Here is a 72,089-nt window from a genome sequence, read left to right as displayed (position 1 = left end):
AAGCAGTAAAATCTCGCAACTCCACAAGTCCACAAGCGGCGGTCGTGGAGTGTTTGTCGCCACGCTTGAGGGGCGATCGTGGTCAGTTTAGTCGCCTAGTGTTTTGACACGTCAGTGAAGCAGAAAAGTTTGCGCATCTCCGAAATCTCAACTGCCCTATTTTCGAAACGTCACCTCACATCATTAAAGACAGAATCTGAACCAACCATGTGTTTACAACGCCTCCCAAGATTGCGCCGCTTGCTTTCTTCAAGGAAATCATTCCCTCTTGTCATCATGAGGCACGACTCCTCATCACCCACACGCATTGAAACAACCCCTCAAGTTCTACACGCGTCCCGTGCCATCAGTCGTCCCGTGCCTATAAAGACTCTCATTCTCCACCATTTCCCACTTTCAAAACCTCCACTTTTCTCATCCTTAATCTCTTCCAAAAGGTCTCTGGCCAGCCACCACTCCCGCTCCATTGCTTTCCACCCCTTCGGTTATCCCCTGTTCACCTCCTTTCCTGGTGAATCCACTACTTCGTCTACTGCGTCCTACTTCAATAACCCCCACCCCTTCTTACTTTCCTCCATGGCCTCCAAACACCAAACTAGGTACTCCTCTCGCCGAGCCACCCCGACTTCTCCTTCACGACGGGTACCGACGCCCAGGGTGCCAACTGGGCCCCCTTTCCCTGATAGGGTCCCCCTTGCGCTATCGAAGGTAAGGGTCTTCCGGCTTAAAACCTTCGCTACCCATCCACCTATCGCCAAAACAGCTCCTCCTCCATATGCCATCGACCACGCTTTTGACTATGAGAACTTCCACCCAGTTTCAAATCTCTCCTTAGAGATCGGGGGCTTTTGTCACGAAGTCCCACTGGACAACATCCTTATTTATAGTGGCTGCATGAATGATGATCGCCCCTGGAAACATCGACCAGAAGGAGACTTCCGCAACTTTCATTTTTTCTTTGTCTATGATTATCTGTTCACCGAATTGGGGATAAAACTCCCCTTTTCCCCTTTTTACTGCTCCGTTTTGAGCGATATCAACGTCGCTCCCTGTCAGCTACACCCCAATACATGGGCATTCATGAGGTGCTACAAAATCCTCTACGATGCCGTCCAATGTGAGCCATCGCCCACCCACGCAAAGTCTTTGCAGTCGTACGGCTGGATCTCTCTGAAAGCCAGGCCTGGCCGCAAACGACTCAACCCCTTCAAGTCCAATGCCAAGTCCAACTTTGCCCGGAGGTATTTCAATATTGGAGTGACTCATGAATACTACGAGGTCTTTATTCGGAGAGAAGAGACCGCCCGCTTTCCCCTTTATTGGACAGAAGAGCCCAATAGCATCGTCGACTCTCTAGAGGACTCCCTTACTGATACTGACAAGATCATCATCAGTTTCTTTGCCAAATCTCAATCCTTGATTGTGGTAGGGTCATTGACGTTGCCAAGAAGTCGTTGACTCCTAAGTACCTAGGTTTCTAAATCTTTCGCCATTTACCTTCCTTAATTTTGTCACTTTTTATTTGCATTACTTGTTTTAACCCCTTTGGCACACTTTCTTTCAGAGGACCTGAAGTTCACTAATGCTGAGCTATCAACCGCTCTCGCCCATAAGAGGACTGTTGCTTTCCCCCCTGTTCAACGCTGTGGGCGGGAAGAAGAAACCAAGCCCATCAGGGAAAAACAAGCGCCCTTCACAGGATCTCGACGGTGAGATTCCTCGCCCACCGCCGAAGAAGAAGTCCCCACTCACATCTGGCCTGTCCGCAGCCGATGCTGAGCCCGCTTCACCGTCTGCGCCAAAGTCTGGGGTTGCCACCTCTTCCCCACAACGGGTCAAGGTTCCTACTCAGACTTCTTGCCTCACACAGAAGGGAAAAACCATTCTTTCCCAGGACGAGGCAGAAGTTTTACCGGTCTCTCCTCTTCGCCAAGCCGTCTGGTCATCACAGGAGTTCCAACAGCCCCCGGTGTCTCCCCTGAACGCCGACGTTCCCCAACAATCCTCCCACTCTGAAGGTGAGCAAGAAGGTCCTTCTCGTCCCCCTGCCTTCCATAACATCTAGGACCCTATTGCCTTCATTCTCTCACAAGTTCGCCACAAAAAGTTAGAAGAAGAAGTGTTGAGCAAGGGTCTGGACCACATGGCTGACGAAGCCATGGCGAGTCTCCTTTACGTAGGGAGCATGTTTTGTCATGCGTTCAAAACGTACAACTCCGCCGCATTCCGAGAGGTGGACTTGTACGTTTTGAACGCATGACCAAAGATGTTGAAGAGCTACGACGAGAGGTGAACCAACTTCGCGCTACCCATTCCGAGCGCGAAGAAAGGTGCAAAGTGTTGGAAACCCAACTGGCGACACAGAAGGTCACCTTTGAAGAAAAACTGGCTAAGCTAGGACAAGAAGCCACACATGCAAAAAACGATGTGGAAACGCAAAAACAAAAGACACTGTTGGAGGTGGCGGCCATAGAGGAAATCATTGCTACCAAAGACTTGGAACTGGCGGCAAAGGACAAGGCGATCGCCGGCTTCAAGACCCAAACAGAGACCACCCTGGCGGCGAAGGATGAGATCATTTCTGCAACAAAGGCCTAGGCTAAGGTTGACGCTGAAAATCTTGAAAGCAGGTTGAGGAATGATGTCGCCCTCGCCATTTCTGAACAACGCGAGTGTGGGTTTTTCCTCGCCAAAGCTCTAGTCCACCATCTCTTCAGTGATCTTGACCTGCACCAAATGGGGATGTTCAAGGAGATCACTCCTACCGGCTTAGTCGGTCCTGATGATCCTCTAGGGGTTGGCGACATCGACTTTTTGAACGCTGGGATCAAGGAAATGTTAATCATAATGACAATGTTTAATCATAGTGTTACTCTTACCGTTTATTAACCGTTTAATGTTTGGCCGCCCCCTTTTGGGCCTTCTTTGTATAAAAACGTATAAAAACATTGAGAGAGGGTATAGTCCCTAGAGTAGAGAGATATAGAGAGATTGTACTTAGAGAGAGAGAGAGTTAGAGAGAGAGTGTAACTGAATTTCATGTGTTATTTAGCAAATGAGCCAAGAGCCCCTTACAATTGGTAACCGCTCCCTATTTATAGTAAGGGAACTGGGCCTAGCATGCATAACTGCCTTTGTTGGGCCGGTTGGGCCTCGCGGGGGAGGCCCAATCTCCAGGATTGGCGACCGCCACTTGGCGGGTAATCCCTGGGCGTAGGCCCCCTAGGGGCTCGCCCAATCAAAGCCTCAATCAAGGATCGGACTCTGTAAGTGTTTACTACACAAAATTGAAGACAAATTGGGATGAATTGCTCACATACAAGCCTGTTATGAACTGTATCTATGGCGCAATTTAACCTCTTCTTGCTCATGCTGAAACCGAGCATGTTATGTCCTTCTTGATGGGTGACCGAGCAATTTAACTGTTATGTACCTCTTCTCCCAAGTTCGTGGTACCTTGCTGCTCATGGATCCTATTCCGCATATCAATAAGGTTTTCTCTCTTGTTACCCAAGAGGAGAAGCAGCGCGAGGTCAGCAATGATGCTGGTAGCTCAACCACTACCTCACAAGCTTTTGCTGCGAATGCAAGCTCACAAGGAGGCTCTCATTCTTCCGTCTCAGCAGATAAAGCAAAGAACTCAAAGAAGGATCGCCCAATTTGCTCCCACTGTGGTATTCCTGGTCACACAGCTGCAAAGTGCTTCAAACTCCATGTTATCCTCTTGGAATGAAGCCAAAGTCCAAGCCTCATACACCTCCAGTAGCCGGTCAAGCCACTAGCACATTTCAACAAACACCTGAGGTTCGAAATGTTGTTACTACTTTGTCACCAGCACAAGGCAAGTTGATTCAATTGCTTCCAAATCAACTCACCACTACTTCTCCAGACTCAGTTGATGCCCTTGAATCATCTAGCACCAAGTCAGGTATTGTTATGACAAACACCAATCCTATGATGTATTCTAGGCTAGGATATTTGTGGATAGTTTATTCGGGTGCCACACATCATATATGCTATGATCAATCTTTGTTTTCCACATATGCTTGTGCACAATCAACCAATGTTACTTTACCCAACAAAAGTCACATCTCAGTTCAGGGTATTGGTTCTATGCATTTGACACCAAGTCTTGTCATCTTGCACAATGTTTTTCATGTCCCTTATTTTCAATACAACTTGCTTTCTGCTTGTTTGATATATACTCACACTATAAAATCATTTTGTTGAAACAATCTCTTGTCATACATGATAGCCTCAATTTGAGGATGGTTGGGAAGGCTAAACCCAAATGTGGATTGTATTAATTAGACACTAGGACTTGGGATAAGAAATGCAAGTTGAATTTTCTTTCTTTTACTTCTGTTGTAACTAGTACCAAACCTAGCTCTGTTGTTACAACTTTTATACCTTGTACAAAGGTTGCCAAATGTCTATGGCACTATCCTTTAGGTCATTTGTCTTTACCATTTCATGATATGCTGCCTACCAATTGTAATATACCTGTTTCAAATGCAAGTGAAATAAACTCTTGTCCTATTTGTCCATTGGCAAAGCAACATAGCCTAGCTTTTCTTTCCAGTCAGCATTTTTCTACAAACAATTTGATCTTTTGTTTATTGATGTGTGTGGGGGGGGGGGGGGGGGGCTTATAACACTTAAACATATTCTGGTCACAAATATTTCTTGACCTTAGTTGATGATCATAATAGTTATACATGGATTTCTCTTATGAAGCACAAATCTGAGGCACCACATATCATTAAACTCTTTTTCATGTTTGTCAAGACACAGTTTGATTTTTCTATTAAGGCAATTCGGTCTGGTAATACCAAGGAACTAAATTCGCCCTCCTTCTTGAATGAGATGGGGACTCAACATCAATTCTCCTGTGTTGAGACACCACAACAAAATTCAGTTGTGGAACGAAAACATCAAAATCTGCTTAATGTTACTAGAAGTTTACTTTTTCAGTCAAGGGTACCTATAAGATACTGGGGTGAATGCCTGCAAACCGCATGCTTTTTAATCAATCGAATTCCCACTGCCATCTTCCAAAGGAAGGCCCCATGATACAAGCTATATCACAAACACCCTTCTTATGACTCTTTAACAATATTTGGATGTTTCTACTTTACCTTCAACTAGCGATAAGCTCACTCCTCGAGCAAGAGCTGTTGTTTTCATGGGATATCAACATTGATATAATGGATATAAAGTCTATGATCTTGAAACCAAAACTATGGTGATCTCAAGAAATGTTGTATTTCATGAGAAAATCTTTCTCTTCCTCAAGGTCTGGGGTTTGATCTCAAAACGAGATATGCCTTGTGGGTTCGGGTCCTTCGTGACAAGTATAAGGGGGGTTCCCAGGTGATTCCGTCGGTGGAGAGAAGGATTCATGAGTAAGAAGTGTGGAAAAAGGTTCGAAGAACATGGGGGTTCGTGAAGAAAGGGATATGGTGGAGGATTGGAGATAGGAAGAGGGTCAAGTTTTGGAAAAACTCTTGGTTGAGATCGGGTTTGGTCCTTCTTGATGTAGTGTCTATGCCTATTTCAGCGGAGATCTTGGAGGCGTTGGTGGCGGAGTATTTTAATGAGGTGAGTGGGTGGAGGGTTCATAATTTCTAAGGGTTCCTCAACCCAACCATTGTCCATGAGACTTTGTTGTCGTCGGGTCCTCTGGTTTCGAGGGGGGCAGATCCTCCAGTTTGGGCAGCTGTGGCAAGTGTGAATTTTACCACCAAGTTAGCCTATGATATGTTCTGTGATACGGGTAGAAGGAATCTAGATGAAGCTGTGTTCAAGAGATGTTGGGAGTTGAAGGTGCCTTACCAGGTTCAACTGTTTATCTGGAAGGTGCTTAATAGAAGGATTATGACTAATGACGAGTGGTGCCACAGGGGTTTAACATCGTCAGACTTATGCTTGGTGTGTGTTGTAGTGCTAGAGACTCTATGCACGTCCTTCAGGACTATAGGCTTGCTACCTAGCTCTGGTGTTGGCTGCTTCAGGGGGCGATGCTTCCGGGTTTTATTCACTTGATCTTCGGTCCTGGTTTTCTTTGATGTTGTAGGTGGGAGGATCAAGTAGCTTGGGTGCGGTGTGCCCTGCCACATTTTCCACAGCAACATGGGTTCTCTGGAGGAACAGGAACAACGCGGTGTTCCAAGGCATGCTCTCGGTTGGTCAGCGGGCGCGAGCTTACTTGCAAGCGGAGGTAATCGATATGACTCATAAGGTGCTCTCATATAAGCTTTTCCTACACCTGGTGACAACGAGGCATCAACTACAGCACAATAAGATCCTTTCGAGCGAGGGGAGGTGTAAGACAGGTGGCGTAGAAGATTGTGTTGGGATCCTCCAAGAGAGGGTCAAGTGAAGCTTAATGTTGATGGTACTGTGAAGGAGGACATGCGCGCATGTTGTGGTGGAGTGCTGCGGAGTGACGATGGAGGATGGATTTTGGGGTTGGTGAATAACCTGGGTAGTTCGAATCCTCTTCTAGCTGAACTTCAAGGCATTTTGACAGGTATACACATTGTCCTCGACCGAAATTTCTCTCAGGTGATCATAGAGAGTGACTCGTTGAAGGCGATACGATTGGTGTAACACCCCAAATTTTATATCTAAGTAATTATAATTATTTATAATGTTTTAATATGTAAAAATAAGTTAAGAGGTGGTGAGTAATTTAATGAATGATTATTTAATGGGAGTAGGAGGGTTAAACCCTAATCTTAGAAAGTTTGAGAATGAAATGCAATATATGGAAGCATGAGATAGGGGTATTGTAGTAATTAACTTTAGAAGAGGAAATTAGAAACCCTAATCGTCCCACTAATATACACACACGGTTCAGAAAAGAAAAGAAAAGAGAGGAAAAGAACGAGAGAGGAGAAGAATAAGAGAGAAAGAAAGAAGAGAGAAGAAGGAAGAAGAAGTAGGAGGAAAATGAAGGTGGAGGAAGAGTTTCATCAAGCCTTTCATGGAGGATTTAAGCATTGAGGAACTTGAGTTCATGTTAACCTCTTTCTCAAGAGGATGAGGGTGACAGTAGAACCCCTAAAACCTCCTTGTGTGTGTGTGGTTTCTTGAGTTTATTAGGTATAAATGTTGGGTTTTTTAGAATGAAAACTCGGCAGAAACTTACGAACTCTTGAACCATTTTTCTAGCTGTGTTAAGGATAGAATTCGTAGAATTTGTCTTTTGGACTGGGCGAGACCCCAGGGTCCCTCGTCCAGGAGACCTGACCTTGGGCGTAGGACACGCCATGACCTTGGGCCTACCTTCCCGAAGCCCAACTAGCCCATTTAGATAGACTAAAGGCGCCAAAGCCCAACTCCACCTCTATAAATAGGAGGGGAATACCAATTGTAAGGGACTCTTGGCTCATTTGAGAAATAATAGCATTGAAATTCAGTTATATTTTCTCTCTCTAAGCGGTTAGAGTTTCTCTCTCTAAGCATTCACATCACTTTCCTCACACTTTGGGTTCTACCTTTCCTCTCTATGTTCTAGCACGGAACATTTGGCGCCGTCTGTGGGGAGCGGTAGATTCTATTCCTAGACTATGTGGATCGTGATTCAGTGGAGTAAAGCTTGATTTTCTATACGATTTTCCTCATCCGGACTTGGTTCTTGGGTTATTGCAATTTGATTTCGAAAAGTTCGATCCTCTAAGAGACTCTCCGTAATTCGAAGGTTTTTGGCGGAATTTTCATTTTCATTAACGAAGTTTGATGAAGACGCCTCGCCAATGACGTGGCAACGACGTCTCTTCCCCGCGCACCGCAAGGAGCGATAAAAATCGTTGTGTAGAAGCACGTCGAGCGCTAAGTGGCGACTTGAAGATGCAAAATGAGTGTTTACAGGAGCAGTTGAGGTACTATCACCTCTGGCAGTGGAATCAAGAGGAGGAGGAAGTTGCGGCTGCGGCCGGAACCAAGCCTTTCTCGGCGGCAGTACGAGAGGTGACTGTACCGGACGGCATGACGAACCTCGTGTTGGAGGCGTACGACTGACAAACCAGTCCAAAGGATCATCTGTCTCGTTTTGATGCGAAGATGGCGAAGTACGCGGTTTCTGACGCTGTGAAATGCAGGATGCTTCCATCAACGTTTCGAAGTGCGGCAAAGGAATGGTTCACGAATCTGCCTCCAGGATCCATAGCTAAGTTCCGCGATTTCTCATCAAAATTCCTTGACCATTTCTCTGCAAGGACGATCGAGGATCTGTTTGATATTCGGCAGGAGGAACGTGAGACCTTGAAACAATATGTGAAACGATACAGTGCCATATCTGCGAGGTTCGAGGAATTGCAGCCACGCGTGTGCGTGTGCGCTTTCAAAGGCGGTCTGTCCCGGGGAGAATTTTATTGCGAGTTGAGTAGGGAGCTGACATGCTCAATGGTGGAAGTCCGCGCCCGAGCGCAGGACTACATCTTAAAAGAGGAAATTGAAGCGCACAAGAGGAAGGGCGAGCGAGCGGCAAAGGTGTCGCTGGCAAGGAAAAGGATACAAGATAAGGAAGCAAGTCGCGAGCAGAGGTTTGGGGAAGCTGGCCGGTTCATAAGGAAGAATAAAGGACAGCTACTCCGCCCGAAAACGAGGGATAGAAAGCACTGGTTCCCTCGCCGAGAAGCGAAGGTAAGCCAGCGAATGAGGTCGCAGGGATGCTCAAACAAGGAGTTAGCAAAGTTACTTCTCGAGGCGGAAATTTAGAACATGAACAGAGTCGGCGAGCGCAGAAAGGACCCCAGGATTTAAAGCCATACACGGGAAGTTTGGTAGGTTTCTCCGGGAAGCAAGTTCAGGTACGTGGCTACGTAGAGTTGATACAGTTTTCGGAGTGGGCGAGGACGCCGAGCTGTTGAGGATAAAATATCTGGTCCTACAAGTCGCGGCAGCTTATAACGTCATCATAGGGCGATGTACCTTAAATCGCCTCCATGCAGTGATATATACGGCCCACCTTGCGGTAAAGTGTCCCCTACTTTGCGGAGGGATAGGGAAACTAGCAGTAGACCAAAAGGGGGCGATGAAGTGCCATAGCCATTGCCTCAACCTGTATGGCAGAAAAGGAGCTGGCGACGGGCACAGGTGCCACGAGATTGGGACGTCTGAAGGCGGTGAAGGTGAACAAGAGCGTTTGGGAGCACAGAGCCAGAGCGAAGGCGACGAAAGGAAGGGGAGGAATCAGGGCGAAGAATCCCGTAGCATAGGGGAAGGCAAGCTCTACGCTCAAAAAGATAATGAGTGGTAAGACGAGAACTGGGACATGAACGCTACCAGTAGAGGAATACTGGCAATCGAGCCTAGAATCACCAAGGAACAAGAACAACGCTTGAGTGAACTAGTAGAAGATAACGTTGACCTCTTCAATTGGGGGAAAAGAGGAACTGTTTGTGGGGAGCCGCCTGCATTTGCTTGGCCCCCTCGGAAGGCAGGAAAGGGAGAAACTCATCGTCAGACCGGGAATGAAGGAAAGAAAAGAGCAGAACGAAGGGGTAACAAGAGGGAGGGCGAACAACAAAGGGATGGGGACAGAAGACCAACGAAGTCAGCTCGACCCGCCAATCGCGAGGAAGGACAGGGACAGATCCCTCGCCAAATAGAGAAGGCAAAGAAGGCGAGGAAGACAGGATGCTGGGAGAAATACTCTGATTGAAAAGGAGACCAAAAAGCAAGGACCAAAATAAAGATGCACTCTTTTTCTCCGACACGGGAGTTTTTTAACGAGGCATCCCTCGATGTAAAAATTTAAACAAAGACGGCGATCCCAACACGACCTTGATGTCTGGGGATCGCTCCAGAAAGTCAGGCGCTGACCGTAGCCCCTGCAGGCGACGTGTGCGGATGAGCTTCCCGTCGCCACCCGTTGGCGGCGTGCGCGAATAAAGCTTCTTATCCAAAGAACCTCCCCGAAATTTGGGCGAGTCGAGTCTTCCTGAAACGCGGGAAGCATTTTTTAACTAGGCCAAAAGTTACGGGTAAACTCATATGGCCATTGGGCCCCGAGCAACTGTAAGTCCCCACCTAATAAGGCAGGAGGGGTCGCACCTGCTCTTACGGGAAATATTGGTGCGAACAAAAGCCTCGGTAAAATACCGAGCGAAAGTCCTAGTTATACGTAGCACACTCTCGAAAATTACTCACGCAAAACTGGGAGACTAGCACTAAAAACACGTGCTAAGCGGCGATCAACGAAAGGCGAAGATAAGTAGCGGGTCGCCCGCCTCGCCCACTTAACTATCCTTCGCTCATTTAATTATTCATTTATTCCTTCATTTATCTGTTTGTGTCGTGACGATTTACTAACTCGGTTATTTGTTTGCTCGTATGATTCATAATGATGCACGTCAAAACAATTCAGGAAACAAAACTTTTATTCAAATATTTGACTTTATACATTCAAAAGGGAGGATCTCTTCTCATTTTCCTACATTCTTTGCGTTACTCTGTCCTCACATGCTCCAAACGGTATTGCCTGTACTCTAGGTTGCATAGTCTTCGGCTCAGCTCCAGCTTCTTAGGACTTTCTTCCGCTGTCTCCAGAGCTGTTTTCACTACTCCTATCTCCTCCAGCAGATCCAGCTCCCGCCGGCAGAGCTCTTGAATCTCTTCCACGAAGCAGAGGAAATTTCTGAGGATAGCGTCCATCTTTTGACTCAAATCCATTCCCAGCAGCTTGTTGGTCAGGTCGTAAACGTTGGGATCCTCCGGATGCCTAACGTTGATGAAGAGATCTTCATCAAAAGCTTTCTTTTTGAGCTCTTCCAAACAGGCAATGTAGGATGTCATTTCCTTGAAGTTTTAGAAAGCAGATGAGATGTGAAGTTTGTTGCGTTTTGGTTCTTTTTTATAAGCCCGGTTCAGTCTCCGGAAGTTATTGCTGGACAAGTTTCTCGAGGAGTTTTTCTTAGAAAAGGAGCGACTTGCAATAAAGGCTTGAGCGTTCGTGGCCGGTGGTCAACTGTAAACCGTTGGAACGTGGAAAAGAAGCATTTGGGCAGACGTTTGAAATTCCTTAAGAGGAACGTCCCGCATAGTTTATCTCCCGGCGGGAGGCGTACAATTAAGACTCATAACAAAAGCAGTAAAAACTTGGGGTTCACATTAAAAAGAAGAAAAAAAAGGGAGACCCTTGGTACAAAGATAACAAAGATAATCTAAGGACTCCTAACATTTTGAGTTGGCTATACGTGTTCTTCCGTCAGGAAACGCTCGGCGACGAAGCCTGGAGGATCGTCGGGCCCGACCAATCCTGTGGGTGTAACCCTCTTAAATGCCCCCATTTGGCTGAGATCAATCAGAGGATGGAGATGTTTGACTTGGGCTTTGGTGAGGAAGAAGCCTCGGCCGCGTTCAGAAACGGCAACAACATCACTCTCTAACCTCAATCTTTCTTCTAAGGCCTTCGCGTCAAGATGGGCTTGAGTCTTCGCTGAGGATAGAAGATCATCTTTCTTCGCCAGGTCAGATCGAAGGTTTTCAAGGTCGGCCTCCGTCAAAGCTATTTGGTCTGCTTTCGCGCTCGATTCTAGCTGCGCCTCCTCCCGCAGCTCTGCAAGAGTTTTCTCCAATTCAGAAATCCTCCTATCTCGAAACTCTAAGCTAACTTCAGCACGAGCGGATTGCTCGGCTAGCTCTTTGGAAAAAGAGTTTTCCTTGGCGATCACTTCGAGATCCTGAGCAAGTTGAGAATTGAGAGCGCGGAGGCACGCCACTTCGGATCGTAATTCGCCAGTATCCTAGGCGGAGCTCCTATAGTAGTGGAACGCGTGGAGCACTCCCGCCACAGCCCCTTCAGAGACATTATCCAAACCACGCAGCTTAACAACTTCATCCATTTGCGCCATTTGGGCTACTGTCAAAGTTAAAGAATACGGGAATCCCCGACTCACAGACCCTGAAGAGGGGGTGGAAGTATGAGCAGGTGGAGGAGGGGCGTTGGCAGAAGACGTCAGGTTTGGACCAAGCGGCGACGAGATAACTGTTGGACGGGAAAGTGAGCCGTCGACAAGACCGTGTTGGGCTGGAATCGTCCCTGAAGGCTCGCTGGAATTCAACCTTTTCGGGGAAGGGCGAGGATCCTCCTCGCCAAGGGGCCGTTTTCCGCTCGCCTGGATTCTCAATAGAGACGCCTTGTCGCCTTTCAAATTTATTCGAGGGGGAAAGGAGACGTTATTTTTCTTCTCAAAGGCCGCCAGAAGCTCCTCATCGGCACGGTGAGTTTGTCCTAAAAATAAAAAAAAGGAAAAGGTAAGCTGGTAGAAAATAGAAAGAACGAGAGGGGTAGAAGAGGAAGATTTACCAATCACGCGAGAGCTGTCTGAAACGGCGAGAGCAGTCTGAACGAGAGGGAGTCCTCAGACGGGTCAATTATTTGGCGCGCGCCCTGAGTCCAGTCGAAAGGAAATCGAGCGGTGCCATCTCTGTGTGTGAAAACCTCAGGATATTCGTGGGACACCACAACCTTGAAGAATTTCCGGGCTAAATCGACGGTGATGCTAGGCCAGATAGGGTTGAAGTGCTGACGACCAGGCCTAGCTTCCAGGGAAACCCAGTTGCGCTGCGGGGAGGGCTAAACAGATACGCGATAGAAATAAAAGAAGGTCGAAGGTTCAGGTTCCTGGTGAATCGCGTCGCAGAGATTTTCGAAACACTAGAGGAAGGCCCAACTGTTGGGATGAAGTTGACTAGGAGCCACATTGATATTGTGAAGAACGGAGCAGATAAAAGGGGAAAAAGGAAATTTAATCTTCAAATTTGTGAACATATACCCATACACATAAAAGAAGTAAGGAGCACCCACGAAGTCGTCTTTGGGACGAAGCCAAGGGCGTTCAAGGGGTGAGCAGGCACTGACATACATAAGCTTGTCAAGAGGTTTCTCATGACAAAATCCGCCGGATTCTGTGGAAATCTCCCAAATGGACGATTCTTTTTCCAAACTTGACCGTTGGTTAGGCATCGTCCCGGCGGGCAAAGCCCTCGCGGCGGGAGCACTTAAAGATTTCCAAGTCCTCGTTTGGAAGGCAATGACGTCTTTTTCTTCAAGAGGAACGCCTCCTAGAGGGGGCGAGAGAACATGAGGAACGCACCGGAGAGGGGTGGCAGCGACGACATTATGTTTGGAACTTTTGGTCTGGCGCTTTGGAGTCATTGCAGAGGGATTGCAAGGAATAAAGGTAATCTTGACACTGGACAAGTTCGCGTAAGGGAGAAGAAGCAAAGGTTCGTAATCGTGAAGGAACGAAAGGGGTTAGTGAGATAATGCTGTTATAAGCGGGGAGTGACGTGTAGAAGGGAACGTGTAGGAAGAAGTTGTGGACGGTTACCGAGAGATGTGGAGAAAAAAGAGAGGTTGTGCCCCATGACGTCAGGAAATGACATGATTGCAGTTGCGAAATTTTGGGGAGTGAGAAAGACGCATTAAATGAAAAGCTGCAACGGTTGCTGCCGATTGGTTAAAATTCAAATTGTCAAAGTTGTGACATGACTGGAAGGGACATGTCAAAGGTAGCGGTTGATATTCTGTGGATTCACTGACCCTGGCGTCACTTCAAGGCTCGACGCGTGGGATGGACACAACACGCGACCGAGTGTCACGATTCAAGGCACGTGCATAACTATGCTGAGGCGGGTGGACTAAAAGCCGCCACAAGCCTGCTTGTGGACTGGGGTCGCCCGGAAGAAGAGGGCGCAGCTGAAGGTCCAAAGTGTGGATTGCAAAAGGCTTTATTTATCAGGCCATGTTGGCCATCGTTTTTCACTTCTAGATTTTAAGTTTTTAAGTTTTAGTCGGCATCCTTAGGGCTATCGCCTTGTTTCTTGCTTAAAGACACACTTAGCTCTCATGCTTCGAGCTCGGTGTCTTGTGGACTTGTGGACTTGGCGAGACCCCAGGGTCCCTCGCCCAAGAGACCTGACCGTGGGCATAGGACACGCCATGACCTTGGGCCTCCCTTCCCGAAGCCCAACTGGCCCATTTAAACATACTAAAGGCGCCAAAGCCCAACTCCACCTCTATAAATAGGAGGGGAATACCAATTGTAAGGGACTCTTGGCTCATTTGAGAAATAATAGCATTGAAATTCAGTTATATTTTCTCTCTCTAAGCGGTTAGAGTTTCTCTCTCTAAGCATTCACATCACTTTCCTCACACTTTGGGTACTACCTTTCCTCTCTATGTTCTAGCACGGAACATCTTTATATGAATTGTAGCCCTTTCCGGTAGGAAAAGTTTCCCGTTGGTTTCATATCATTTGAACATGTATAGCTCTAGTTATGCCTAATTTAGTGACCGAGGGTCGATCTATTAAATGAACTCCGTTTTTCCACAAAGATCAGTTCAGTTAGGACTTAAAAAGTTAGAACTGGAAATATGTATCAAACATGAAATGTTCTCATGGATGTTATAGAACTTTTGACACTAGTCTCATGTTATTTGGATATATTTTGGTTGAGTTATGACTAATTTACTTGGTAGAGGTCAACATAGGAAATTCAGCAAAATCTGTTTTGCATTATAGACCTAGTCTCGCCCATGAGTTCATTGACTTAAGTTCTATGTGAAAAACATAGATGAAACTTGTTTCTTAGCTTTCTAGGAAGATAGATATCATCCAATTCGGTTTAGTTTAACTCAACTAATGTCATGAGAAAAAAGAAAGGTAAGTGAAATATATGAGTTGAGTTTGTGAATTTGTTGAGTTATGTGTTAATATGCTTGTTGTCTCATAACCTAATTGGATGACTTGGGTAGTGAGAATATATTCATGATATGGATGTTCGGTAACATTGAGTGAGTCATATTGTATATTACTATGATACCTATGATCCTATAATTATCTTGTATAAGTGATATGTATGTTTGATTAAAACCGTACATGAGTGATTGTTGTATGCGTGTTAAGATTTACATATGAAGGAAATGACTGTACTTGTATGTCAAATGTTAATGCATGACTTATGAAGAGTAAAAGTATAGAAAGACATGCTACATAAGCAAAGAAAGACTATAACATTGCAGGGCAAACCTAACAACTTAAAGAGGGCTAGTATAAAGGCGAATCCTGAATGTTGAATAAAAGAGAAAATAAATACTATAACATTGTGGGGAAAACCTAGTGACCTTAAAGAGGGCTAGTATAAAGGCGATTCCTGAATGTAAAGTAAAAGAGAAAAGAAAGACTATAACATTGCAGACAAACCTAGTGACTTTAAGAGGGCTAGTATAAAGGCAAATCTTGATTGTAGAGTAATAAATGAAAAGAAAGATTACAACATTGCACGGAAAACATGGAGACCTTAGGAGAGCTAGTGGAAAGGCAAATCCTGGGTGTTATTAAAATGTGATATAATTAATTGTAAAAGTGTTTGAAGGAGGATTTTTCATACCTTCCACACGGGTATGTTGGAATGTCATTGTTGTAAATGGTTTTACTATTGTCACAGAGTTTTACTCACTATGCTTTGGGGTTATGACATTCTAGGTTTTACAGAGAAGTTTGCATCACAATTCAAGTTAAGTAGTCGGATCATGGTCACAATGTGGGTTGCACACTTTATGAAGTCGATGTACTTATACTTTTAAGGAGTTTATTGTATTTGGGCACAGTTTTTAAGTGATGTAAATATTTGAAATATAAGAGTTTTATAAACTCTGTTTTCCATAGAAAATTAAGCTTCTTATAAAAAAAGTATTATTCAGTATTTATAGTTAGGGTGTTATAATTGGTCTCTTCTCTACAAGTGTCGGATCATCCTTATGTCGATGTCCTTAGTCAAATAGCACTTGGTGGCTTGCTGCTCAGTTCCATAGCAATATAGTGTTCTCCTTTGTGAATAGAGAGTGCAACGCCGTTGCTGACCGGCTGGAAAATGCAGCTCTGTCCTTCCCTCTGGGTGAACACCTGTTGGATTCTCCTTTTGGGGGTTGTCCCTGTCTCCTTGGCTTGGATGCTAGAGATTCTTTGGTTCCTGGGCTTGTAGTTCCTGAAATTTAGTTTTTTGGTTTCCTAGGGCCTTGCCCCGTCATCTAACAAAAGAGAACGCTTTTCCTAAGTGTTGATTTTAATTTTATTCAATGCTTTAATTTTCAAATATAGGTGGAAACTTTGGATATATATAAGTATAATGTTATTGGGATCCTTATTGTAATCAAGAATATGAATATCAAAGTAACATAAGCTGGTGTCTTTCTTTCAGTTGAAGGTAATAATAGTGTCTCCAACTATGTTTAATAGTATTTTTTTTGGAAAACCAAAAGGATATATATTAATAAGCAAGATTGGAGAAAACACCCATTTGCAAAGAGTCACAGTACGATAAAAACAGCAGCTACAACAAAAACAACTACAAAGAAACAAGAGAACAAAGGAAAACGATTACAGGGAAATAAAACAAAGAGCAGAACAATAAAAGAGAAAATGTCCAGTAAGCTAGTGAACACAAAACTAGACAGAGCAGCAGCATACCAGAGGCGCAACTTTGAAGTGCAGCTCAACAGGTTCCAAGGTTGAGAAAGGAGCACTATGTTCCAACACAGCGGCTTAGAACAGGACCAAAACCGAAACACAAAAGCTCAGAGAAAGGCACCACTGTACTATGTTTAATAGTATACCACTTTTCTTTCTCAGTTAATTGCTTTAAACTAGTTTGTTTTGTAAAAATGGGAGAACTTTGGTTAGAGTGAGGAACTTACAAGATATCTTTTTATACTCTAAACATTTTTAGGATCCAACCAAATTATGTTATCGGATCCAACTAACTTATGTGATATGAATGAAAAAAAAAAAAACTCGAAATATCTCTCGGTAAAAGTGGATGCTAAAATCCAACTAATTCTCAGCTCCAAGGACACCCCAACAAAACAGAGTTGTTAAAGGAAATAATTAAACATTATAAGAAATGGCAATGACCATGATCTTGGAAACATCTCTTCCCAAATCGTTCTGGTAGAAGCCATACATAAAACATGTTACATTCAAAGTAGGATTTTTGTGAGACCAATTCTTAAGAAGACCCATTATGAATTGTGGAAAATAAGAAAACCCAATGTTTCATACTTTCATCCTTTTGGGTAAGTTTGATCTTCAGCTTGATAAAGCCAGCCTGGAAGAGGACTTTACCGGACTTGAAGTATATCATGGAACAATGCATTAAAGACCTTCATCGTCTAACAAAGTAGTCATCGTTTGAGAACCTTGTTCGTCTGCTAGCAAACCATTGTCTAACCATGAATGATCGTCTGAACAAGTCACAACCTCTAATAGAATAAGTCTTCCAAGAGAATCATGATACAAATCTGTTCATCCACCTAAGCAAGTGATTAGCAGTCCATCATAACATGTTAGAACAAGATCGTTTTTCACAGTAATTGTGCTTTTATTTTTGAGATTGAGTGGAAAGTCGTATCGCAAGCTTTGAAAAATGAAGGGTGGAAAGATTTAAATTAATTTGAAAGAGGTCAAGTTTGGCCACTTGTGCCCAAACCCCGTGGAAAGTCTATCATTGGTACTAAATGGATATTTAGAAACGAGACTGACGATGGAAATGTCACAAGAAACAAAGCAAGATTAGTGAATGTTATTAATTACACTTAAAATTTTGCTCTTATAGCTAGAATAGAAGTAATTAGAATTGTGCTTGCTTTTGTTTTTCAACATTCTATTAAGTTATATCCAATGGAAGTGAAAATTGTTTTTTTAAATGGTTTCATTGAAGAAGATGTTTATGTAAAATGGCCATGGAGTTTTGAAAAACCCAACTTACAAAATCATGTTTACAAATTGAGAATATCTTTATGTGTTTGAAATTAGTCCTTAGAAATTGGTATAACAGACAATCATTTTCTTATGAAAAATGATTTTGAAAGAGGGAAAGTTGACAACGCCCTTTTAACAAGGAAATATAAGATGATTTTTCTTTAGTGAAAAAATTTCAAAGATTTATCTAATCTTATGCTAAGTGAATTTGAAATTAGTATGATGGGAGAATTGAAGTCCTTTCTCGGTCTCCAAATTCGTCAAGAAAAGAATAGAACTTGAATTCATTAATTCAAGTACATCAAAGACCTATTCAAGAAATACAAGATGGATGGATTTAAGATAATGAGCACTCCAAAATGCATCTTGGCTCAATACAAGTTAAAAGTGACGAAAGCTCACCTGTAGACCAAACGAGATATATAGGTATGATTGGGTCCTTGTTATCTTTAATGTATTATGTTTAGTGTTTTCTTATATGAAAGGTTTCAAGTAAATTCACAAGAATATCATCTTAAAGTTGTTAAGAGAATTTTCAGATATCTTACCTGTACAACTAATCTAAGTCTTATCTATGAAAAAGGTGAAGATTTCAGATTGAAAGGATATTATGATGTAGACATATTGGAGATAGAGTTGAAAAAACGGTACAATTAATTTGTGAATGCCATTTTGTTGGTCAATGTTTAATCTCTTGGTCAAGTAAGAGACAAAACACAATTTCTTTACCCAGAGCTGAGGCTGAATATCTAGTAGTTGGTTCTTGTTGCGCTCAAATGCAATGGGTTAAGCCTCAACTTGAGAATTGTCGTATCTTTGAGCATAAAATTCTCTTGCTTAGTGAGTGCTATTATGTGACACCCGGGGCTGACGAGGGCGGGGAGTGATCGCCGGTGCAGTGAGGCACGGACAAGGAGCGGCTCCTGGCAGGCTTCTAGGCGGAGGGACACATGAATGAACCGATCTCGCACCCGAACAAGAGGTATTCCGAGGCTGTATAGGTATGGGACTAAACAGTCAAGGAGGGCATAAATGATTTGATTGGTACTACTCATAACAACAAGATGCATCTTCTTTTCGGGAGCCCAACTCATAAAAACTCCATAGTTAAGTGTGCTTGACTTGGAGCAATATTGGGATGGGTGACCTCCTGGGAAGTTTTTCCAAGAAGTGCGCGAGTGAAGACAAAGCGCACTGAAAAGACTCGTGTTGTTACCGTGAGGCCAGTCGTCAGATCGAGATGTTACATATTAATATTTCAAAAATCTTTTGAGCACCATAGAACCAAGATATAAAAATTAGACATAATTTCATTAGAGATGATGTTACTATAAGTGAACTTGACATGTCTTTCTTTAAAGAGTTTAATGGATATGCACTGACAGTGTAAAATAGTTTTACACAGACATCCAATTGAATTCCGTCAAATCAGAAAATATCTTATTCTTTTAATTAAAATTAAAGTCAAATGTAATTATCTCTCCTATGTGGCATGCTTTGATTGGATGACTGTGTAAAACTATTTTATACTGTCAGTGCATATCCATTAAACTCTTCTTTAAAATTGAAAATCAAGTTTTTGACATTCTCTTCGAACCCTTAATTAAAAATATATTTTTGTGATCTTTTGAGAAAGAATTGGCGTGGATCCTTCTCTATAAATTGCATATATTGTGTGAAACTAACACGGTAGGAATTGAGACACTTATATTGGAATTGCCTAGTCTTTAAAAATGAAAGATGGTGTCGTCTTCCCATTCACACCGTATTTACAATGCATGTTTCACCATCCTTCCATCATTTATGGTGGCATCATCCATATTTCTAAGTCCAAACGAAAAGTATGCAACGTCTATCATCATGATGTCTGAAACATCCTCACAGTCATTGGTGAATGTTGCACTAAAAATGCGCACGCGCAAGAGGAAGTGCACTCAATCGCCTAAGAGATATACGAGGGTGAAGTCTTCGTTATCAAACCCACAGGACTATGCAAATAAGTAATTCAAAACGGTAGATAAATATAATGTTTAGGCAATGAGAAGGTGAATATTTGTTCAAGATCACACGAGAAAGCAAAGCAAGCGTAGAAAATATCAGATTCAGAAGGCCACGAGACTACAATGATATTAGATCATCTCCCCCAACTATTATATATGTTAGCGTAATTATCTATTATGTCAATCATTCCCTCTTAAAACATTAGTTCATGATTAAGTTATTGCTAACTTCCCTAGCAGAATACACTCACTTATAAAGGTGATCAGTGAAAATTGGCATGAGATACATAGAGGTGTCCTATGGGTACTTTACTACGTACCTAGACATAGGTAGTTGGAAAAATATTGAATTAACTCTAAAGCATCTAGTTAGGATTGAGTTATTATTAATTCTCTATTTCTTTCTCTCTTATTGTTTCAAATATATTAATCCCTCTTGTTAGGAGCCAATTAATTATTAGTGATATGCTTAGCTACTCTGTATAGAACTAAGCACATAAAAGAGAAACACAATCACATAAACGAATTATAAATAAAAAATATATAATAAATAGGGTTCAAACATGGTAGTAAGTATCGTACGATACACCAATACAATATGCGATTGGATACGTTTTTTAGGCCTGGCGATACCAATCACAAGTGTGTGTATCGATTTTCCCCTGTATGAATCGTTTGTACCGTATCATGAATCGATTGTTTCGTATCATTATTCTCTTATATCGTATCATGAATCGTAATTTCTCCCCTGATTAGTTTGAACTTTGAAGTTTATTAAGTTGTAAGAAGTATGAAAGTATTTTGCATTTGTCATGTCATTGATGATTTCGAAGGAGATGAACACTTGCATTTTGTCATCTTTTAATTAATTATATGATATATAGCATATATTTTTCATTTATGACTTACTTTTGTGTGTGTTTGTATCGTACGATACATACGACGATACGATTCACGAGTCAATAAATAGGTCTTCCGATTCACAATACGATTCACGATTCAACTACCATGGATTCAAATCATATCCTACATCGCACACTTGAGAGAGGATTTAGCAAGAATCATTTTGATGAAGCGCAACGTAATCCTAATCATGGCTATAGAACAAATATAAGAAAGGTATATCCAAAATTGAGCACGGTCCAATCTACCATGAGTGCTCAAAGTGGATTCCATTGTAGAATTCATCACTTTCTCCCTCTTTTTAGGCTGCGCCTACCGTGAGTCAAACTGACCCACGGTGGTTCAGATTGACTATATGAGTGGTATGACAAAAATAGTCTTCCTTGCTTAAATTTTTCCATCTTTCTCCTTCCATCATCACCAACACACTGACTTTGAAATAACCAGGAATATATATTTTAAAATGAAAAGCAATATGGTACTTCTCAATCTAGCACAATGGTTTGGTTCATTACAGTCAGAATCACATGAATGAAATCTGAGTTACCGCAACAGCATGTATGGAAACAACTTTCATGTTTTCAATTCATCATATTTGAGGTACTCAAAACTACAGCCATAAATCTGAATTTTCACATTTAGAAGACGCTGCACACCCTTGCTAGAGATATAGTAAGATATTAACAGAGATCCAAAACTTGAAGATTAATTTATATTGCATGATAAAATTAAGCAGAACAAGACTTGATTACTGAAACAGGTTTGGTGGTGTCATACTAGAGCAAGAAGGTTCAGATCTGGGTAACGGTGGCACCAGATCTGGCTCAAGGAAGGAGAAATTCCTGGGTTTGTGAGGAGGAACTCATAGCAGAGAAGGAGAAGAGATGGAGACGTTTATAGATCGGTGAAGATTGATAACTCTTCCTCCCTCTTTCCAACCCTCAATTCAATCATCTTGTATGTTAATCCTTCATCAATCGCTGCACACACCCAATTTCCCATGCCATGTCCGCGTCGATTCGCCATCTGCGCGCTCCTCCTTGAGGTGGCGGCGGTGCGGGTTTGAGTGTTGGATTGGAGGTTCAGGTTTCCATTATTTCTTCTCCACCTTCTAGTACTGAATTTGGGGCTTCTGATGGTGGGTTTTCTGCTTTGGATGGTGGTTACAGTGGCTGGGCTTTGCAATAATGGGGATGGGTCAAGGTTGAGGAAGATGAAGGAGAGTTTTCATGGAGGTTGAGGTTGTTTCAGGCTTTGACAGAGGATGGCGCATCTCCGACCCGTTTCCTGCAAGCGAACCAGATCTGGTTGTGTTGAGTGGTGGTGGCTGGGTTGCGGTACGCAAAGGAAGTGGTGGCGGCGCTGTCATGGGAGAGAGAGGGGTGGTGGCGGCTCTGGGTTCTCAGAGGTAGGAGAGAAAGGACGGTAGTGGGGTTGAAGGAAGCATTGCAAGAGACAAGGGTATTTTAGTAAAGTTATATATATTTAATTAATGAATTATTATTATTATTAGCTGATCTGGACCGTTCAAATAAAAAATATTAAATCCAATGGTGAAAATGTGAACTGATCCACCGCTGACCCACGTTAGGCAAAACCCTTCTTTTTACCTACTTTTCTTCAGTATTTTTCTTTGTCCATATTTTGTCTTGTATATGAAATTTTTTTTTTAGAACAAAGAAATTTATATATATCATAAAAATAAATCATGAGTATATGAGTTCTAGATATAATGCAATAAAAAGGTACAAAATGATATTATAATCAAGTTATAAAACATGCATTATGGATACGCATCAATCTCCCCACGCTTGCATTCTGTTTGTCCTCAAGCTAGCTTTCAGACCATATAAACTATAGGCTTAATTAAGTTTTTGTCCCCAACCTTTTACCTAAATATAACTTTAGTCCCTAATCGTCGGAGTTAGTGTGGAGAGTGGTTCCTTTTTTTTTTGCAAAATAGTTGGTTTTGGTCCCTCCGGCTGTTTGGGTCAACGCCGCTGATGTGGCCTTGCCACGTCATTTAATGAGGTCTAGGTGGTTTTCTTTTTGTTTTTCATTTAAAAAAAACCTAATTAATTTTAAAAAATGAAATTATTCAAAATTCTAAAAATAAAAAAATCTTAATGGCAACAAATTTCCTATTGATCTAAGGTTTCTATCAAAAATATTCTCCTAACGTGTTCTTCACCTCAATTTACAGAATAGGAACTTTTCAAGTCAAAACAAATTTCCAAAACAAAAATTCCTAAAAACAAAAATTTCCAAAACTATATCCCCAAATCTCCCACCACCAAAATCCCTAACCCTACCTCTCTTGAAAGACGCTGGCAAGGTCAAGACGGCGATGATGTCAGAGCTCACAAAGGTGAAGACAAAGGGACACCATCGCATGCGATTCAATGGACAAGGTGCTTGTGATGAAGGCATTACGACGAGGTCGACACCAAGGCGTTTGTGGTGGTTCTAATTTCGGGTTTGGTGGTGATGGGCGAATTTGGTTGTGATGGTGGTGGGTGGTGGTGGTTTATGGACGGTGCGATGTATGACCAATATTTGGTTCTGTTGTACATCTCTAGGTTTTGATGATTACAAGTATATATTTGTTAATGAACAATTTTTGTACTCTAACGTTTGTCTTTTATATGTTTGACAACATATTCTGATTCTGATTGAAAGATGAATTCATCAGAAGTCAAAGACCAAAGATTGACCATTAATTCGCTTCTACACTCACTACGTTCTGATCAATGGTAGAATATTCCTTCAAGCTTTGATAATGGGTTCTGAAGATCAAGTGTTGAAGACTCTGAAGATCAGAAGTTCTGAGTGAACGGCCAAAGACTCTAAAGACTTGAAGAATCTGAAGACCCAAAGAGAGTTGGTTCTGAAGATCAAGTGCTTCTACTTTGAAGACCAGAAGTTCTGATTGAACGGTCCAAATGCTGAAGACTCGAAGTTCTGAAGATCCACGCAACCTCGTGACTCTTATTAGAAGCTTCACAAGCTCAAATATTGAAGCGCCTCTGAAGATTAGAACTCAATAGCAAAAGGCAAGCGTCACTATCCAAAGTACAAGCGCACTGTACTATTCTGACCGCCTACCTAATGAGGATCAGCCATTGCAGGTTCTGGAATTTCCAGAATTGCCCTCCAACTGATAGAATTTCACAACGGAAATATCACTCAAGGCTTGGAGTATATAAAGGCTGAAGAAAGGAGAAATGACTAAGAAACTTATTGCAATCAAAATACACTCAAGCGGATACCTTAGCAATCTATTTCTTCATTGTTCTAAATCTGTTTACACCTTGCTTGTTTAGAAGCACTCTTTTGTAAACTAAAACTTTGTTCAAAGTATTTGTAATTCCTTAAGGGACCAGGTTAGGTCAGAATCCTTGAGAAAGACTAAGACTTGTGTGTCTTAGTGGTTGTTAAATCTTAGGTGTGTTAGTCACGTAGCAAGTTGTGTTGGTGTAGTTGTAATAGCCCTTGATTAGTGGATTACCTTCATTCAACGAAGGAATAAATCACCTTATCGGTTGGACTGGAGGTAGCTTGAGGATTTTTTCAAGTGAACCAGGATAAAATCACTGTGTCCTTCTCTCTTTATCCTTTGCACATTTATTCTTTGATACTGAGAGATTTGCGTGAAATTTTCAAGGAAACGTTTTTATTTGCAAAACCCTATTCAAACCCCCACCCTTTCTAGTGTTTTTAATACCTTCACGCGGGTCTTGCAATGGCGGTCTACACTGCACAACGTGGTGGTTCTGGCCGCAACATGTGGAAGGAGCGAAGGTTGCGGCTGGTTCCGATTAGGGGTTTGCTTGGATTCGTGGTGCCTGGGTTTTCTTCTTCATCTTCTGATTGTGGTTGGTGGTTCTTTTGTGGTTCTGAGAATGGAAATGATGGCATTGGCCCAAACGGTCGGAGGGACCAAAACCAACTATTTTGCAAAAAACGAGGGGCCTACACTTACGCCGGCGAGGGACTAAAGCCATATTTAGGTCAAAGGTTGGGGAGCAAAAACTTAATTAAGCCTAAAATATATGCATCACCACATAACCAACTAGATCAAGCAATGAATCTTTTCATGTGAAAGGGGTAATGATAAAGCATGCATACAAGTTTTATTCCCCCTACAAAAGCATATAAATCATGAGTAGATTTTTGAAAGACTTAACCTAGACATTTAGCACTTTGGAGATCACACAGGTCACCATCACTCAATGGGGAATGGTGCATAGAAAGAATTCACTCAATCTATTAGTAAGGCACAATACATAGACCATGTTGAACAATCAACACTAGAATAAAGTCATATACAAACAAGTGTGTGTAGAAAAGGACAGACCTCTTTAGGATTGTAATGGGGTTTAAATGCAATGCAGGGCATGATTTAGAATAACAGGATAAGAAAAGAACTATCGACATTTCACGGTGAAGTCATTTTACTTTAAGCACAATAGAGCATTTATTATAGTTCACTAGGATTTTTCACTATTGGAAGGGATTTGCGGCGTAAAACCAATAAGACTCTTTCATTATTGTTTCTGCTCTTTCCATACAAATCCTAGCAAAAGCACGTTAATTAGTAAATAGTGCTGAATTCTAATGATAGCATTGGAACTTGGAAGGGATCCTCCTCTTGATTTAACATTATAGATAATCACATGAAAATTATTAGTTGATATCACTCGTTTTTTTACTATCTTCTTCTCTGATTTCCAAAAGCATATTAAATTTACCTCAATAAAAATATTCTCCAACTTGAAACTAATATTTTGTTAAAATACTTCCGGGGAAGTATTTTTTGTCTGGACCTCATGGTTGAGGGATAGGAAAAGATGAAAATGGAATTGAGTAATTTTAATTTGTGAAAGTTTTATCTTCATTTAAATACTAAATTATAGAGACTTTATTTCAATTTGAGAATATCCCTAAAACCTCTCATCATCTCTATCTTACTTTCTCATTATATATTAGTCTCAATACATTCAAAATAAACTATTACTTCAATTTTGTATAAAACCAGGCATGCCAAAACCACTAGCACAAGCACCGCCTTCAAAACCACTAGCACCCTCATGAGCACCACTAACACCACTACCACGAGGGTTATCAATATCTTCTTCCATAATATCGCCTTCAGTAACGACACTAAAACTATGATACTCAAGGTTCTGGACAAACATGGCCGTAATAGTGACCCCATTATTCCCAGCCATGACCTTCCCAGCAACGATCCCACTAAATTCTTCTCCCTGCAAGCTAGAGATGGAGATCGTAAAGGTGGGGTGAATCACAGAGGAAGATAGATTTGGGATGAACGATGGCTGAGAAGAAGGAAAGCCAACGCCACCAGAAGATTGTATCAAATAAGAGCCAGAGAGGCCCAACAAAACAAAGGGTCCATGGGCGATGAAAGAATAAGGGGCTTCGGCCTTAGGGTTCCTAAGAGTCACGTTGGAAATAGTGCCCGCCGCATGCACCACCATAATGCTGGAGTTTCGGAGGCGGGCAAGCTGGGCCACCACCTCCATGACGTCCTTGCCAGCTCCGACCTCGATGATTGCTGGCATCATGTCGTAGTTGTCCTGGGAGATGACCATCGAGGGCTTTGGCTTGTTCCTGGAGCCCGGTGGCCGGCCGACGGGCCTTTTGGCCGAAGAGGAGGGCTTTGCCTGCTGGTTGGGGCTGAGGCCGGAGGGTGGAGGCTGGAGGTGGAAACCGAAGTGTCCAAAACTTGGAGAGAGGTACATTGGCATGCCATGCTGCAGTGCCATTGTTTGGTTATGTTCTGAGAGAGTGAGGCAGTGAGTGAAGGATGAGGCTTGATGGTATCTCAACTAGAATTTATAGTGTGTTTAGGGAATATGAGAGTCTATGTGTGTTAAGATGATTTTGGTTGTGGAGCATCTTATGAATATTTTATTATTATTCAAATGTTAGGTTGGTCAAAATTCTTTATGATATTTCTGATCTTGACCAATAATTCAGGCATCATATAAATCTTTTTAATTACTGTTCAAATGTTAGGGTCAGTCAAATTATTTTATTATCAGTAAAATTCTTTTGAGACGCACGTGGCGTTGAAATTATAAATAACTGGTATTCAAAATGATGTAAAAGGTAATAGACTGAAGGCCAAACTAAATGCATACTTTTGCGGCAATTCAATTCATAAATAGGTCAATTCAAAATTGATTGATTGTGCTTTATCCATTCTTTCATTCATTTCTTATTTTAATTCCGATGGATTTGCACTTTTTTTCCAGAGATGCCATCCTCCTAATTAATCTATTTGTCAAACTACATTCTAGGAATTTAATCTATGCCACGAAGAATATTTCTCTACATTCCTACTCAACCCAAGTTATTGGACAAACGAAACTTATATATTAATAATAAAGGGCATAAGCCAATACAGAATCCAAATATTACATAATCCAAAGCAAAACGAGAAAGAAAACGAAAACTAGCAAAGCAACACAAATAAGGAGTAACACAAAACACAAGATTTCCAGAGTAACTAGCTTTGTGTCCACAACCAGAACCCGGCAACCAGCACCCAACTACCTCCTCTAGATAACGCTAAGGCATCAAACTGATAGAGAAACAACAAAAACTCCTCGTTAAACCTGCTGCAGAGTCTCCAAAGACACCCATAGAACATCAGCACGGTTGCAACCTGCTTTGGCCAGCTTGTCGGCATCCTCATTTACCTCTCTGTAAAGTGATTGATTCCAAGACAATATACCTTCTTCGCAAGGAAGTCAATCTGACAAAGATCATATAGAAGTGTTGTCGGTCTTCTACCAGTTGAAACTACCCACCTGACAATCGTTGAATCACTCTCGATGTAGACGTTACTTAGCATAAATTGCTGGCAGAATAACAGGGCAAGGAGGATAGCTTTAACCTCCGCTGCGAATGCCCATCCATGTCCTATCCCTTTGGAAAATTACCCCACTATCACATTATCATGGTTACGCACTACTCCTCCGATCCCACTAAGTCCAGGATTCCCTTGGGAAGCTCCATCAACATTGAATTTGAGAAAGCCAAGAGAGGGAGGTTGTCAAACAGCCACACGTGGTGCTTTCAAGGATTTACTTACCTTAATGTGGCAGAAATTGGAGGAGAAGTGGGATGCATTGTATGGACAATCTTTCCAATGAAATTTGGTCCACCATGCCACTTTCAGATGGTCAAAGTCCTAAACCTCATAGGCTATAAAAGCTTTGTTCTTAAATAACACGTCGTTTCTGTCCAACCAAGTTGTCCAGGTAAGAGAAGAAGGTGTTAAATTCCACAGTAACAGATCAGGAATCACAACCAAACCTTCCCACTCGACTGCCAAAGCTGCCATCAACCTCGGAATGGCCTACGAAATCCTTCTCTGTACATAATGGCACACCAAAGTTGCCATATCTCATAGAAATGCAAAAACAAATGTTGCGTTGATTCAGTGGACACATTGCACATAGAGCAAACCCTTTGATCATGGACTGTGATCCCTCTCCTCATCAAATTCGTTTTGGAAGCAACTTTGTTGTTGCAGATTTGCCAGAATAGCAGCCCAACCTTAGGAGGGATAACTTTCCAAGTTTTGACCGGGATTGTCAAACCACTGTTTTGAGATGCTCTCCTCTCAGCCCACGAATACAAGGAGTTAATTGAAAAGACCCCAGAATTATCGAGCCCCCATATAAGACTATCTGTTGCTCTGAGTTGTGGAAAGGCGGAAGCAATTGCCAGGTTGAAATCAGAGAAGATCTGCACCTCCCAAGCCAAAAAAACCCTTCGGAAATGCTGGTCCCATTTCCATTTTCCATGGTGAATACATCCCACATCCTACATCCTAGCATTCTTGTCAGTTGACATAGAAAAAATCCGGGGAAAATTCTCCCTTAAAGGGATCAAATCTTCCAAAGGATCGTTCTAGAAATTAATACACCTTCCATCACCAATTTTGCATAAGGCACCTTCTTTGAAACCCTTTTAGAGAAAGGAGTCTTCTCCTATGGTAACCAATATATCCTATAATAAAGGTGACCAGGCCACCTTCTCTGGCTGCCAGTTAGAAAGTAGCAGAACCCGAGGGTCCAAATCATATTTTGCGATGATAAAATTCCTCCATAAGCTTGAATGTTTTAACCCAAACCGCCACGCCCATTTAATTAATATGGCCTTGTTCCTCTAAAGGTTCAAGGAATCCACACAATTTTATTATTCCCACTGTCGCGGCACCATATGAAGGACCTGATAATTTTTTCAATCTCACCCACCACGCATAATGGAGCTTTGAAGATGGACATTAAGAAAATGGGGATTTAGCACAACGCTGCCTTGGCAAGGATAAGACGGCCACTAAGAGAGGTGCACTTTTAGTTCCACGAACGAGTTTTGCCTCCAAGCTTTTCAAGCATGGGATCCCAAAAAGATTTCCGTCGAGGGTTACCTCCTAAAGGGGCACCAAGATAATGCAGCGGTAAATGCCCGACACTCCACCCATAGAAAGTAGCCACTCTCTCCGTTGTCTCTTCCAGAACGTTACAACCCACTTGCAACGTTTAAGATAGATTCACTTTCAGACCAGAAGTAAACAAGAAAGATATCAAAGTATTGCACATAACATCCAATTGCTCTTCGCTATTTTCACAAAAGAGCAACGTATCATCCGCAAATTGGAGATGATTAATGCGGAGAGAGCTTCCAACTTTGACCTCGCAGAACAAACCATCCTGAAGTAGTTGGTTTAGCATACACGAAAACCCATTAGCACAAATGTTGAAGAGGAACGGTGATAACGGATCGCCATGGTCAATGAATTTGGATGTTAAATACCTGACGACGCTCTGTTGGGACGCCCAAGAGCCACGTTCTATTACTTACCCTACTCGTCTCGCCCTCATCATAGATCCTTAGTCTCTTCACATGCCTTCCTCGAGGTCTGGCTCTATAGGGCGTGCCACATTCTCATTTCAATTGAAAATTTCCTACAACACAAAAGTCAAAATCTACTCCTAACTGTTCAAGTGCATTTTTATACTGAGGCTTGCCTCGCCTGACGAGGCTTTTTTGATTTAATTAGATTAAGAATTTTGGCTCACTTTGTAAGGCTTTTGTTCTCTATGATACTTGTGCTTGAATCCAGTGATCACTAGGGTTGCCCGAGGCTTTGGCTCACTTTTGGAAGACTCTAATATTTTAATATATTTATTATTAATTATATTTATTTGTTTTCATTATAATGATGATAATATGCGTGGAATTCTAAGTATTTTTACTATAATATTAATATATTAGTATTACGAAGGCTCTTGTTGGTAAATCCGCAAGTGTACGAATTCACCCGGTTTTAATTATCGAACCACAGGGATTGTGAGTGACTAAATTCAGCTTAAGCCTTGAGTTTGAAGGTTTGTTTTATTAAAATAAAGATACATCGATGTAGCAAAGATAAAATATAAGAAAAATAGAGATGGAAATGCTTTGGGTTCTTGTTCAACTAGTCAATTCAAGCACATCATTCTAAGCACATGAACACATGAATCTCTCCTTGATGATATAGCCTAGTTACTCACTTATTGATTCCTCACATAAGCAATTCTCTCATACTAAAAGCTAAGCCCAATTCCTTGTGTACTTAGTCATTTATATGAGGTTTTAGATCATGCAAATTCAGGCCATCAAACCTCAACCCTTCCTCTATTCCTAGTAGCAAGCATAGAAGGGGTAATCCCAAATCGGTTCCCTAATCTATAACAAACTTCCGTTCTGATTATAGAAAAGCATAAAGCAAGCATGCATACAAGCTTAGATTGAAATTCAGAATATGGGATTCAAGAAAAGAAGAAGAACATGTGGGAAAGAACTCAAGATTATAACTCAAATATGAAAAGTCTTACAAAGAAAACCAAAGCAATAGCAGAGATATTAGCCAAGCATTGCTTGAGCCATGCTTGGCTAAGAACCTGAATTACAAGCTTGGAAGCCTTCTCTCACTGTCCTAGATGATCTTCTACCTCTGAATGTTACAAAGTATGAAAATATATTCAAAATTACAAAAGAAAATGACTAGAATCCTATTTATAGGCAAAATCACGAGTCTGGGTTGTTCCGGGCGCTCAGGCGCCAATTCAGAGCGCCTGAGCGCCAGTTCCATGCTGAAAAAGTGCCTCTGGAAGGCAATTGGCGCCTAGGCGCTCAACAGGAGCGCTCAGGCGCCAATTACTCTCTAGCATGATGTACACAACTATCTAATTGGCGCTCAACACGAGCGCCTGAGCGCTCTCGACATGCTAGAAAGCCTCTTGACCTTCTTCTTAACTCCCCTTTAAGCCTCCCTTCAATTTTCCAAGACTTTTGACCTTCTTTCTTCAGCAGTTTCAGACCTGATTACTTAGGAACAAAGCAAGGAAAAATATCTAGGAACTCCAAGAGATTATTAGCACAAAAGACCCCTCAAATAAAATAGGAAAATTATGCAAGTCCTAAACTTACTTAAAATGCAAGAAAAGTCCCTATAAGACTATGGAATTACCAAAACAAAGTAAAAACACAAAGAAAGGCAAAAATGCATGATAATGCATGAAACACTACATGAGACACAAGAGAAAGACTCAAAATCTACAAAGAAATGACCCTAAAAACACTACTAAATTCGGGTCATCACACCACTATACTCTACGATAGCTCGCCCTCGAGCGTCACTAAGATTAGCTTGCCCTCAAGCACAAAGAATTACTCCCAACACACATGCCAAAAGAGGGATACATTTTTAGAAAATCGGGGGATCAAGTAAATGCAGTTAGTTCCAAGAGAAAAATTCAACAATCAACTTCATGCTACTCTTAGATAAAGAAGAATTAGAGTCCACTATGAGAAGCATTTAGAACTAACATCCTAGCATGAGACAATAATTTAGTGCACTGAGCACACAAGCAAGTTCATAGGTTCTGCGAATCATTCACTCAAGAGCAACTAAAGTTGACAATGCATTATTCAATGAGACTTCAAAAGGGTTGTAATGTTGGCTAGGTAAAGCACAAGGTAGGTGGTCCCTAAGGAAGACTAAGGCTGCACAAAATTTGAGTGTGATCCTACATGAAAACCGGAGCTTAAAGCAATTGATACTTAGCACACGAGTCTCTCAACCACCTTTTGTTGCAGAATTTTTTCGTTTTTTGGAACTCCACTCATTCTATGGAGTTCATTTTATTCTTTTGACTTTTTTTTGGAACTCCATCCGGCCATGGAGTTCATTTTCGCTTTTCAATTTCCGGCCATGGAGTTCATTTTCTCTTTTCCCCGGCAACGGCGCAAAAAACTTGTTGGTAAATCCGCAAGTGTACGAATCCACCCGGTTTTAATTATCGAACCACAGAGATTGCGAGTGACTAAATTCAGTTCAAGTCTTGAGTATGAATGTTTGTTTTATTGAATCAAAGATATGTCGAAGTAGCAAAGATAAAATAAACAAAAACTCAGAAAAGAACATGCTTTGGGTTCTTGCTCAACTAGTCAATTCAAGCACATCATTCTAAGCACATGTTCTCATGGATCTCTCCTTGATGCTATAGCCTAATTACTCACTTATTGATTCCTCACATAAGCAATTCTCCCATACTAAAAGCTAAGCCCAATTCCTTGTGTACTTAGTCATTTATATGAGGTTTTATATCATGCAATTTCGGGCCAACAAACCTCAACCCTTCCTCTATTCCTAGTAGCCAAGATTGAAGGGGCAACCCCAAATCGGTTCCCTAATCTATAACAAACTTTCGTTCTGATTATAGAAAAGTATAAAGCAAGCATGCATACAAGCTTATATTGATATTTAGAAAATGGGATTCAAGGAAAGAAGAAGATCATGTGGGAAAGAACTTAAGATTATAACTCAAATATGAAAAGTCTTACATGAAAACCAAAGCATAAGAGAGATTAGCCAAGCATGGCAAGAGTCATGCTTGGCTAAGAACCTGAATTACAAGCTTGGAAGCCTTCTCTCACTCTCCTAGATGATCCTCTACCTCTGAATTTTACAAAGTATGAAAAGATACAAGAGAAAATGACTAGAATCCTATTTATAGGCCAAAGGGGCGTGTTTTCTGCCACCGGGGCGCTCAAGCGCCAGATCATGGAGCTCAAGCGCCAGCATCAGATGCTAGCAGAAAACACCTACTGTTTAGCTGGCGCTCAGGCGCCAGACAGGGGCGCTTGAGCGCCTGTGCTCGCCCAAAAACTCCTTGAACTTCATTTTAACTCCATTTTAATGCCTCCTTACTCCACTTTAATGCCTCCTTCAAGTCTCCAAACCTCTAGACACTCCCTCTTCAGCTGTTACAACCTGAAAACATGATAACAAAGCTAGGAAAATATCTAGAAATTCAAAGGTTAGTTTTGCACAAAGGCTCCAAAACAAGTGGAAATTGTCTAGGACTCCTAAACTCTAATAAAATGCAACTAAAGCCCTTATAAAACTACAAAATTACTAAACTAATGCAAATGCACAAATAAAAGTAAAAATGCATAAGAATGTATGAAACACTACATGAGACACACGAAAAAGACTCAAAACTAGCAAATAAATGAATCTAAAAACACTACTAAATCCGGGTCATCACAGCACTATACTCAACGACAGCTCGCCCTCGAGCGTCACTAAGATTAGCTTGCCCTCAAGCATAAAGAATTACTCCCAACACACATGCCAAAAGAGGGATACATTCTCACAAAACCGGGGGATCAAGTGAATGTAGTTAGTTCCATGAGAAAGATTCAACAATTAACTTCATGCTACTCTTAGATAAAGAAGAATTAGAGTTCACTATGAGAAGCATTTAGAGCTAACAAACTAGCATGAGACAATTGTTTAGTGCACTGAGTACACAAGTAAGCTCATAGGCTCTGAGAATCATTCCCTCAAGAGCAACTAAAGTTGACAATGCATTATTCAATGAGACTTCAAAAGGGATATAATGTTGGCTAGGTAAAACACAAGGTAGGTGGTCCCTAAGGAAGACTAAGGCTGCACAAAATTTGAGTGTGGTCCTTCATGAAAACCAGAGCTTAAAGCAATTGATACTTAGCACACAAGTCACTCAACCCCCTTTTGTTTCAGAAATTTTCTTTTTTTTTTGGAACTCCACCTTTGCCATGGAGTTCATTTTCTCTTTTTCTCTTTTTTTTGGAACTCCATCCAGCCCATGGAGTTCATTTTCTCTTTTCAATTTTTTCAATTTTTTCAATTTTTTTCTTTGGGGCAAGAGACAATTGCACTTTTCATAAACTAGCTCCATTAAGATTTAAGGACCACAAATCCCCATTTAATCCAACCAAACAACCAGCCCATATGACAAAGGTAACAAAGAATTCTCCACAAGGGCTCAAAGGGGTCAACTAGGGACAAATATGTTATAAAACAAATTCTGAAGTCCAAGAAAACCTACCAGTCTAAAAAATGCAAGTCTCATAAAGCTACTCTCAAGGGTGCACTAAATGAAACACAGAACCAAGAAGTGCAAGTGAGTCAGGATCCTCTAGTGAAATTATATAGTGAAGGGTCAAAGATGGACCCTTGTGGACTCACATCAACTCTATCCTCAAGACAACACTTAGAAGACCGAAGTCTCTCCCTCTCTTTCCCAAACATACAATCACTCCCCAAAAGAAAGCACAAAGTATCCACTAAAAAAATTTTCAAAACCAGCATCATGTGAGTGAGCTAGACTTGGGAACATGTCATTTGAGCAAAGGGCATAAAGACCAAGGTATAAAAGACTCTAAAAAAAATGCATGATCAAAAAGATAAACAAAATCTATAAAAGAAAAATATGCTAAAAATGCATGGACTAAACTTAGAGTAAGAAAAGAAACCTCCTTTCAAGTGATTGAGTGCCTCCAGGTGTTCTCCACTTTTATTTCCTGAAACCATAACAAAAGAAACAAAAACGTAAATCTGAAAAAAACATGGGTTGTCTCCCATTCAGCCCTAAGTTATAGTCTTAGGTAGACTATACTTCAAACTCGTAACTCAAACCAAAAATCACAAATAATCCCCGGCAACAGCGCCAAAAACTTGTTGGTAAATTCGCAGGTGTACGAATCCACCCGGTTTTAATTATCGAACCACAGGGATTGTGAGTGGCTAAATTCAGCTTAAGCCTTGAGTTTGAAGGTTTGTTTTATTAAGATAAAGATACGTCGATGTAGCAAAGATAAAATAAAAGAAAAACAGATATGGAAATGCTTTGGGTTCCTGTTCAACTAGTCAATTCAAGCACATCATTCTAAGCACATGATCTCATGAATCTCTCCTTGATGATATAGCCTAGTTACTCACTTATTGATTCCTCACATAAGCAATTCTCTCATACTAAAAGCTAAGTCCAATTCCTTGTGTACTTAGTCATTTATATGAGGTTTTAGATCATGCAAATTCAGGCCATCAAACCCCAACCCTTCCTCTATTCCTAGTAGCAAGCATAGAAGGGGTAATCCCAAATCGGCTCCCTAATCTATAACAAACTTCCGTTCTGATTATAGAAAAGCATAAAGTAAGCATGCATACAAGCTTAGATTGAAATTCAGAATATGGGATTCAAGAAAAGAAGAAGAACATGTGGGAAAGAACTTAAGATTATAACTCAAATATGAAAAGTCTTACAAAGAAAACCAAAGCAATAGAAGAGAGACTAGCCAAGCATGGCGAAGCCTTCTCTCACTCTCCTAGATGATCCTCTACCTCTGAATGTTATAAAGTATGAAAAGATATCCAAAATTACAAAAGAAAATGACTAGAATCCTATTTATAGGCAAAATCACGAGTCTGGGCTATTCCGGTCGTTCAGGCACCAATTCAGAGCGCCAAAGCTCCAATTCCATGCTGAAAAAGTGCCTCTGGAAGGCAATTGGCGCCTAGGCGCTCAACAGGAGCGCTCAGGCGCCAATTACTCTCTAGCATGATGTACACAACGATCCAATTGGCGCTCAGGCGCTCAACACGAGAGTCTGAGCGCTCTCGACATGCTAGAAAACCTCTTGACCTTCTTCTTAACTCCCCTTTAAGCCTCCCTTCAATTTTCCAAGCCTTTTGATCTTCTTTCTTCTGCAGTTTCAGACCTGATTACTTAGGAACAAAGCAAGGAAAAATATCTAGGAACTCCAAGAGATTATTAGCACAAAAGATCCCTCAAATAAATTAGGAAAATTATGCAAGTCCTAAACTTACTTAAAATGCAAGAAAAGTCCCTATAAGACTATGGAATTACCAAAGCAAAGTAAAAACACAAAGAAAGGCAAAAATGCATGAGAATGCATGAAACACTACTTGAGACACAAGAAAAAGACTCAAAACCTACAAAGAAATGACCCTAAAAACACTACTAAATCCGGGTCATTAGCTCTCTTGAGAAAAGATTCTCCTACAATATCAATGATGTGACAAGGTTTTAAAGACCACACTTGGTGAGGAGTTAGGGGGAGCTACACTGTGGTATCAGAGCTTAGGTTGAGAATACCAAAGCTGTTGATGAATTTGTCAAGTTGGTCGAGTCTTGTTGGGAAGTAGGTTTGTCATGCTAGGTTGTGTGACTTGTGTCTTGTGCTTGTTTGACTGTGTGAGAAGCAGTGATGCTTCAATTGTTTGCTTGTGTGAATTTCTCTATGATTTTGAAAGAAAGGAATTTCTTTGTGAATCTGATATGTTTACCACATGAGCATCTGGATGGATTGGTTAATCCGGTATCATGTTCTTTTGAATTATACCCTTAAGGTGGTGATTATTTTGAATCGAGAATCTATTATCTAACCGCAAATCTTATAAGGACGACTTAAAAAAGGGTCTTAGGAGTATCTGTTGGCAGCAAGTGTAGAAGAGAAGAAAAATGAATAAAAAATTGCAATTAGCAGGGATGATGATATACGTAACATACTAGAGGTGAAATATTTCACCGGTGTTTTTTCTGATTATGTTCTACATTGCAAAATATGAGTATGCGTGTCGAACGACATATAGATAGTGAAGATTTTCAGAGTACTGCAGTCTTTTTATGAATCGAAGATTGGGTTTGATACATACATGTCGTGAATAGTACTCCGTCACTAATTACTTTGCAACAATTCTCTTTCATCATTTTGTCGTTACTCTTATTCTATACACTAGGATTTTGTGACGGTTATAAATCCACAACAAATAGTATTGTCACTAAATACTTCAAGATGGAGAACTTCTTTCAGTATCTTTTATTCACTGGGACATTGTGACAGATTATGTTTCAGTCGCAAAGAAAGTCTAGAAAAATAAAAGTAAAATAAAAACTGAGTAACACCGATGGAAGTGTAGATTTTAGAGAAAAAAATGCTTAAATACTCCGGAGGTCCCTGGAATTGTATGCCGTACGAAAATAAGACCCTGGAAAAAAAATTCCAATTCCCGATCTTTGGAATTTTTTTTTTAAATCTAAATAAGTCCCTACGTGTGTTTTCAGCCTATGTGTCACAAATTTTACCATGTCATCATGTCCACGTCACTTCCACATGGCTTTTATATTTCCATGTCATATAATTAATAATTATAATTTAATTAAGTCATCATATAATTAAAACTAGTAATTTTTTTTCGTTTTTCTTTAAATTCCATATTTTCCACATCTAATGATTAAGAACAAACCGAGAAAATCTTAGAAATTAAAAAACCCAGAAATATCTTCATCTCCTTCTCCATCATTAAACCCACAAATCAAAACATCTTCATCTCCTTTTTCATTGTTCATCATCTTCATCAAAAGCCTCAATCGAAACATTTCAGTACCAAATTTAAAAAATCAGAATCTCAATGTTAATTAAAAACTCAAGCAATTAAAAAACGCAGGCCAAGTTCTGAATCTGAATCATCCACTATTCTTCTGCATCCTTTAGCTTCTTCCTTTCTCTCATCACAGCCAAGTTCTTATCTTCTAGAAAATGAATCAAGAACCTTCTACCATGCTCCTGCCCTCATCTGCTAATCGGCAACCTCCATCAACTTTCTACGCCCTATCTCAGAAATAGACCCATCTCTATTTCTTCCCCAAATTTCCATTCTGTAAATCGAAAAAGCTAAAGAGAGAGATCTGGAAGGGATGAAGTCAGAGGAGGAGAAAATCAACGGATGGTGTTAGGATTGGAGAGTATTACTGGTGGATCTTTCAGCTTCAAACCTGATGACCCGAGGTTTATTCTATGTTTTTTGAGTCCTTCTTGTTTCTTTCTTTTCCTTTTTGCATCATTTATTGAGTTTTAAGTCAAGTTGAGTCCCTTTTTAATTCATAATTGCATCTGCATTAGTTTAAGTGTTTTTAATCAATTTATTTGGTTTTTTTATTAGTTTAGTTAGAGAGTAATTCCTATGGTCAGTTTTGAGTTGAAGTCCTTTGAATTCATGAGTGTTGATTGCACATTGGGGGTTTTATTTGCTGAATTGAATGAAGGGATGATGAATTATCATGATTAATGACATGTTCCCATGAGTTACATTGTTGTTTTGATGGATTCTTAAGGTTCTTTTCAGGTTTGATAGGTTTTTGAAGGCTAATGATGATGGTTGAAGGCCAAGTAATGAGCCATGATGATGGGTGAAGAGGTAGTTACAAAATTGAAGAAGAATCTGATGAGTCACGCATGTGCGTCGGCTATGTCACGCACATGCGTGGCAGTTCTGTGCGAAGAAATGTGGAAAGGGTTGAAGGCCAAGCATGTGCGCCACCTAGGCCACGCACATGCGTGGTGGGATCACATGAAGGCTGAAATTTAACAGATGATCCACGCATGTGCGTGGAAGAGGCCACGCACATGCGTGGTGCGCCGCTGGAAACTCTATAAATAGGGTTTTTGTTATTTCTTTTAGGATCTTGTAACTTTTTGAACAAAACTTAGAGGTTTAGGTTCTTGGAGCTTGTGGGAGGCTTCTTGGTACTATTGCTTTAGGTTTTTGTTCTTTTAATTTGCATTATGAATTCCCTATCCATGCTTGACTAGTTTACCTTTGTACCTTGGGGATTGTGGATCCTAGTTTAAGTTATGTTATGAACTTCTGAGTTTCTTATATGAATAAAGTTTCCTTTTTATGTATCTTTTCTCTGTTTCAATACTCTCTTGAATGCATGCAAGTGTTTGACTTTCTTCTTTCACAACGGTAGTTGGTAAGGATTAAGGGGCTTGAGATTAGATTGATTTGTTTACTACCACTTAGGTATAAGGGTGTGAACTTTTTGTGTTGGCATGAACATAGAACAATAATTCTTCAATTGAATTGACTAGGTACTAAGGCATTAGGCTTAGCAACTGAAATTGAATGATTTACTTGATTAAGGTATTAACAAGTGAAGGTAAAGGCTACATCGCCATAGAAATGTTTCTAAGAGTTCATATATGAATTAGATTGTGAGTACCATAACTGAATTAGGTGAAACTTGACCCAGGGTACTGTTTTCTCATAAGTCTTACAAGATTCTTGTTTATGCTTTTGTTACAATTGCTTTCATCACAACAAACTTTAATCTATATTTCTTTTTCTTTTCCATTCCAAACATTAATCTCCAAGATCAAATCAACAAACAACTATCCCTGTGGTTTGACAATCTTTTGTATTACTTCGATCAATTCGTGCACTTGCGAAATTGCTATCAAAACCCATTAGATCGAGATGGGTTTTCCGGATCTGGGTTTCGCCATCGTCGCAGGATGATGTCAAGGCCAAGCTCAAATACGCTTCTTCATCCTCTGCTGCTTCGATCTCCAACGTCGTGAAGCTCTACCTCCATGTTGGTGGGAACACGCCCAAAGCCAAATAGGTAACCTCGACAAACTCACGTTGTACACTTTCGTTAAGACCCACCGAGTCGACAGAGACTCCGAGGAAGAGGAGGAGCGGAGCATGAAAAGGAAGAATCTTAGTGGGTTTTGAAGGTGGGTTCCAAAGTTTGAAGAAGCTGCGAATGGTGGTACACAGAGCCTTGCGCTTGGTGCTTTGGACAACAGTTTCTTGGTGGGTGAAAATGGTATTCAGGTTGTGAACATTCATGATGGGTGAAAATTTGTTTTTGTTTATGATTGAATTTCTTGATTCTTCTTAATTTGTTTCCAAATTTTATGTTGTTGATTTACTGGAGATGAATATGGAGCAGAATTAGATAGTAATGATATTTTTAAAATTAATTAAAGATAAATGTTTAATTAAGAAAATATGTTTTTTGATTTTTTTGATTTTTCTGGATTTTATATTAAAGATGTTGATGAAGATGTTTGAAGATGATGTAGATGTTTGAAGAATGTTCTGGGTTTTTTATTTTTTATTTTTGGATTTTTATTTTTGAGTATTTAATAAGTTGTGGAATTAAAAAATGACTAGGATATATAAAAAGTCACGTGGACATGATGAGAGGGTAATATTTATGCTGAAAACACACATAGGGACTTATTTAGATTAAAAAAAAATTTAGGGATCCGGATTCGGGAATTTTTTTTTCAGGGACTTATTTTCGTACGACATACAATTCCAGGGACCTCTAGAGTATTTAAGCCGAAAAAAATTAAAAAACGAAAGTGATATCGCCAATGAGCAAAAGTTGTAATAAACTTTCCAAATTGCACCATATAGGTAAGAAAATCTAACAGGGTGAGAGATAGAGACGTGTTCTTACTGATCTAACCCCTTTCGTGAATAATATCATCCTCGGAAGAAAGTAGAAACGCCACGGATTTTTTTACACATTATCGGTTCTAATCGTGGAGGTTGGTCGATCGCAACACTCGACGCCAATGTTCTTGCCCGAGAAGAACAAGAGAGCATACCATATCTAAAAGGTAAGATCCCAAAATGACCTATATGTTATGTAATAGATTGAACCTAAATCTAAGAGGTCATCTCGATCTCCTTTTATAAGGGTGTATATGGATTTGCATCTTGATTCTCTAAATGTCCCAAACATAAATAACTCACCCTAAAGAGGGTGGGGTTGTCTAAATTTAGAAAACATATAAGTTGTCAACATTGTGTAATAAACATACAACTCACCGAAAAGGGCGGCTAATATACATAAGTGATATCGGAGCAGCCACGCTCGAAAAGGTCGCCTGTCAAATGAAGATATCGTAGTTAACAGCTTGCCCAAGCTACGTGACTCTCCCTTGAGAGATTCATCACTCCCCATGTCCATAAGAAAGTCATATTGAGGGTAATCGCCTCTGTCGAACACATCCTAGGTTGTTGTGAAAACAAAGCTAGAGGGAAAAGTTATTAGACATCTGCACCAACAAGATAGATTTTTTAATAAAATAAAATAACAAAATCAGACTTGATACCAAAATAACAAAACAATGGCAGACTTTTTTTTCCTTTGGCCACCAGTCCCCACGTAACTCATCTGGTTCGGGATATGGTAGTGATGTCCCTGGCCACAAAGGTATTATTTTTTACCTCAGAGAGATCGAACCCAGGCCAGAAGTTTAGGTGAAATCCCTTAAGGAAATGTACATTCACCACTTGTGCCACACCTTGTAGTTAAACAAAGACAGACTTGATCCTAACTAGAAATAACATAGTATTTATTTTTTTACGAAAATAAAATAACAACCTAGAGTAAAAGAAGATTCGATAAGATAAGAAATAGAAGATGATTAGAAATAGAAGTAGGATAAACATAAAATATTTTTTTTTCTAAGAGCACGAGTGTTCCGACAAGGGTTTCATAAGGGGTCGGAAACATAAAACACTAAGAGAAATGTACAGAGTATTATTTCCGTGTGTAGAAGATGATTTACATAGGAGGGGGATGTCTTCCTTTTATAGCAGGTTGACCTCTGAACCCTAATGAATGTATTCATTACTGTGGCGACCCGACTCATTCCCTTCCCTAAAGCATGCATATTAATAAATAGAGCAAAGACAAAGATCAACAGAAAAACATGCACAGACATATTAGTTCACATAGAGTCATGTTACACACAACCATAACATAGTCTTAAACATCTTACACAGGAAAGAGAATAAACCCAGTCCCACAAGTCAGTATTGACGAGCTGATCAAGGAACCAAAGTCCTTCTTTAGTTACAGGCTATTAACGGCCAGCTACATACTAGACTTCACACATGTATGCACAACACACACACAAGCTGCTCCTGCTAATAGCTATTCAGCTCGTCCATCTTTGAGCATGCGATCCTCATCATTCTTTCTTCACGTCTTCCTAGTCAGCCACTAAAGGCAAAGAGAAGAAAAAGAAATACATACAACGAGAGGGGTGAGAAGCAATTCAACACAATCATATTAGGGAATAGCAAAATATAAATGAGCTTCACACCACAAAATCATCGTATGCAATGCACAACTACTATGCATGTGGGCCCATACGGGGAACAACTCATCCCGTCACCTCGGAAAGTCGTCGGGAATAGAGTTCGGAACGGCTCATCGAACCCCTGTTGACCGACCACGATGATCATCAGGGGGCCTGCAGAATGACTAGGATCGCGATGGGATAAACCTCAAACAGCTTTTGGAGAATCCCACCTAGCAAGACCCAAAAACCACATACCTATCGCCTGGTACCCTTAGATCTCTCAGCTTCACCCAATGGAACTGCCTGGCCAAGACAGTCCAGTTGGGGTCTACTGTCTTTCCGACCAACACCTCATCCACCGGATTGAGGCCAATGCAAATGATGCATTCTCACATCCATTCAAGAGGAACACCACACCCTTGGTAATATCTGGGACTCCATCCCAACAACAACATCTGAGACTCCACCTGAGTCTCCGAGACTCCACCTGAGTCTCCAACCATCAACAGGATACCCCATTTAAAGTGTTCGTCTTCCAAATCATTTCATAAAATGTTCTTTTTAAGAGTCGTGAAAACATTTTTGAAAACAAATTACATTTTGTAATCATTTTCCAAACTTAAGCTGAAAAAAAAATCATTTTTAAGAAAGCTTTTCATAAACTTTTTCAAAGTATATTTAAAACAACTTCTTTTCTTCAAATGGGGATCCTCTGTCATTACCATACCGGGTATACCTCATCAACACCTCATCAAGAAAAGAGCATCATCAGCAAACCACAATTATCAGCATGAGGTGAACAACACAATCATACAGCTCATTCCGCATAAGCATCATCATCAACATGCATCATAGATCTCATATATCAATCAACAATATAAGCCTCAAATATCACAGATATTATCACAACAAACATGCATCTTCACATAGCACATATCTCATCAATATCGTCTCAAGTCATCATGATCCACAAGCATCAAGAATTAACACAATAAGCACATAAAGTCAAGTAACAAACAAGGACCTAAGGAGGGTCCAACACCCATTTATTCGCACTATTCCCCCATCCTGAGTTGAGGACCACTCCCCCCCTTACCTTGAGTCCTTGCTATTTGTTTGCCTCGTTTAGTTCCCTCAGCTTCCTCTGCATAAGTTTTTACAACTCATTTAGTCTATAAAGTGATTTACTTGTCATTCCTCTTTATTACCTAACCTCATCACTTTTCTTAGACTCATAATCTTCTATTGCATGAGAAAGAGTAAGGATTTTAGCCGATAAATCATTTAACTAACTACTTCTCATATACTTAGGCCATTTCTTCACTTGGTCCTTTTTCATTGCACAAACAGTTTGATATTAAATTATCATTTCAGGATTAAGAATTGATAGAAATTATTCATTTAATCACATAAGCAAATTATTAATTAGACAATTAATCGAGATTAACAAAAGTTAACAAGTTCTTCAATTAATTAGCTCTAACACACTTGGATTAATTCTTCACTTTACCATTAACTTCATATTAACTTAGATTATGATTTTACCATTTAGAAATTATCAATTCAATTAGGTGAATTAACATCTAATTATTCAATTAATCAAGATTAACAAAAGTTAATAACATCTGAGTGAATTTTAAATTAATTTATAATCTGTCCAGATTTTAGAAATCAAATGAAAACATAATCTAGGTCACATGTACCCTTAAACTATCATTTTAAAGCCATATTAAGTTCAAAATCATTCATGCACCAAGTCTCGTGACTTTATATTGTTCTGGTCACATTACTTAACCCAAAAATCAACTAAATGATCACAGAAGGAATTAAATGCGTCCAGAGTTGTCCAGACGTGTCCAAGGCCATTTTAATGGAGATAAAGAAGGTGAAATTCAAATCATTGCTCTCTACTACTTCTAGTTCGTTTCCAGACCTGTAAAAATTAATTTTAGGATAACAGATGATTACATAATTAATTATAACAGTCCTAGGCTGTCCAGGGAGTCCAGTTTGATAAAAAATGAACATGCATGGTGCCATTTAAGTTTAATCTTGAAAATCATGTGCCCACTAGTTAAAACTGTGTTTTTCATGTATAAAATCAAAGAAATAAGCATAAAAAAGTGATTAGAAGACGATGCAGACGGCGGCGGGTACGGCGGCGATCGTCGCCGGAGGCAAGCTGGGAACAGTGGTCGATTCGTCTCGTTTCCAGAAGCACGGCGGTAGTCGAATTGTCAAGTTTGGAGGTCGGAGTAAGGAGAAAAACATGTTCAAAGTGATTGATTTTCCGGCGGGTTCGCCGGAAAATTCATAGGCTGACGGGATGATGCATTTTTGCCCAGATTTGATGATTTCGTGCCCAGGACCTTCCCAAAAGCTCCATATTTACCCATTAGGCACCCAGGGACGTGTTTGAATAGGTTTTGGGAAGAATTGAAGTGGTTTTCAGTGAAGAACTAAGAAGATGAAAGAATGGTTAAGTTAAGAACTTTGAGAGAGGATTTAGAGCTTTTCTTACGTGCTCTGAGGCTCAGGTCAGGTCTGAGGGCTTGTGTGATGATAGGGCTGTAAGAAGAGTCGAATTTATAGGCCAAAAGATGAAAGGATTGAAAGAAAAATGGCCTAGAAGAAGCATGCACAAAGACAAGTGTTCTTGAACTTGTCTCTTCACCATGAAGTCAAGTGTCATGCTTCATGCACTAAACAAGTCTTAAAACTTCTAATTAAAGCTTATTTAGTCAAATCTATGAAATAGTCAAGGTGTGTGTCTGAATGGGGTTTTGATTTTCTTCATTTAGTCAAACTATTATATTTTATTTGATTTTTCTTTGATTTAATTTCTAGTAAATCTTATGTTAATACGCTAATGTATTAATATATTTAAATCCTAATCGTTTACTTAATGAACATATTTTCTTTCTAATCCTTTAAATCAAGCACACACAATAATAATAATAATAATAATAATAATAATAATAATAATAATAATAATAATAATAATGATGATGATGATGATGATAATAATAATAATATTAGTGGAGAGAAAAATGAGATGTTACATTTCTCCCCCACTTAAAGAAAAATTTCGTCCTTGAAATTTCGTTCCTAGTTAAAGAGATAAGGATGAGATATCCGCATCTGATCCTCTAATTCCCACGTGGCTTCCTCATCTATGCCAGAGTTCCTAGCAACTTTTACTAAAGGAATCTCCTTTCCTCTTAGTTGCTTTATTCGTCGGTCCACAATCTTCACAGGAGGAACGCTAGAGGTCAAGTTGTCCTTCAATTTGTATTTCCTCAGGCTCAAGTACATGAGAAGGATCAGGGATGTACTTTCGGAGCTGAGATATGAAATACATTGTGAAGATTTGAGAGAATTGGGGGTAAAGCTACTTGATATGCTACAGTTCCCACTTTCTTCAATATCTGATATGGGCCAATGAACTTTGGAGTGACCTTCTTCGACTTCAGCACCCTTCCCACTCCTGTCATAGGGTTTACCTTTAGAAACACGTGGTCGCCTTCTTCAAATTCCAAAGGCTTCCTCCTCTTGTCATAATAGCTCTTCTGACGATCTCGGGATATCCTCACCTTCTCCCGGATGTCTTTGACCAGATCTGCCATTCTCTGCACCACTTCTGGCCCCAACACTAGTCTGTCTCCATCATCAAACCAACACAGGGGTGTTCTGCATCTTCTTCCATATAGAGCCTCATATGGTGCCATCCCGATGCTTGAGTGAAAACTATTGTTATAAGTAAATTCTATCAAGGGAAGAAATTGATCCCAGTTTCCCTTGTTCTCTAACACACAAGCTCGGAGCAAATCTTCAAGAGTTTGGATAGTTCTTTCTGATTGACCATCGGTTTGAGGATGATAAGCCGAGCTAAGTCGGAGTTGAGTCCCTAGAGCCTGATGTAAGCTTCCCCAAAATCTCGATAGAAACCTTGGATCTCTATCGGATACAATACCTTTCGGAATACCGTGCAACCTTACTATCTCCTTCACATATAATTGAGTTAACTTCTCCAGAGGACTTTTGAGACTAATAGGTAGGAAGTGAGCCGACTTTGTTAGTCGATCCACAATTACCCATATGGTATCATGTCCCGAAGGCGTTCTTGGTAATCCAGACACAAAGTCCATTGCTATGGAATCCCACTTCCATTCAGGAATCTCCAATGGTTGTAACATTCCCGAAGGTTTTTGATGCTCTATCTTTTCTTTTTGGAACATGAGACAAGAGGCTACATACTTAGCCACATCTTTCTTCATACAAGGCCACCAAAACATCTTCTTTAGGCCTGCATACATCTTGTTGGTTCCCGGATGGATACTCAGGCTACTCTTATGCGCTTCACTCATGATCACTTTTCTGAGTTCTTGGTCATTAGGTACACAAATTCTGTTGTTGAGACGTAGGATCCCAGGTGCATCATCTTTAATCTCCTTCTCTTTTCCGACCGTCCCTTTTCTCTTTTGAAGGTACTCGTCCTCCTGTTGAGCTTTCCTGATCTTCACCATAAAATCATTGGATATCTTCAGCATTCCCAGCTTCAAGCTTACTGGACTGGATTCCATTGCTAGACTTAAATCTCTAAATTTCTCAATTAGTTCCAATTCCTTCACCATCATAGCTGAAGCGTGAAGAGATTTACGACTCAAGGCATCAGCTACTACATTTGCCTTCCCCGGGTAATACTGTAACCCAAAGTCATAATCTTGCAGGAAATATATGCAACGTCTTTGTCTCATATTCAACTCTTTCTGGTTAAATAGGAATTTTAAGCTCTTGTGATCATTGTATACTATAAACTTCGCTCCATACAAGTAATTCCTCCACAGTTTAAGAGCAAACACAATTGCGACTAACTCTAGATCATGAGTTGGTTAATTCTCCTCATGTGGTCGAAGTTGACGGGAAGCATAAGCCACTACGTTCTTCTGCTGCATCAGAACACAACCAAGTCCCTGCTTCGAAGCGTCACAATACACTTCAAAGTCCCGGTTAGGTTCAGGGATAGTTAAGACTGGAGTAGACGTGAGCCTAGTCTTCAATTGTTGAAAGCCTTGTTCACACTTGGTAGTCCACACAAAAGGTTGACCTTTCCGAGTTAGTCTTGTTAAGGGCAAAGCCAATCTAGAGAATCCTTCGATGAATCTCTGGTAATAGCCAGCTAGACCGAGGAAACTCCGTATCTCTGTCACGGTCTTTGGCCTTTCCCATCTTAGCACAACTTCTACTTTGGAAGGATCGACAGAAATTCCTTCCGCAGTGATCACATGTCCGAGGAAATTCACTCTATCCAACCAGAACTCGCACTTGGACAGTTTTGCATACAACTGTTTTTTCTTCAACACTTGCAAGACAGCCTTGAGATGGTCCTCATGTTCCTCCTTCGTCTTAGAGTACACAAGGATGCCGTCTATGAAGACAATGACAAACTTGTCCAAGAATGGTTGGAAGATTCGGTTCATGTAATCCATGAACACAGCAGGGGTGTTAGTCACACCAAAGGGCATCACAAGATATTCATAGTGCCCATAACGCGTCCGGAAAGCAGTCTTTGGGATATCTTCAGACTTAACACGTATTTGATGATAGCCGGACCTTAAGTCAATCTTGGAGAATAATGCTGCTCCTATTAATTGATCCATGAGATCGTCGATTCTCGGTAGTGGATACTTATTTTTAACCGTCACCTTGTTCAACTGACGGTAGTCGACACACATTCTCATACTACCATCCTTCTTTTTCACCAGTAGGACAGGCGCTCCCCACGGTGATACACTTGGACGGATAATGTTTTTCTCCGACAACTCCTATATTTGCTTCTTTAGTTCAGCCAGCTCAAGAGGGGACATTCTATAAGGTGCTATCGATATTGGTCACGTTCCAGGAACGAGATCGATGGTAAATTCTACTTCTCTTTCTGGAGGTAGTCCAGGAATATCTTCGGGAAATACTTCGGGAAAATCTTCAACTACGGGTATGCTTTGTAGCTTATTCCCACCTTCTCCTTCCAAAGAACAAAGCAACATGTAGACTTGTTCTCCTCGTTTCATCGAAGCCTTCACCTGGTTAGCAGGAAAAAGTCTCGTGTCATTTTGAACTTGATCTGATCCGAAGACTACGAATTTATGATGGCAATCCAGAAGGACATGATTAGCAAAAAGCCAATCCATTCCCAGAATAATATCAATATGGGACAGCGGCAAACAAACTAAATTAACTACAAAAGTCTTGTCCTGGATCAAAAGCGGACAATCCACACAAACGACGGAAGTATTCACGGTAATCCCAGTAGGGGTAACTACCGTGAATTCACGAGATAAGGATTGCGTGGACAAACGCAATCGTCTCACAAGATCAATAGCAATAAAGGAATGAGTGGCGCCAGAATCATACAAAACAATCAAAGGGATGCCATTCATAAAACATGTACCTTGAATCAGATCTTCAGCTTCCTCCACATCAATGCCATTCAGAGTGAAGACTCGTCCTCTAGTAGGTTGTGTTCCAGCACGATCTCTTCCATTGTTGTTGTTGTTGTTGTTGTTGTTTCCCCGATTCCCAGTACCTCCTCGTCCATTGGAATGATCTCCCCTTCTACCTGAGCATTCAATGCTGATATGACCTGGTTGGTTGCATTTGAAGCACACCACTTGAGACGACGGACAATCCCTTCGAAGGTGACTACCCCCACAATTATAACATCTCAGACCTGGGGCATTCCCTTTATGATTCTCCTAAGCCTTGTTCCTCCCTCCTGATGACGACCCTTGAAATCTTGGAGGCTTATGATATGACTTCTTTTTGTCTATCCCTCCTTTGAAATTCTTCTGTGTGCCAAGACTCCTGAGATACTCCTTCTTCGCTTTGTCGTCGCTTTCATAAATTCTGCACTTATCCACAAGCGCGTAGAAGTTTCGTATCTGTTGGTATCCAATAGCAGCTTTTATATCAGGCCTTAATCCATTCTCAAATTTGATGCATTTAGAGTTCTCATTTGCAGCATCGCGGTAAGACGCATGGAATTGAACCAACTCCTCAAACTTGGTTGCATACTGGCCAACAGACATGGTTCCTTGTTTCAACTCAAGGAATTCGACCTCCTTCCTCCCCTTTACATCCTCTGGAAAATACTTTTCCATCAATGCTCCTTTGAATACTGCCCAGTGGATTGCTTGGTTTGTCTGAAGTAGTCTCTCCTTGGCATGAGTCCACCAATTTTCAGCTTCTTCAGTTAGCAAGTAACTGGCATACATTACCTTCTGGTTTTCAGTGCAAGTGATCGAGTTAAGGATCTTCTCAATCTTCATGATCCAGAGATACGCTCCCTCAGGATCATACTCTCCTTGAAACGTGGGAGGATCCCTTTTCAAGAACTTGTCTAATCCGTGATACTCTCCTGGAGGAATATCGTTCCCTTGCAAAGCCCTTAATTGCTCCTGAGATACCTCGGCCAGAACCCTCATGATCTCAGCTAGATCGGCTAGGGCAGCAGCAACAATAAGATTACTTCTGAAGGTATGAAAAACGGTAGAAAGGGGGGGTTTGAATAACGTTTTCAGTACAAAACTTCCACCTTAAAGATTTTGACAAATCTTTCGAGAACTTAAGTGCTAAAGATAAGAGATAGAGAAGCACACAAGGATTTTATCCTGGTTCACTTGATAAATCACTCAAGCTACTCCAGTCCACCCGTTAAGGTGATTTCTTCCTTCTTAGAATGAAGGCAATCCACTAATCAGGTAAGAGTTACAACTGCACTTGAAACCTACAAGTGACTAACAATTACACTGACTTAGCTCACACTAAGATTCACTCTCTTAGTCTTCTCTAGGATCCGATCAACCTTGATCTCCTAAAGGAACTAAACAAACTGTTTATCAAAGAAATGTTTACAAGAGATTTGCTTCTAAAAAGCTAATAGTAAACTCAATGAATTTCAGATGAAAGAAAGCTTAGAATATTTTGAATATGTCTTGCGCGTATGTGTTACTTCTACACCGCTTCTTTCAATCTTCAGCCTCTATATATACTCCAAGGATTAGGGTTGAGCGTTGCATGGGAAATGCTACCGTTGGAGGGCAGTTCTGGAAAATCCAGCTTATGCTGTGGCTGAGAACGTTAGGTAGGTCGTCAGGAAGGTACACTTGCTTTTGTACTTGGATAGCGACTTGACCTTTTAACCTAGGAGACTTCTGATCAGGGGAATACTTCATATTGGAACTTGTGAAGCCGGTTGATCAGAGTCAGAGGGAAAGCACAGATCCTCTGACCATTGTATCTTCTGATTCTGAACTCAGAGGGAAGAACATGGCCTTCAGAGTTTCTTGCTTCTGGACTTCAGAGTTTCCACTATTCAGCTTCTGGATCTTCAGAGTCTTCTACACCATCAGAACATCTGAACCTTCAGTGTTTCTTGGTTATCAGAACTTCTGGATCTTCAGAGCTTCTAGCGACTGAGTCCACATCAGAGTTTGTATAGCTTCAGAACTTCTGAAGCTTTTCCACTGTTCATACTGAACATGGTGAATGCGAAAGCGTTGCTTGGGTTACTCTTTATACACAGTGCTTCTGATTTGTGTGAGATTGAGTTGAGGTCAGAGCCTGTAAATAGCACACTCAGAAAAACACGTTAGAGTACCACAATTGTTCATATCAAAAGGTTAACTTGTAATCATCAAAACATAGAGTTGTACTACTCGATCAAAACTTGATCTTACAACTTCTACCAGCCATCTTTTACCTGCGCCCGACTAAGAGTTAGAGTTCTCGATTTTACCTACAATCAAACAAGGATTAGTAAAAATCCTCCTACGAACACATCCCCTTGCTTACACTAGGAAGCAAGTTAGGCCATAACTCATGCCTAGAAAGATCAACTCTGATACCAACCAATTGTGGCGACCCGACTCATTCTCTTCCCTCAACAATGCATATTAATAAATAGAGCAAAGACAAAGATCAACAGATAAACATGCACACACATATTAGTTCACATAGAGTCATGTTACACACAACCATAACATAGTCTTAAACATCTTACACGGGAAAGATAATAAACCCGGTCCCACAAGTCAGTTTTGACGAGCTGATCAAGGAACCAAAGTGCCTTATTTAGTTACAAGCTATTAACAGCCAGCTACATACTAGACTTCACACATGTATGCACAACACACACACAAGCTGATCCTGCTAATAGCTATTCAGCTCGTCCATCTTCGTGCATGCGATCCTCATCATTCTTTCTTAACGTCTTCCTGGTCAGCCACTAAAGGCAAAGAGAAGAAAAATAAATACATACAACGAGAGGGGTGAGAAGCAATTCAACACAATCATATTAGGGAATAGCAAAATATAAATGAGCTTCACACCACAAAATCATCGTATGCAATGCACAACTACTATGCATGTGGGCCCATACGGGGAACAACTCATCCCGTCACCTCGGAAAGTCGTCGGGAATAGAGTTCGGAACGGCTCATCGAACCCCTGTTGACCGACCACGATGATCATCAGGGGGCCTGCAGAATGACTAGGATCGCGATGGGATAAACCTCAAACAGCTTTTGGAGAATCCCACCTAGCCAGACCCAAAAACCACATACCTATCGCCTAGGACCCCTAGATCTCTCAGCTTCACCCAATGGAACTGCCTGGCCAAGACAGTCCAGTTGGGGTCTACTGTCTTTCCGACCAACACATTATCCACCTGATTGAGGCCAATGCAAATGATGCATTCTCACATCCATTCAAGAGGAACACCACACCCTTGGTAATATCTAGGACTCCATCCCAACAACAACATCCGAGACTCCACCTGAGTCTCCGAGACTCCACCTGAGTCTCCGAGACTCCACCTGAGTCTCCAACCATCAACAGGATACCCCATTTAAAGTGTTCGTCTTCCAAATCGTTTCATAAATCGTTCTTTTTAAGAGTCGTGAAAACATTTTTGAAAACAAATTACATTTTGTAATCATTTTCCAAACTTAAGCTGAAAAAAAATCATTTTTAAGAAAGCTTTTCATAAACTTTTTCATAGTATATTTAAAACAACTTCTTTTCTTCAAATGGGGATCCTCTGCCATTACCATACCGAGTATTCCTCATCAACACCTCATAAAGAAAAGAGCATCATCAGCAAACCACAATTATCAGCATGAGGTTAACAACACAATCATACAGCTCATTCCGCATAAGCATCATCATCAACATGCATCATAGATCTCATATATCAATCAACAATATAAGCCTCAAATATCACAGATATTATCACAACAAACATGCATCTTCACATAGCACATATCTCATCAATATCGTCTCAAGTCATCATGATCCACAAGCATCAAGAATTAACACAATAAGCACATAAAGTCAAGTAACAAACAAGGACCTAAGGAGGGTCCAACACCCATTTATTCGCACTATTCCCCCATCCTGAGTTGAGGACCACTCCCGCCCTTACCTTGAGTCCTTGCTATTTGTTTGCCTCGTTTAGTTCCCTCAGCTTCCTCTGCATAAGTTTTTACAACTCATTCAGTCTATAAAGTGATTTACTTGTCATTCCTCTTTATTACCTAACCTCATCACTTTTCTTAGACTCATAATCTTCTATTGCATGAGAAAGAGTAAGGATTTTAGCCGATAAATCATTTAACTAACTACTTCTCATATACTTAGGCCATTTCTTCACTTGGTCCTTTTTCATTGCACAAACAGTTTGATATTAAATTATCATTTCAGGATTAAGAATTGATAGAAATTATTCATTTAATCACATAAGCAAATTATTAATTAGACAATTAATCGAGATTAACAAAAGTTAACAAGTTCTTCAATTAATTAGCTCTAACACACTTGGATTAATTCTTCACTTTACCATTAACTTCATATTAACTTAGATTATGATTTTACCATTTAGAAATTATCAATTCAATTAGGTGAATTAACATCTAATTATTCAATTAATCAAGATTAACAAAAGTTAATAACATCTGAGTGAATTTTAAATTAATTTATAATCTGTCCAGATTTTAGAAATCAAATGAAAACATAATCTAGGTCACATGTACCCTTAAACTATCATTTTAAAGCCATATTAAGTTCAAAATCATTCATGCACCAAGTCTCGTGACTTTATATTGTTCTGGTCACATTACTTAACCCAAAAATCAACTAAATGATCACAGAAGGAATTAAATGCGTCCAGAGTTGTCCAGACGTGTCCAAGGCCATTTTAATGGAGATAAAGAAGGTGAAATTCAAATCATTGCTCTCTACTACTTCTAGTTCGTTTCCAGACCTGTAAAAATTAATTTTAGGATAACAGATGATTACATAATTAATTATAACAGTCCTAGGCTGTCCAGGGAGTCCAGTTTGATAAAAAATGAACATGCATGGTGCCATTTAAGTTTAATCTTGAAAATCATGTGCCCACTAGTTAACACTGTGTTTTTTATGTATAAAATCAAAGAAATAAGCATAAAAAAGTGATTAGAAGACGATGCAGACGGCGGCGGGTACGGCGGCGATCGTCGCCGGAGGCAAGCTGGGAACAGTGGTCGATTCGTCTCGTTTCCAGAAGCACGGCGGAAAATAAACAGAAGAAGAAGTAGAAAGAAAAGGAGAAGAGTACATAATATATATAGAAGAAGGGTGCCACCTAATATGCACCACTTTTTAGTGGTGCAACCTTGCACCACTATACCAATTGTCAATTTTACCCCTGTTAAAAAAATTATTTTATAAAAAGAAAAAAGTATTGGTATTACCGGGTGGATTTTGATGGGATTAATTTTTTGAACAGGGGTAAAATGGACAATTAACATAGTGGTGCAAAGTTACACCACTAAAAAGTGGTGCATATTAGGTAGACCCTAGAAGAAGAAGTAGGAAATGGGTCTGCAGAAGAAGGAAGAAAAATGAAAAAGTGTAATGAGAGAGAGAGGGATGTCGACAGAGTGAGTGAGGGAGGATAAGGATGTTTAGATATTTATGAAAGATATTTGTAAACTGGTATAAATTGATTTAGACACTGAAGAATTTAGCTCACAAAGTTAAGAGAAAAATATATAATGGATATATAACTATACAAAAAATTATGAGGAACTTTATGAAATAGTAAAATATAAATTATGATCACTTTGAACAAATTAAAATGATTCATGAACTAAGAAATGAGTAGAAATTAAACTAAAGAATAATTGTTAGATAATTAGAACAAATATGACGTTGTCATATTATACAATTAAGCTAAATATCATTCCATAAAAGGTCGATACTTGCTCTGGGTTCCTTTTAAATGAGAAAATGGCTTGAACGCAGTCTGCTTTAAAATATGCCGCAAAACTACTTTTTGCAATTAACGTCGGATGGAGAAACTTCCTTCGGAAGAAAGATTGGAAACATCGAAAGAAATCGGTACACGCGTGTGGAATCTTCATTTGAAGCTCCGAATAGAACAAGTCTTCATCGACAGTTTATTTTAAGGTTCTTGAACTATCAGGGATTCAGTTTCGGCAAACTTACGAGATTTAGAATCGGACGTTCGTACATTCCAGGGTTTCGTGTCGAAACACTTGTCATGAAAAGGAATAAGAGAAATTCTTATATTCCTCTGAATGATTTTTGAATTTCGTTTCTACAATGCTTTAAGAGCGGATTAGCCCTTCAATAACGCTTTCGCCCTAAGGCGGAAGTGAATATGGCTCGTGCTATAACCTACCGTGACTATAGTACTATTCTTAGTCATTTCTTGAACTTTTTTCTTCATTAATTCATTAAAATTAGTGAACACTCGTTTATGTTTCCTCTCACGCTTACACTGTAACCAAGGCGTGAGTCGGAAATTAATTAATTATCCTAATCTAAAAATGTGGGTCTTACAGGGATGATGAATTTTAGCCCAAATTTGATGCTTTCATGCCCAGAACCTTCCCAAAAGCTCCAGATTTACCCAATAGGCACCCAGGGACGTGTTTGAATAGGTTTTGGGTAGAATTGAAGTGGTTTTCAGTGAAGAACAAAGAAGATGAAAGAATGGTTAAGTTAAGAACTTTGAGAGAGGATTTAGAGCTTTTCTTACGTGCTCTGAGGCTCAGGTCAGGTCTGAGGGCTTGTGTGATGATAGGGCTGCAAGAAGAGTCGAATTTATAGGCCAAAAGATGAAAGGATTGAAAGACAAAAGGCCTAGAAGAAGCATGCACAAAGACAAGTGCTCTTGAACTTGTCTCTTCACCATGAAGCCAAGTGTCATGCTTCATGCACTAAACCAGTCTTAAAACTTCTAATTAAAGCTTATTTAGTCAAATCTATGAATTAGTCAAGGTGTGTGTGTGAATGGAGTTTGGATTTTCTTCATTTAGTCAAACTATTATATTTTATTTGATTTTTCTTTGATTTAATTTCTAGTAAATCTTATGTTAATGCACTAATGTACTAATATATTTAAATCCTAATCGTTTACTTAATGAACATATTTTCTTTCTAATCCTTTAAATCAAGCACACACAACAACAACAACAACAACAACAACAACAACAACAACAACAACAACAACAACAACAACAACAATAATAATAATAATAATAATAATAATAATAGTGGAGAGAAAAATGAGATGTTACAATTACAATTGATCAATCATTTCCGTAAATGGGGTGTAATAACTACTGTGCTGGTTGACTTGCGAATCAATCTCGTCTGTCAAGGAAGCCCTTCATCACCTGGTCGGCTGACTTGGTGCCAGACTGTGTTGGTCAGCGACAGTCATGACCTTTGACCAAGCGCGTGATCAGCGGTCGGGTTGCTTCTTTATCAACGGTTGGATGTCTTCGTAATGGAGTGGGCTTTTACATTAGTCTTCTATCATGTAAGCCCAAACTTCACCTGTCTAGCTCAAACTTCGGAGGGAAGCCTGACCATCTAGTTCAAAGTCCATGATGGTACACAACCCCCCAAGGCTTGTGGTTAAATGCTTTAGACCGCAAAGCCTTAAGAGAGCTTGTGTGTGCCATTGTTAAATGTTTTGCAACTTCTTCCACTGCGTCCTCTTGTGGTTTAACTTTTCGTGGTCATCCTTAATGTCGGCTTAGACAGCTAGTTAGCTTCTTCACGGTCAGTCTTCTCCCTCTTGGAACATGCATGGTCTTGTTGGCCTTGGATGGTTTTCTCCCTTCATGGTCAGTATTCTCTCGCTTGGTTCGTGTACTTCACCGGTCAACCCCCTTCCCTATCGCACTGGTCGACCTCCTCCTTCCCCGGCTGGCGTTCTCTCTCTAAGTTCGTGCGTTGCACCGGTTGACCTCCTCCCCTACCACACCGGTCGACCTTCACCTCTTCCGCTTCGGTCGATCTCCTCATCTCTTCCTTCCTTCTCCTTTTCTTTTTCCACCATATTTTCAAATTTCCCTCTCTTGCAACCTTCTTTCTCCTAGTTCATGTGCTTCAACGATCGACTTCCTCCTTCCACTGTCAGCTCTGGTCGACATCCTCCTTCTATAGTCAGCCTCCCCTCTCCTAGCTCATGTACTTCAACGGTCGACTTCCTTCTTCCACGGTCGGCTCCGGTCGACCTCCTTCTTCTATGGTCAGCCTTCTTTCTCCTGTTTTCGTCCTTTTCTGATTACAGCTACATTCTCTCTCCAGCTTTCCGCGAGATTTGTCTTCTCCATCAAACTAAACACTTTTCTCTTTCTTTTCTCCTTCTTTCATTTTGAGCTTTCAGTTAAGCAAGTGTTTGAAATCTCCGCTTAAGGAGAACCGACGACGCGGTAGGCTTGGTTACTCAAAGCAGCATCCGTGACATGCTTAATTGAGTAACCAGGTGATTTTTGACCTCGACGCCGAACATGGAGTTGGCGGAGAAGCAACTCGCTTGGTTGAGTTACCAAGGGGTGCGATGTCAACGGCGAACATGGAGTTGGCGGAGAAGCGACGCACTTGGTTGAGCAACCAAGTGGTGCGGTGTCGACGCTGAACATGGAGTTGGCGGAGAAGTGACGCGCTTGGTTGAGAAACCAAGTGGTGCGGTGTCGACGCTGAACATGAAGTTAGAGAAGAAGCGACGTGCTTGGTTTAGTAACCAAGTGGTGCGGTGTTGACGTCGAACATGGAGTTGGCAGAGAAGCGACGCACTTGGTTGAGAAACCAAGTGGTGCGGTGTCGACGCTGAACATCGAGTTAGCGGAGAAGCGACGCGCTTGGTTTAGTAACCAAGTGGTGCGGTGTCGACGCTGAACATGGAGTTAGCGGAGAAGTGACGCGCTTGGCTTAGTAACCAAGTGGTGCGGTGTCGATGCCGAACATGGAGTTCGTGGAGAAGCGACGCGCTTGGTTTAGTGACCAAGTGGTGCGGTGTCGACGCCGAACATGGAGTTGGCGGAGAAGCGATGCACTTAGTTGAGAAACCAAGTGGTACTTTTGGAAAAGTAGAACACACACATATTTACGTCTTTTGGGCCTCATCAAGAACTCTTCTCTTACGGAAGAGAAAAGAGTACTCTCTACTTTTATTCAGCAAGAAACAAACGTCAAATACAGAAAAACTGAAACAACAAAAGCTTAGGGCGTTTGAAAGCCTAGAGCACTAGTTGTAGTAGAACTTCAGGTTGTTGGCGTTCCAAGAGAGGGATATAGCACGACCTGACTACGCAGGTGAGCATGGCTGACAGAGTCATGATTGGATCCCCTTCTTCCGGGTTTGGCTGCGAGGAACCTTCAAGGGATTGAACTATGAGTCCTTATGTCTTGTCCAGACATTGCTCATCATGTTGTTGGTGTTATGTCGGCTCAGACTAGTTTGGTCTCGACCCTGATTGCCTTGTCGAAGGTGCCCTCGATCGGTGAAGGGATCTGTCAGTATGGGTTGGTTGGTCTCATGACGCGCTCTTTCCTCCTTATCCCAATCCGCTTTCAAGTGCTTGTTCTCTTCTTGTATGATGAACGACGCTGCCCTCTTGTGAATTTCATCCAACGATTGCGCATGATGGATGGACAGATCCTCGGTGAAGGGACCCGCTGACAAACCATTTTCAAATGCCTCGATACAAATTGTTGGATCTTTGTTTCTAGCCTGCATGAACACATTAGTGAACCTGAAGAAGTAATTTTTCAATGTTTCACCTGACTTTTGACGGATGTTGAAAAGGCTGGCTGAGGTGATCTAGTCGCCTTGCTTGGCAGAGAATTTTGATAGAGAACGTTGGGAAAAGTCACTGAACGTGACTACAGGTCTGGGTGGAAGGCTGGAGAACCATGCATGTCCTGATTTTGTTGTCGGAGCTCTACCATTCCAGCCATCTAGGCTTGTATCGCCTGGTTTTGCTGCTGCATCTGTGCAATCAAAACGTTCATGGTCTCCTCTGTTTGAGAAGTTGAACCATTTGAGCCGTTGACGTGAGATCTGGTCTCCACCATGCTAGTCAAGGTTGAGAAAAAGGTCAATGTACCTTGAGGACTCGGGAAAAGTTTTACCGAGGCCTCACGGTGGGCGCCAATGTTCCGACAAGGGTTTCCAAAGGGGTCGGAAACATAAAAGACTAAGAGAAATGTACGGAGTATTATTTCAGTGTGTAGAAGATGATTTACATAGGAGAGGGAGGTCTTCCTTTTATAGCAGGTCGACCTCTGAACCCTAATGAATGTATTCATTACAATTGACAAATCATGTCCGTTAATGGGGCGTAATAACTACTGTGCTGGTTGACTTGCGAATCAATCTCGTCCGTCAAGGAAGCCCTTCATCACCTGGTCGACTAACTTGGTGCCAGACTGTGTTGGTCAGCGACAGTCATGACCTTCGACCAAGCGCGTGATCAACGGTCGAGTTGCTTCCTTATCAACGGTTGGATGTCTTCGTAATGGAGTGGGCTTTTACATTAGTCTTCTAGCATGTAAGCCCAAACTTCACCTGTCCAGTCCAAACTTCGGAGGGCAGCCTGGCCTTCCAGTAGGGACCTGACCATCTAGTTCAAAGTCCATGATGGTACAATGAGCATGACTTTGAAGGCATGGTAGTGTTATTAATTTTTTCTAAGCTTAATAGCACTTTTGGTTCCCCAACTTTGCCCTTATGCGAAAATCGTCCCCCAACTACGAAATTGGCAAAAACCATCCTCAACGTTTACACGTCATTGCAAAACTGGTCTGTCGTTACATTTCCGTCTGAAAACTAACGTGAGAGGCTGATGTGGTTCCCTCACGCATGTCTCATGTGACTTTCTTGAGAGAGATTGATGCCTGGACACTCACATGCATCTCACGTTACCCTAAAAGGGTATTCAGGTCTAATTACGATTTTTTATTTAATAACTTAAGGGACCAACATTGCATCTAACACAAACCCTAAGATATGAAAACGAAGGAGATTGAAAGGCGAACACGATGACAGCGAAGAAGAACACGCCAACAAAGAAGGCAGCAGTGAAGAAGACGACGTCGACGATGAAGGTAGCGGCGAAGCAAACGACTCCAACGAAGAAGGTAGCGGTGAAGAAAACCACCCCAACAAAGAAAGCAGCTGTGAAGAAGATGACCCCGACGAAGATAACAGCGACGAACAAGAACAATGGTGCGAAGAAGAGGACCCCGACGAAGATTGTAGTAGCGAACAAGAACAATGGTGCCAAGAAGGGGACCCCGACAAAGAAACCAGCGGCGAACAAGAATAATGGTGCCAAGAAGGGTACCCCGATGAAGAAACCAGCGGCGAACAAGAACAATGGTGCGAAGAAGACAACTTCGAGGAAAGTGATTGATAAGAACGTGGACTGTGACAAGGAAGAAGCAAGTGGTGTGGTCCAAGAGATTCCTGAACTTTTTCGAGATGTTGTTCCTTTGCCCTCTACCCATGTGCGAAGGTCAGATTTTTTATTCTTCCCTTTATCTTTATGTCATGTTGAATGTGTAGTTTAATTATATCAATGTTGTATCTGAATCTTGTATCTGAATCTTATATTTTTTGAAATGTTGTATCTGAATCTTGTCCTTTGTTTTGTCCATCTCCTTAGTGTATAATAGTATAAAAATATTGTTGCATCATGGTGAGAACTTGACCTTTGAACCCAGAATTGAATATGTTGGTGGTTCTGTAGAAGCGTTGGTTGAGTGGGTAAGGAGGTATTTAGATTAGGGTATAAGGCTTTTAAAGCTTTATAGTATAGGAACCCTGGGGGACGAGGTCCAAGTTTAGGTGTATAATCAGTGATAAGGATGTGCACCAGTTCTGCTCTGATGTTAAGGGGTATAAGATAGTTCTTGTATTTGTTGAGCATACACATGAGATATCATTAGATGATGTTGACTCAGATGATGATGTTGCAATAGTTGATAGGCTGGATGTGATTTGTGGGAAGTTGCTTCAGGGTAAGGACCTCCCTTCCTCCTTTGTGAACAAGAATACGAGCCAGAACTTTGAGACCCACCTCCCATTTCCTTCCACCATTCGCTTCGAGGAGCTCGCATAGACTTCTTCTTCGTTCTTCAGATCGAGATTCAGAGGGAGAGGCAAAGAATCAAAAACCCCTCATTTAAGAGCTCCATGGTGAAGAAGACGAGGGATGAGATGACTGTTGGAGCCTTTTAGGGTTACGTGAGATGCATGTGAGTGTCCAGTCATCAATATATCTCAAGAAAGTCACGTGAGACACGCGTGATGGAGCCACATCAGCTTCTCACGTTAGTTTTCAGATAGAAGTGTAACGGAAGACAAGTTTTGCAACGACGTGTAAACGTTGAGGGTGGTTTTTGCTAATTTCGTAGTTGGGGGATGATTTTCACAGGAAGGGCAAAATTGGAGGACCAAGTGAAATTAAACCTTTTTTCTATTAGCACAGACATGGTTTTGAAGGATCAAGTTGGTTAAAAGAAAACAAATAATACGGTCGTGTAGTGAGATGCACGGTCGTGGACACCTGCGAACAGAAAACGTTACAGAACAAGCAAACAGAGGGAAAAAAAAAGGATTAATGGCAAAAATGAGAAACCTTTAAAACTAAATATCTAGACTTAGTCCCCAGCAATGACATAAAAAACATGTTTCCCTAAAAATACACACACGCAACAGCAAATGGATTGTATCACTCAAGTAATATAGGATGGTGATGTCCCAATTATCGAACCCAAGGGGCTAAGCAAATACATGGTTCTACATAGTGGATCAATGTATAGGCAATCAGAAGTTAGATCATTGCTCAAGATCACACCAGGAAACAAAGAAAGCGTAAAAAATATCATATTGGAAAGGCCTCTAGACTATAATGATATTGGATAATCCACCCCTGTTATAATATGTGTTGTCCTAATTATCTATTGTGTCAACCATACCCTCTTAAAACATTAGATCATCGTTAAGTTATTGCTAACTGTCCACTGCACTAACTTACAAGTAAACGTCATTGTAAGGTGATCAATGAAAATAGGCATAAAACACAGAATTATCCTACGGGTATTTCACTACCTAGAAATAGAAGTTAGAAATATATTGAATTGACTCTAAAGCCTCTAGTTAGGAGTGAGTTATTATTCATTCTCTTCTTATGCCATAAATTTGTTAGGAGCCAATTAATTACTAGTGTTATGGTCAGCTACTCCATATAAAATTGAACGCGTACAAGAGAATCACAATCGTATAAAATGAATTAGAAATATTAGATATATTAAATTACTGAGACTTTACTAAAATATGAGAATATCCCTATTCCCTAACACCTTTCTCAATCTCTTTCTTAATATCTCATTATATTATTAGTCTCGATACATTCAAACTAAACTTTCTCTTCAATCTTGTATAAAACCAGGCATGCCAAAACCACTAGCACAACCACCGTCTCCAGAACCACTAGCACCCTCGTGATCACTATTAACACCACTGTCATGAGGGTTATCAATATCTTCTTCCACAATAACTCCTTCAGTGATGACACTAAAACTGTGATACTCAGAGCTATGGGAATACAGAGCCGTAACAGTGACCCCATTATCCGCAGCCATGACCTTCCCGACAACAAACCCACTAAAGACTTTTTCCTGCAAGCTAGAGATGGAGATTGTGAAGGTGGGGTGAATTACACAAGGAGGGAGATTCGAGATGAATGAAGTAAAATAAAAAGAATGAAAGCCAGCGCCGATAGAAGGTTGTGTCACGTAGGAGGCAGAGAAACCCAACTAAACAAAGGGTCCAGGGGCGATTAAAGAAGCAGGTGTTTCGCCCATAGGTTGCCTGCGAGTCACGTTGGAAATAGTGCTCGCATCATGGACCACCATGATGCTGGAGTTGCAACGGCGAGCCAGTTGGGCCACTGCCTCCCTGACGTCGTTTTCAACACCGACCTAGATGAGTGCAGCTCTCATGTTGTAGTTGACATGGGTGATGACCATTGCGGGCTTCGGCTTGCTCTTGGAGCCTGGTGGCCTGCCAAGGGGCCTCTTGGAGGAGGAGGAGGAGGACTTTGCTTGTTGGTTGGGACCAAGGGCCAAGGGTGGCGGCAAGAGGTGGAAATCGAAGGGTCCAGAACTTGGAGAGAGGTACATTGGAATGCCATGGGGCCATTGTTTGGTGATGTTCTGAGAGCATGAGGCAGTGAGTGTAGGATGAAGCTTGATGCTTTCTCAATTGGAATTTATAGTATGTTCAGGAAATATGAGAGTCTATGTATACTTAAGATAATTTGGGTTGTGGAACATCCTATGAATATTTTATTATTATTATTCCAATGTTAGGGTTGGTCAAAATTCTTTATGAATTTCGTGATCAATATTCAATAACCAATATGTCAATCATTTTATTACTACTCAAATGATAGTTGTCAGTCAAATTATTTAATTATTAGTCAAATTCTTTTGCGATGCAAGTGGCGTTGAAATTATAAATAAATTGGAATTCAAAAGGATGTAAAAGGTATTAAACTGAGGGCGTTACTTTTACTCCAATTCAATTCATATATAGGTCAATTCAAAATTGATTAATTGTGCTTTATCTATTATTTCACTCATTTATTCCTTTCTTTATTATTTTGGTTTTGATTGTTTTGTTCTTTTTTTTTTTTGAAAAGATTGTTTTGTTCTTTTTTTATGCAAAAATATCATGCTCCTAATTAATCTATTTGTCAAACTACCTTTAAGAATTTAATCTATGTCACGAAGAATATTTCTCTACATTTCAAATAAACCCATATTTTAACTTTATCAAAGCCCTAATTAGTGTGGGTTAAAGCCGAAGGTAAACACGATTTACCATCGCCTTGGCATCTGTAAGACTTGGATAATTATTAATATTTTTAAAATTAACATTGATTGTTTTCATTATCATAATTTTTTTTGATGCTTAACAAGAAACAAACGAAAACAAAACAGAAAAAAACAAAGCGAAACACCCCCTACAACCTAACAAAGGTTGAGCCTAGAGAGTCAGCTAAAAGCAAAGGTTCCAAGTCAGGAGGGGGGTCCTGAACAAGGAGGAAATCTAACCAGTCCCGTGGTTCAGAGCAGCTGAAGGAAGCATGCCTCGGGCTAAGACCCAAGCGAAGCCAGATGCGGCGAGCGAAAAAACAGTCCCGCAGACAATGAAGGACAGTTTCTGGGTATAAATTACACCTTGGGCACAGCGGTGACGGGAACATATTCCGGCGAAAGCGAAGATCATTTACAGGAAGAGAATTATGGCAACAGAGCCAAAGTAAAAAGAGCACCTTGAAGGGCCCGTGCAGGCGCCAAACCCAGCTCCAATCCTCAGCAGTAGAAGGATTATTCCCGCCAGGATCCGACGCACGGCGCGCAGCCAGCAGCCAATGATACCCCTCCTTAGCTGAATACATACCAGAGATTGAGGAAGACCAAACAAAACAATCACGAACCTGACTACTGGTTGTACAGTCACGCTGCATAATCAACTGCTGGACATCAGCTGGCAGCTGCGTATAAAGAGAAGAGAAATCCCAGCGGTAGTCCATGATTACATCCCGCACAGTAGCTTCGAGGTCATGAATATCCACAGCAGCAACCCGGTCACAAAGCTTGAAATTGCCAAGCCATTCTGTAAACCAGAGGGATGATGCTCCATTCCCAATCTTGAACGAGAAACCACTTTTAATAACATCTCTCGCTTTCTGAATTGATCGCCAAACCACAGACCCTCTCGTGCTTTGCATAGACAACAAATTCCCACGCGCACCATACTTCCCTCTAATCAAAAAAACCCAAGGTTTCGGCTCTTCCTGAATTAACTGCCAAACATTTTTCCCAAGAAGTGCAACGTTATGTTCATTATCATAATGATAATGTGTGTGAAATTCTGTGAATTTTGAATATAATATTGATATGTTTAATTTACAGTGTCTTTTTGTAGAAAAGTTTCTTATACAATATCGATCACGTAGCAAGATTTTGGTGGACCACATCTCGGAAGGGATGTTAAGCGCGCGAGATATGCCTTGGGGGAGAAGAAATAATTGTTTGAATTATTTAGTGATTTATTTAATGATAAATAGGATTTTCTCTTATTTTAAATTAAGAGTCAAGATGTTGATTTAATTTTTTTTATTTTATTTAACGCTAAAAAGCACTTTTGACCCCTGATGCTTCAAGTTTGTGCAAATTCTACCCTCATTCTATTTTTGTCGAAGTTTCTACCCTTCATGTTTTCAAAAAGTGTAGCGTCTACTGTTTCATCCATTTCTGTTAAAATTTGGGCGGTTTTTGCTGACATGGCCACGTACCATGACACGTCAGTAAAGAAAATTGGATCATGGGAAAAAATAGGGATAAGATTCGAACCCATGATCTTGGGATGATAAAACAATCCTCTAACCAGTTGAGCTATCAATTCAATTGTTTACATAGTGAACATACTAATATTTAGCCAAAATCCAAAACCCAGAAATTTAATATCCAAAATTCTTCATCTTCTTTAAAATCCAAAAATCTTTGATCTTGGTCTTCTTCTTCCTTCTGAATTTTTGAATTGGGGGTTAAATTAGTGCAAAATAAGAGCCTTAAATGTCATGATGAACAAACATAACAATGATACCCAGAATTCATCAATTTTTGGGTTTTTCTTTGATATTGGATGATTTCAAAACATAATTCTGCATTTTCTTTTCAAACGTGTCTTCTTTTCCAAATTCTTGCTTTAATAACTTTGAATATCCAGGTTTTTAAAGTAGTTTCCCTTTCAATCTCTTTAACAGGTCTGTAAGTTCACTAGGGGGTTAAAGTTTTGGTCTTTGATATGCTGAACATTTAATGCTTATTACTTCATGCTTTGCAACCTATAATCAAGCTTTCATACCTTTGAATATCCAGGTTTTTAAAGTAGTTTCCCTTTCAATATCTTTAACAGGTCTGTAAGTTCTCCAGGGGGTTCAAGTTTTGGTCTTTGATATGCTGAACATTTAATGCTTATTACTGCATGCTTTGCAACCTATAATCAAGCTTTTCAATATTACTAGATGATTCCAAAACATAATTCTGCGTCTTCTTCTCAAACATGTCTTCTTTTCCAAATTTTTGCTTTTATAACTTTGAATATCCAGGTTTTTAAAGTAGTTTCCCTTTCAATCTCTTTAAAAGGTAAAGATAAAAAATACATTATGTCACTTTTATTGATTTATGATAGTGCGCTTGCCCATTAACATAGGAAGGAAAGTCAATTCTATATTTGTTGAGAGATTAACAATTCAGTTTTGTTATGAATGTGGATATACCAGGTCTCATTTACCTGGAAAATGCAAGGAAACTATCATTCCGGAAGCATGAGCTGGCTGGCAGGGTTGATGATAAAAATCCGTTAGAATTAAAGAGTAGGAGGGAAAGGAGAAGGGCAAGGAAAATTTGAGTAAGGGGAAGCTGTCCCCTCAGCTAGCTAGATTATGAGTTCCATTTTTCTATTTCCTGTAATATGAGCATTGTATGTTTGCATAAGGTTGAATGAGCAGATTATTGGCTCATAAATGAAATCCTAATAGCAGTGTCCTCTACTTCTATAGTATTTTTTCCAGCATTTTAATATATCTATAATTGATTCATATTGACATATTCTTTACATATGAACCTGGGGTACAAATGGTCTTTGAAAGATTTGCCAAAAAAAGCTTCTCTGATTGCTGCTATAGATTACAGTCTCCAATTCCATTTATTTGTAGTTTTTTAATAGTCAATTATGGTTTTGTTTATATATGTGAATTCTTTAGGGTACTTTGCTGATTGCATACAACCAGTAATTATATGTTGCTATAGTTGACATGTTGCTCAACTCTACAATTATCAAATGAAAACATGTTATTGCAAATTATTTAAGTGGAAGAGTACAAAACTTTGAGTGACAACACGACTTCGCGTTTCAAGTTGTTATTATTGTGAAGTGACGTGGTCTGCAACCCCTATTTGATGGACAAACAATATAAAAATGTATTTTAATAATTTGATTGCTTTTTTATAGGTTTTTGAAGTATTAAGTTTCATATTTAACAATAGGAAAATATACTTTGATAATTTCTTAATTTTTTTTAAATTTTCGAAGTATAAATTTAAAAGTATGATAATCTAATGGTGATAGTATGTAATATGGGGTTAAAAATTAGTACTCTCACGGGGAGAAATATTTTTACATGGAAATACTTTCGAGTAAAAACTAATATATAATATTTTTTCATGTAATTTAAGTGCAATTTTCATAATTTTGATACATGTTTAAAAATATGAAGAGCAATATCTCGATGCAATGCAAAGGTATATGTTTGATTATTTAGATTTTTTTTTTGAAATTGAATGTTTAGATCACCACAACCGTAATTGAGTATTTAAATAAATGTTTTTGAAACTTCTATCCCTCTTAATATGATTGTAGTGTAATTTTAAGTATGCCAATTTTTCTGTAATCAAACTGTTGATTGATGTAAGGATCAATAACTAATTCGCCGTGCAACGCACGGGTAAAAACGCTAGTAACAATGATACCCATAATTCATCAATTTTTGGGTTTTTCTTTTTCTCTTTTTTGTATACTCTTCCTTCTCTTCACCCTCGTTCCCCAAACAACCACCATAGCCAACACAACAGCCACCTTCAACCACCATTCAAGCAGAGCGACCTTGTCAACACCGCCGACAACATGCAGAGCGATCCTCATCAACACCGCCGACAAAGCGACCCCACGATTGTCGGAGCACATCCTCCTCCTCGTCAACACCACCGGCAACAAGCAGAGCGACCCTTGGCGAATGTGTTTCCCTTTCTCCCTCTCTGAGCTTCGCGATCCAGATGAGGCAAATGGGTTTTTATATTTTTTGGGTTTGGTTGTGTTGCAGGTGAATGAAGAAAGAGAATAATATATCATATAAATATTAATATGTTCACAGCATTGACAATTGAATTGGTTGCTCAACTAGTTAAATTTAAATGCTTGTTTTGTCACCCTAAGGTCATGGGTTTGAATCCTTTCCCCATTTTTGCCAAGATCCAATTTTTTTTACTGACGTGGCCATGTCAACAAAAACCGTCCAAATTTTAACAGAAATGGACGGAACGGTAGACGCTGCACTTTTTGAAAACATGAGGGATAGAAACTTCGACAAAAATAGAGTGAGTGAGGGTAGAATTTGCACAAACTTCAAACACCAGGGTCAAAAGTGTTTTTTAACCTTTATTTAATTAGATATTCTAGAGCGATTTGAATTTAATTTATTTTACAGATGTCAGTCTTTTGCTTAGACTTTAGACTAGATAAATTATCTTCTAAATTAAGGATTATGAAAATAACATTTAGAGATCAAGCAGAAGATTTTCTACTCGATAATGGGCTTGGTCGAATAGCGCTCTAGGGATAGAAAAATCATTTTTTTTTCTTTTTCAACCTATCTCTATGCAAAACACTCGATGTATCACTCTCTCTTTGAGGAAGAAAATTATTTTTATTTTTCTTGCTTCTAAGCACAAGGTAGGCTAGGGTTTTTCTTTTCCCTTGTTAAGTTTCTTCTATATCATCCCCATGTATTTCTCCTTTTTTTTCTTTCTTTGTGGAAAATTTGCTAAAATAGGGTTGCTTCTGTTGCAAAGTTTCTTTGCACATTTTTGGAGTTTTATGAGTTCGTATGTTTTCTTTGAAAATGTTTTCAATTAAAAAGGGGTTTGTATCAAGTTTTGGAAAGTTAGGGGTTTATGACGATGTTTTGAAAAAATAAGGATTTAACCGTTTTTCTATATAGAGGCCGTAGCTTATGCTTGTTTTTTGGGAGTGGGTTTTGTTTTGAAAACTCGTCCTAGGGTTAGAGAATTCTAGTTTTTCAGTAGGGGTTGAAACTAGAAAAATTTGAGAGTTTAAGGACCATTTTTATAAATTAGTGAAAGTTTCGAGACTAATTTCTAATTTTGAAGTTCTATAAAGAAGATTTTTGCAAATACTAACTAAAATATAAATAATCAAAGTTAAGAGTTTTATATGCAAGATTATTGGTTCGAGCTTAGTTACTTATGTTGTGAAGGTTCAATTAGCAAGGTTCGTGAGGATCTAGGACATGCTTTTGGGAAGGAAAACGGCCAAGGTGAGGAAACTTCGGTCTTAGAGACTGTTTTGCATGTGACCTACCGTGCTACTTGTCTTGTTTGAGATCATGTTTTGCTACTTGTCCTGTCTTTTGCATGATGAAAACATGATATGCTTATGGTTATGTTGAATTGATGATTGTGGTCTATGACATGGTTACGTTGAGTTGATTAAATGATGTTGTTACTTACACTAAAACATGTGAAGTTCTGCTATGATACTTTATTGGCTATGCAATGATTCCTTAATGATGTTATGCCTTTATGATGCTATGTTGATATTTTTATGTTGTGATGCATGCCTAACTTGAGATGTACATGTAAATATGAGATGTGTTATCATTTTCGATAATTGTTGGTTTGCATGGCATTGTGCGTAAAGGAAAATAGGGTTTGAAATCGGGTAGGTTCAAGCCAAACTGTGTGACCACCGATTCTTAAGAACCGGGTAGGTTCGACAAATATGTAGGTTCTTCACGACAAGAGAAGTTTCTAAAGAAATGGCATATCAACAATAGGTTACTAGTGAAGAGGCAAGTGACTTGGGTGTCGATCCGAGTGATTGTCCTACATCCCATGCGTGGTTGTTGGTGTATATCCGAATTTTTGTAGAGAGTTTATATATAGACTAACTAATTTAGGGTCTAACAATGACTTGACCTTTGATGATTGAGAACAAGCATGATTTGTGTGCCCTCCTCCTCCAACTTTGTCCTTGATACTGATAATGATGACAAAGTGTTGGATAAAGCAAGTCTTTCACTTCTTCTTTGCCCACTGAATCTTTGGGCATTGATGTTCTTTAAAGCTTGAAGGGACGATAAAACTTATGTACACCCCGGTAGATGATACAACTTGTGTTGATAGTGTCTTCAGGATTGTAATGGTCAATATATCTTCGGTTATTATACCCTTGTCTTTGTTATCATTAAAACACAAAAAAGAGTTTGTGAGGATTAAGGGCCTGTTTGGTTGTAGTTTTTGTTTTCAATTTTTAAAACAATTTTTAAAACAGTTTTCAGAAGAAGAAAACAGGTTGAATGACTTGTTTTCCAACATTTAGAAAACTGATACCTGGAAACTAAAAACAGAAACTGAAAACATCTTTTAGCTGTTTTGGTTTTTTAGTTTTAAAAACTGAAAATGAGAACTGTTTTCAACCAAACAGAAACTGTTTTAAAAACTGAAAATGAGAACTGTTTTCAACCAAACAGGTTTTCAGTTCTTAAAAACTGAAAACTGTTTTGAAAACAGTAAACAAACAGACTCTAAACGTTTGAACTTAACAAATAATTTTCAAAAAATAAAATAAAATAATCTAACATGCCCATTATCACAATTTTACGAGAGAGATCTTAACTTTATTCAATGTATCAATATGCTTGATATAAAGACATCGTATGGGAAACTTTATCACCAGGATGAGTGTTGTGAGAGAGAAGAGAATAAGAGGAGTTGGGAGAGCACAAACCTAACAACTCATATTTTGATAAACCCTATTTTAAAATAATAAATAAATAAAGTCTGTAATTTTTTTTTCCAAAAATTCAAACACGTATGTGCTTCTTGGTTCTCCTTTCCTCGAGCTATTTTCCTTTTTCAAAAAAAAAATTGTCAAGTAACCAATTATATCAAAAGTTTAAGTTGTTGGGTAAGGATCACCTTAATGGTTTTATATTATATTCTAACACACCCCGTCACGCAAGAGCCATTTGAGCTTGAAACAAGGATAAATGCACACATCCACTTACCATGTGCCTAAATTTCACTTTTTAATTAGAAAGTAAGGGGTGCATGAATCGAACTCTAGACCGCTAAATCATAAAAACTCTGATACCATGTCAAGTAATCAATTATCCCAAAAGCTTAAGTTTTTCGGTTAGGGCCACTTCAATTGTTTTATGCTGTATAGTATAAGGCTGATAGTATTAGGCCTGATAAAATTTTAATAATATAGAGCGTTTGGTGGCACATTTATAACTTATCATTTTGTTTAAATTAATATAAACTTTTGTTTTGTGAAATCTTGAATAATGATATATTATATTATAAAAATGAAGATAGTGTTAGTGGGTTGTAAAGATAGCGGTGGTGGCTAAGGTGGTTGCGATAATGGCAGCGGCGGTGGTTGTGGTGGTGGCGCTAAAGGTGGCAGCGGTGAATGGTGATGCTGAGTGGTGGTTTGGGTGGCGACGGTAGTGTTGGAAGTGATGGTGGTAGCAGTGGTGGAGGGAAGTGGTGGTGGCAATGGTGGAGGGATGTGATAGCGGTAGTGGTTTAGGTGCTAGCAGCGGCGGTGGTGTTGTTGGAAGTGATGGTGGTAGGGGTGGTAGTGGTGGTGGCGACAGCGGAGGGAGGTGGTTGTGGCTGTAGTGGTGTTGGGTCATGGCGGTATGTAGTGGTAGCAATGATTGCAATGGCGGTTGAGGTGGTGGAGGCGGTGGTGGAAAGTGATGGTTATGATGATGATAATGGTGGTGGCAATGGTGGGTGGTGGTGTTAGCGGTGGCAGTGGCGATAACGATGACGACAACGACAACGACGGTGGTGGCAGCGAAGGTGGTGGAGAGTGGTGGTAGCAATGGTGGAGGGTGGTGTGGTGACGATGGTGGAGGATTGTGGTTGTGGCTTATACATCACACTCTTAGCATGTCTTATTCATCATCTATATGGTGGATTAAATAATCCATCATTTTAATGTATACGAGGGGATTGATGTATAAGCTTATACAATACAATGTTAGCACCAAACAATAGATAAGTCTATAATGTATTAGTAAAGCTTATATTATCATGTCTAATACGGTGTGCCTTTCTTCCATATCAACATAAAAATAAAAATAAAAATAACCATAAGGAACATTCGCTTGGTCCAATTGACCTTGCCTTCGAGCTGATTTGGCGTTCCCATGCTCCTTCTAGTGTCAAGGGTCTTGCATGGCGATGTTTGCTTGACCGTGTTCCTACTTGTGAAAATTTGATGAAGCGGGGGGTGACCTTGGACCAAGGAGCATCGGTTTGCAAATTATGCGGGGTGAGCATAGAAACAACTTTTCATCTTTTTTTTCTCCTGTTCTGTGGCAATGGACTTGTGGCATGCTTGTTATAAATGGTTTGGGGTTGAAACAGCTTTGCCAATGATTGCTAGAGATCACCTGCTACAGTTCAGCTTTGGTGGTTCAGAGAAACAGCGTTGTGGTTTCTTGACAGTTTGGCTGGCATGCGTTTGGTCTATATGGGTGGTCCGTAATGGCATTGTTTTCAGGGGTGTCGGGTTTTGCTTGCAATCTGTGCTGGAATTGGTGAACTTGAGAGCATGGCAATGGAACTCAGCGAAAAGCTTGTCATGCGTGCAGCCAGAGGAGTGGGGCAGTTCTGTTTAATTGTTTCTTAGCTGGCTACTGTTGTTGGTCTGTAGTTTGTAGCTTGTAATCTTTTTGCACTTTTTCCTTTTTTCTTGTATTGGGTTTGGAGTATCCCTTGTACTTCCCTTTCAATACAAAATTTGGCTTACCTAAAAAAAACCAAG

General features: G+C 40.2%; 3 protein-coding genes across 3 annotated transcripts; 1 reads left to right on the top strand and 2 right to left on the bottom strand.

Annotated features, from left to right (window-relative positions):
* The first annotated feature begins 8,067 nt into the window (after window positions 1-8,067).
* LOC130735999 (uncharacterized) lies at window positions 8,068-8,724 on the top strand. The gene has a single exon (XM_057587862.1). The coding sequence runs from the start codon at window positions 8,068-8,070 to the stop codon at window positions 8,722-8,724; it is 657 nt and encodes a 218-aa protein (XP_057443845.1).
* A 16,971-nt stretch (window positions 8,725-25,695) lies between these two features.
* Window positions 25,696-26,466, bottom strand: LOC130735998 (AT-hook motif nuclear-localized protein 28-like). The gene has a single exon (XM_057587861.1). It carries the CDS (start codon window positions 26,464-26,466, stop codon window positions 25,696-25,698), a length of 771 nt encoding a protein of 256 aa, XP_057443844.1.
* Window positions 26,467-47,898: 21,432 nt separating this feature from the next.
* Window positions 47,899-49,488, bottom strand: LOC130735996 (uncharacterized). The gene is made up of 2 exons (XM_057587858.1): window positions 48,821-49,488; window positions 47,899-48,706 (listed from the first exon to the last, which is right to left on the bottom strand). Exons 1-2 carry the CDS (start codon window positions 49,486-49,488, stop codon window positions 47,899-47,901), a joined length of 1,476 nt encoding a protein of 491 aa, XP_057443841.1.
* Window positions 49,489-72,089: the final 22,601 nt, after the last annotated feature.

The sequence above is a fragment of the Lotus japonicus genome, chromosome 2 (genome assembly GCF_012489685.1).
Source record: "Lotus japonicus ecotype B-129 chromosome 2, LjGifu_v1.2".
Taxonomy (NCBI): Eukaryota; Viridiplantae; Streptophyta; class Magnoliopsida; order Fabales; family Fabaceae; genus Lotus; species Lotus japonicus.
The sequence above is the reverse complement of the archived record's forward strand: the minus strand, read 5'-3'. Positions and strand labels throughout refer to the sequence as shown.

Coding starts and splice junctions, on each gene's coding strand:
- LOC130735999 (XM_057587862.1), top strand. CDS start 8,068: ATGGCGAAGTACGCGGTTTCTGACGCTGTGAAATGCAGGATGCTTCCA.
- LOC130735998 (XM_057587861.1), bottom strand. CDS start 26,466: ATGGCACTGCAGCATGGCATGCCAATGTACCTCTCTCCAAGTTTTGGA.
- LOC130735996 (XM_057587858.1), bottom strand. CDS start 49,488: ATGAGGGTTCTGGCCGAGGTATCTCAGGAGCAATTAAGGGCTTTGCAA. Junction 48,707..48,820: donor GGAGGGATAGACAAAAAGAA/GTCATATCATAA, acceptor TTGTGGGGGTAG/TCACCTTCGAAGGGATTGTC.